A 72,089-nucleotide genomic window follows, 5' to 3' on the forward strand; every position below is an offset into this window, starting at 1 on the left:
GTTACACTAACATATAGCAATGGATACATATGGGCTGGAGATACTACTGTTATGGATATTCCCATATATGGTACCTGATGTTCATACAGACCCTGCTACATTTATCCATATACCTCTATGTGCTTCCATCACATTATGATCACCTGTTATACATTTCACCCTGGGCATACCCCAGAGATCGGACATTCTATTTAGTACACTACATCGATATTACATGTGTCCACCTCGGGTTAGGTAGTGACATATGTATATATCGACACAAGTTCATATGTTGGGCAATTTTGACCCGTTGGGATCGTAAGCTTTTTTAGCTCCATATGGACGTTTTGGGTCCGCCCACTGCAGTTCGATGGGCGGAGAGAAGTGGGGATGCTGTGGTAACCCTGCCCACACAGGCTGGCCGGATACACACCATATGACGGACGCGTCAGGTGGGGTTGACGTCACGTGACGCATGTCACGTGATGTACGGCACAGATGGTCATGTGACCAGGACCGGACCTGTATACAATCACCATGGGGATGTGAGGCGAGAATTGCCGAGTCCATCCACTAAGTTATATCATTCAGCTGTGCACACACACACCCACACGTAATTGGCCACAAGGTATGCATTAGTTCTGGCACTTGGGTATTTAAGAGACTCTATATCAGTCTTAGTTTAGCCCCTGACGAAGGTGCATCTCCTAAGCACCGAAACGTACGTCGGGCACCCTCTCGTTTTTTGCACTGGGCACTGGTGTCTGTAACACCATGATCACTATTTGATTTATTCACTTAATTTCTTATTTTCTTTCCTTTGCCTGTCTAGTTAGTTTTACAGGGAGAGAGGCTTTATTAATTACTACTGCCAGTCTGTTTATGACTGACACTCTATTTTCCGTGTTAATCTCTGTCGCTCTCTCTGATAAGGACATGGCTCAATTTTGGAGCATATATTTACACTAACATTGACTTTTCCTGGGGTGTCTAGTAGATGGAGACTTTGCTATTCTGTTATCTATACCCCTGAGCAGATCACAATAAAGCTTTTTTGAATAGGGTCAAGTGAGGATACAGATTAAGCATTACTATCTCCCTTAGCACTCTGGTTTGGCAAGGGATTGCAGGATTTTTTGTATATACTTTGTTTGATAAGAGTATCTTTACCAGACTGCAGGATTTTTTGTATATACTTTATTTGATAAGAGTATCTTTACCAGATTATTTGGACAGTCAATCTTGGATTTTTGACCTTACCACGCTGTATAGATTTTCCAGAATGTGCAAACAGTCTCATTTTCACACTGAGACTGCTTTGCATACTTAATTGTTGGAGTACTGCAGTTCTCATTTTATTTCCCTCTGCTGTTGCTAGGTAGAGTAAAAAAAAAAGAAAAAGAAAAGCCTAATCAGAATTTTGGGTAATGTCCCAAAAATCTGGTTAAACTGTCTGGGAAGTGCTCTACTTCACCATCGTTGCCTTAGAAATAAGGCCTCAAGATTTCTCATGGCTATTAGGTTAGACTTCCTATCAAGTCCCTTTTCTCCATCATGGGAATGTTGTGCTGGATTGGCGCTTCGCCTCCGCCTACTGAACGAGGGGGGGCGCGCCAAAGCGCATGCAGTATGAACGTCGCGAACGCAGTACGCCCTCCCCATGGAAAAGCATTACTTCAATGCTTTCCTATGGGGATTTTACTGACCATGGATATCCATGCAGAGTGTAAGGACGTCCGTGGTCAGTTAGGCAACCAAAATGTACTTGGCAATCAGGAAGTGCCTCTAGTGGCTGTCTTATTTAGTCTTGCAATGTAATCATAGCAGTTTTTCTAAAACGGTAATGATTTACATTGCAGGTCTAAGGGGGACAGGGACATTCCACCCAGACCAATTCAATGAGTTGAAGTGGTCCGGGTGCCTATAGTGTCTGGAAACTCTGTGCAGGATAAAAAAGAGGAGGGCTTGCAAAGGCTCTAGACAGCAAATCTGCAGCTTTTGCAAACAGTTTTTTCATATACCCCCAAAGTGGATGTGCTGGAATTTTATTTTTTTATATATATACACACTAAATGTTATTTTCTCTTTTTACATAAGCCATGTATATGTCTGAAATAAAAAAAATAAATAAAAAAATGTTATTTTCTTTTTAGTGGAGATTTCCTTTACCGGTCCCATCCCTAGCTATGATTATGAATATGATGCTATTGGATTGGACTATGCCTAGTATCTAATGGTATTATGGGACAGGTGACACGGAGATGAGTTTCTGCATGATTTAATTTCGTTTTTATCATTGCCATTCATTTTTTTAAATTGTGAAAAACTCAAAGTTAAAATGTATCTAACTCTAGGTGGGTTAACATTGTGACACGTGGATAAGTTTCATTTTCATCAGGAATGTTTTTCCCTGTCCTCTATACTCACCCCCCTCCCCCCACAAAATAAAACACCATGGTCCTTTTTATAAGCTTTGCTAACAATTTTTAACTGTACTAAACAGTACCTATTGATACTTATAGCAAATAGTAGAACATTTTACGTCTTTTTGAATATTTGGATTTTAGTTAGCTGGGGTGGAACCAAAAGTTAAGTAAAATAAGCCCTGAATCTCAAAACGCAAAAGGTAATTCCGAGCGCATTTTTTAAATTTGAAAACTGCCAGGGGCAGAATAAGTCTTATTTTCAACCTGACTTTGTTTTCTAGAGACACTGTGTAGACTCTAAATACTTTTTCCACACCCAGTTTGCTTTTGACATCAGACGGAGCAACAGGGAGAAGGGGAGGGAACTGGTGTGGTGTGCTCGGAGGTTCCAAACAACTCCCAGATCCGCAGGACACAGCAGCCACAACTCCTCGCCAACTCTCCTCACTGAATCTTCAAGGAGCCGTCTCTGTTAAACTTCTTGACCAACGGGTAGGTTTGACGATTTTTTTTCAGATTGCATTCTATGAAGTGACCCGTTTGCGCGCATACGCCTTTAAATGTATAATGTGTACTTTTTAAAACAAATCTGGAGCTGCGTTATGGTTGGCATGGGCGCCCGATATCCCTCCACATGTTAGCTAGAAACATTGTAAAAGTGCAAAGATAGCTCACATTTATCTTTGGACACTTGGTAAATATATACTGCAAGGCCCATATCATGTCACATCTGCTTTGCATGATGCGTCTTTTATTTGGAACATCAGCCAAAGCGATTATGTTTAGCGTTCTTTTTCTAAAAGCAAAATTGTCGACTGCAACATCAGCAAACGTTCTACATACTGCATTATTTGCTTTATTTTTTGTTATTTTGATCTGTACATTATTCGAACATGAATGGATTTATTTAATGATAAATTGCTGTGATACTTTTTTTTCTTCTTCAAATGGACACTATTTGTTTTCTTTAACTCCCCTCCCCCTACTAAAAACACATTTAGGATTGGTGTAGCTTGAGTTTTGTTTGTAGTTAAATCACAGATAATTACTCTTCTTCACATCTAGCCTAGGGATCGAGGGAAGGTTTTTTTTTTTTCTTTCAATAAAATAGGAATGTGCCTCAGGATGGTTTTGGTCACTGCACACTCAATCTTGCGAGTTTAGAGAAGTTTTTGCAGTTTCTGTTAACAGTTTACACTGTAATTCTTTACAGTGATTTGTTTAGCAAGCTTTTGCTAAGAAGAATATCTTAACTTCCAGTATTACCTGGAAACTGCATGAAATATATTTGTGTTATAAACCAGACATTAAAAAAGTGTATCTACATTGACAATTGAATTAGAATTCTAACAAAATCAGAAAACATCATAGTAAATTAGTAATATGTAAAACCTATATGGAAAATTCTCTGTGAAAAAGGGGTGTGGCAGTGGTTTTACCACCTAGTAGAATTCCGTATATATTGCTTGAAACGGACCCTACAGACCCCTAAAGCAATTAAACTTGCTGAAGTGCTTTTGTGTCAAAAGTGTGTCTTTTTTATCTTCTTAAATTTTCAATATAAACTGGCACTTCCATAAATTAACCTTGTTACCCCTCCCCATCGCCACCCCGACTGTCAGTCAGCGAGCCCCATTTAAATTTATATTGAAACAGTTAAAATGTATCCTTTGATGAAAGGATTTTGGTATCTATATCTCAATATATTACATTGAACACATCTTGTATTCACTTTATTTCAGGACCATATGGTTCAACCTGGAATACTGTTGACGTGTTAACTTTAAATTAAACACAAGTAAACAGGGGTCAAGTCCTGGGGAAACTGCATGCAATATATTTGTGTTATAAACCAGACTTTAAAAAAGTGTATCTACATTGACAATTGAATTAGAATATTAACAAAATCAGAAAACATCATAGTAATATGTAAAACCTATATGGTTTTTAAAGTGTGGAAACTCACCCAAGATCCACCCCTCCCCCCCCAAAAATAATAATATACACTCTAATGCATATATGAACGCGTGCACACACACACTGACAGGTGCACACACATACACACACTCACACAGACACACACACACATACTCAGACACACACTCATACACTCACAGACACACACACACATACTCAGACACACATACACACACACATACTCAGACACATACACACACACACTCACAGACACACACACACTCACAGACACATACACACACACTCACAGACACACACACACATACACTCACAAACACACACACACACACCGAGACACACACCCATACACTCACAGACACACATACACAGACACACACACACACACACTCACAGAAACACACAAATTATTATTTTTTTTAAAAATACGTGGACCTGTCCCTGGCATCCAGTGGGGCTGTAGTGCAGCGGGCACCTTTCTCCCGGTCAGACGCAGCGAGGGAGCTGTATTCTTTTTTTTTAAAAATACGTGGACCTGTCCCTGGCATCCAGTGGGGCTTCAGTGCAGCGGGCACCTTTCTCCCGGTCAGACGCAGCGAGGGAGCTGTATTCTCCCTGCTCTACTCTCTCTCGTCGCAAGAGCTGTCTACTGATGCCATCAGCAAACGGCGTGCGAGGGAGCAGAGCTTCTGACCGGGAGACAGGCGCCCACTGGAGAGGGGGGTCCATCAGGTAGCCATCAGGCCACCTCTTGGGACCCCCATCACAAAAGGAACACGGGGGGCATTTGGGGGAGTGCCTGCAGGAGCAACGGGAATGGCGATCCTGCTGTAAAAAAAGTGCAGCAACAGCGTTCCTGCAGGACTCGAGCCCTGCATGTAAACTAGTATGTTAATTAAAAACATGTTAGAGCGGAGGTTTTAAATCTGGTCCTCATAGCCTAGCAACACTCTAGGATATTGTATTTCCCTTTTCTATTCTTATGGAGATACTGTTGGGAACTACTGTTTCAAAGGAACACTCCTAAACACCATAACTATTATGTTGTACCGTAGTGGTTATGGTGCCAGGAGTGCTTTCTCAGAGTACATAGTGAAACTGTTGGGATTGGTTTGACAACTTACATGGGCTCTGCCTGTCACCGCCTCCCCATAGCCAGAAACTCCTGCCGACAGCTTCTTTTAGCTGCACTGAGTTCAACCTTGCTATGTAGAGCTTGGATCATTGGATTAGAGTGCTCAGATGATGCTCTTATCCAATGATTCGGCACTGCAGAGCAGGGTCTAGTTCATTGGAGCTAATAGAAGCTTGTGGAGTTGGCACAAGGGGACATGGCATCTGGCATACGGTGTGACTAGAGGGTTTGTATACTTAGTCTGTGAATGCACTAGGACACTCCTGGAACCATAACTACTACCACGGACAGTAGTGGGTTTTATATTTGGATTGATCCTTTAACAGCCGCAGAAGCAACCAAACCACAACTGCTATCGGTTTGCACATAGTCTGCCAGGAGAATCGACCGCCCAAATGTTGCATGGACTTTAGGGTCAGGATCCTTACAGTAGTAAGGTAGTCCAGCTATTGCTACTTGCATCACTAGTTAGGCATTCCAAAAAAGTCCCCTGGGGCTGCCCTGGCATCTGATCATTTTGGTACCTTAGCAAAGTCCTATACTAGTTTTAATCTAAATTACTAATGCACTTACCTGAACAGCTGTAGGCCTGTGTTTTAGCAGCAAAATAGGGATATGAACAACTGACAGCCTAAACTGTTTAAACTATAGGCTTCCATCTGTACCCCATATGCCGTTCGTCATCACCAGTGGGAGAAGGTTTAAACCAAACCCCAGACCAGGTGGAATACATAGAAAAGGCATACCCAGGTAGTCACATTATGGAAGTGCTGTTTACTGGGTCTTCAGGGATAATGCTCTTTTTTCATGGGTGACTTTCGTGGTATGCTAGAGTCATGGAACATTCCAATCACAGCATGTACAGGGGTATTGCTGGATGTTCCTATCTGGATAAAATTTGTTGGCTGAGGGTTTCACCTTATTCTCTCAGCCAATTAATTTTATGCAAACATAGGGAAATTGATGCCACTAATGCAAAAGTAGGATCTTCTGCATTAGTGTCATCCCAAGAGGAGGCTGACCTGCAGGTGCTCAGAAGACCTAATTTTTTTTTTTTTTTTTGTTAAGCATAACTCAGATATCTGTGTGAATTCGCCTATTCAACCATATCAAATGCTACATGGGTATGACAGAGCGAGGCTCCTGAAGGTGGGAAATGTGACAACCTCCATCAGTATGACTTGCACTGTGTAACAGAGCTGTCACAGAGATATAGTAAGTGTGCCTTAGACACAATGGAAGAGGTGAAAGAAAAAGTAGCTGATATTTTTTTACGTATAATTTTCAGTGCAGTTTTTAAGGGAAGGTATTAAATATGGTTTTATCTGTTGCTTCTATTTTTGCTATCACTGTCATTTTAGCATATATGCAATTTTATTTCAGTTACGCAATGGATTATCAATCTTCGTGCCCCATTTTATGACACAAAACTGTTTTGTCCCACTTCTCTGTTTTTCCAGCATACATTTGCTTGTTCTTTTGAAATGGATATTTTTGCAAAAACTGGTGGAATGTTGAATAAAAAAAGTTGTCACCTCTAGAACACATATAAAAGGACTGAAATATTGATGGAATTTAATCTTCACTCTTCTAAATATCCCCCAATAACACTCAATTTTTCTCCATTTCCACCAATGGCAATTGGTGTGAGCTATGAATGTTATCAGCACTCTCATTTGCCACCATGTGGTTACTTGTAAAAATCTCTAAGGAAATTCTACATGCTCATTATAGTTTGGCAGTGAGGGAAATCTGAGAAACTGCAGTCCATTGGAACCTATACCAGTGTACCAGTCCATGTCTGAAGGACATTGAGATTGCAGGTCATTGGCTCATGCTGAAACCTATACATTGTTGAGCAAGTAAAGACCCTGTACACATTTTGCCTGCTGTCTCACTCTTATAGTTCTCTACCAAGAAACATTCCAGCACACATAGAAACATAGAATGATATGGCAGATAAGAACCATTCGGCCCATCTAGACTGCCCAATTTTTTAAATACTCTTATTAGGTCCCTGGCCTTATCTTATAGCTAGGATAGCCTTATGCCTATTCCACGTATGCTTAAACTCCTTCACTGTGTTAACTTCTACTACTTCAGCTGGAAGGCTATTCCATGCATCCACTACCCTCTCTGTAAAGTAATACGTCCTGATATTATTTCTAAACCTTTTCTCCTCTAATCTAAGACTATGTCCACTTGTTATTGTTGTCTTGGTATTTTTTCTTCTTTTAACCCCTTAAGGACACATGACATGTGTGACATGTCATGATTCCCTTTTATTCCAGAAGTTTGGTCCTTAAGGGGTTAATCTTCACAAGCATGGTAAGAGACTGCCGCCCACAAATCTTATATGCATTAAATGTCCCTTGCAAGCCATACCATGTTTACTGGAAGACAGTGCTAGAGAAAGCATGGCATCATAACCACTACAGCATGTTGTAGTGCTTGTGGTGCCAGGTTTGCCTCTTTAAGCATTTGCTAGATGCCTCACAAATGAGAACTTCAGACATCAACGGCCTTAAGAAGGATGTGCCTCTATTGGCTGTCTGTGGTTATGGTGTTCTAAATGCAATTAGTCCAGTGTATTGCTGTAAGTCAGTTCATTTAGTTAATGTCAGTTCCAGATTCTATTATCTCATAATATAAGATATTCGTTTTTCACTCCATCAAGTGTCTGGCTAATGGCTACTAAAGGTAAAGCAGCACTGCTCTCTGGTAGCTCTACTATGTTTTCAAATTCTAGTACTCTCGGTGATTATAGCTTCCTTGAATGCTTTTGAAATACAGAAGAGGCAAACAGTATAGTAGCTTGGATCTCAACCCCCAAGTCTGGAATAAACACACCCTCCTCCCACTACAATAACCCTCCCAATTTCTATCTTCCTAAACAAGGAACATTCCATAAAAAATATATATTTAACAGTTTCGTAGATATATCCCCAAAGAGAACATGCATGCTATTAATTTTGCTTGATTTTTGGGGGGTATATGAAATATTGGCTTGCAGTAGCTGTAGATCTAGTATCTACAGCTTCTGCAAACTCTTCCTTTCTTTCCCGGCACAGACATTCTCCTTTGTGCCAGAAAATAACCAATAAAAAGCTGCCCAATCACAGATGTTTCATTAAGCTGTATTCCAGGTTTTTTTTTTTTTTTTTTTTTTAGAAATCTTGCAAAGGCAGGTATTCTGCGCAAGTGGCTGCCTTTAAAATTTAGCTTCATTGAGCTAAACTACAATGGAAGAAACACCTTTCGGCTATCTGACTGCCAGGCACATGAATGGGCATACATGACTATTTACCAAATGGTTTGCCATTCTTATTTTGGAGGGTAACATTTCCCCCCATCCATCTTCTATTTGTAGTTTAAATCTCCAAAACTCTAGCCAGCATCTCCCAAGCATAGCAGACTTCCATTTAGGTGCGATGTAGAGCAAGACGCAGCCTATTGCTCTAATACCTCAAAACTCTCCTTCCTACATTATGACTTCATCCATACATTATCTTTTCTGATCTCCCACTTACGTTTGCTTCCCAATTCCTTGGACTCATTATTTAGTACTGTTCATCTTCCACTTGCATTGTTACTGGTACCAATATGAACCATTACAGTTGGGTCATCTTCACAATCCTTTTAGCTTCATATCAAACTGGGACACATGGAAGATAGAAAACTAACCAGGTGAAAAGATCCAAGCACTTCAAACACTGTTTGTCAACATAATAGTAGTCCCTTATCACTACAATTTATCTAGCATTTCCTGTTTTTCAGATCCCATATTTAATAGAGGAGTTGTCCTCTCAGCTGCAACAAGCTTTTTCTTTTTTTTTCTTTTTTTTTTTTCTTTTTTAGCTGAAGCCACTCCTGAGTTAACACTCTCTGCATCTTTACTCAAATGGGCAAATTGCCAGAAATGGCAAAATTACAGCTCTTTATCTTCCTTCCTGGCAACCCAGTTACCCAGCTAGCTACCAATTTACCAACTTGATTATCTCTTGTGGTGCCGTGCCACTAGCTGTTCCCACAGGTAGACTAAACTCTTCTCTAAATTCTTTTCAAGATTACTAATCCTTTTAGTGTTTAGTTTGCAGCTTCAGTGTGAGCTTTGTGAAATGGCACTTGCTCACATTTACTACAGAGGTATGTACCCTGAAGCCACTCTTCCAGGCATGCATACATTCTGCTAAACAAGTTGGTTCTCCATAATCGACATTTTAGTGGAGACAAGTAAAAGTGTAAACATCTATAAATACATTCAGTCCTTTCCCTCCTTGTTTCTAAAACCCACTTGTTTCCTTAAAACTCCATTTTTTTTTTATTAATTGTATAAATGCAGTTGTAGGCTAATCTATCTGTCAGCAGGATGAGACGTTCCAGTTCCAGGATGAGCACTCAATCATATCTATGTGGACAACTTTTATTAGTTAAAGGGACAATCTAAGCAACAAAACCAAAGATCATGTCCCGTTTTAAGGTAATGTAAAACTTTGCCATTTCAGAGAAAAGACAATGTTTAAATTTGACAATAAAAACACATCTAGTGGTTGTCATCCACTATAGCGTCTTCCTCATTGAAAACTTTTAATTATTGAAAATTTCACGTTCTGTGAAGCATTGAATGAAATACGTCACTATAAGAATTACCTGATTGGCTGAGTGTAACGATTACTATGGGTACAGAATAGGTATTCCCATGTTTTATTTATAAGACGCATTGGGTTAAACATCATGATGATCTCAGAAGAGATGCAAATGCTGCCCAGTGCTGTTCATAATCTAAGTGAAGACGGCTAACATTGAAAAGAAATATATTTAGAATGTTCCTTTACTTAATGCAAGGGTGTGACACAACACTCCACCTGTATCAGTCACTTCACATGTCCATACATTTTACGTTTCCTCCCTTGGTAAATTTTGTGTACTGTTTACATAATGCAAAATAGTATCAACATCTACAAACAGGCATGAGACTGAAACGTTAGAAAGTCCTTACCAATGTAAATGTGCTCTCAGCATAAGCCTAATTGGATCCCTGGGGCTGTAAACCTTGTGATAGGAGATGTTTTGATCTGCGATTTATATCAGTGTGACAGTTCTTTGTAACCAGCTTGTGCAGTTTTCAAGTATTATTTTTTTATTTTTTTATACCTATAACCAGGGCCGACCTTAGGCATTTTGACGCCATGTGCGAAAAATCTTCACAGCGCCCCCCCCCCCCCGTCCATCCATGTATGCTGTAATGTTTGTGTTGTCTGTGTATGTGATAGTAGGTGTGATGACTGTGTGTGATATGTATGCTATGTGTGATATTTGTAATGGGTGTATTAACAGTGTGTGATATGCGTGTATTGGTTGTATGTGACACACACACACACACAGAGTCAGACGGCCATACACACACACAGGAAGACATCCACACACACACACACACACAGGCAGACAGTCATACACACACACACAGACACACAAAGGCAGACAGTCTCACACACACACAGACACACACAGGCAGACAGTCAGTCATACACACAGACACAGACAGTAATACACACAGACACACACAGAGGCAGACAGTAATACACACAGACAAACACGCAGACAGTCATACACACAGACACACACAGGCAGACAGCCATACACACAGACACACAGAGGCAGACAGCCATACACACAGAGGCAGACAGCCATACACACAGAGGCAGACAGCCATACACACAGAGGTAGACAGTCATACACACAGAGGCAGACAGTCATACACACAGACACACACACAGAGGCAGACAGTCATATACACACACACACACACACAGGCAGACAGTCTCACACACACAGACACACACAGGCAGACAGTCAGTCATACACACAGACACAGACAGTAATACACACAGACACACACAGAGGCAGACAGTAATACACACAGACACACACAGAGGCAGACAGTCATACACACAGACACACACAGAGGCAGACAGTCATACACACACACACAGGCAGACAGTCATACACAGACACACACACACAGGCAGACAGTCATACACAGACACACACACACAGGCAGACAGTCATACACACAGACATACACAGGCAGACAGTCATACACACACAGACAATAATAAACACAGACAGAGAGTCACACTCACCTGACAATCCCACAGTTACCTGTGGAGTTCATTGTGGAGGCAGTGCAGCTCCTGGTGACTGTTTGGTGGGGAAGCAGGGACTCCTTCCTGCTTCCCCTGCAGCAGTTTTCTGGCGCTTTTAGCTCCGCCCCCGCCGCACGGTAAGCTCCGCCCCCGCTGCAAATTGAAAAAAAATAAAAAAATAAAATTTTTTTTTTAAATCCACGGCGCCCCCTGCTCCATGGCGCCCTGTGCGGCCGCACAGCTCGCACACCCCTAAGGCCGGCCCTGCCTATAACATGACTTGATGTTTGTATCTAGCATTCATCTTATAAAGTAAAATATCTGTTTGTTTTGTTTATTTTTTGTTTATTTTTTTGTTTCATACATGTGAATAGTTATATAAAATAACCCAAGTTTGTCAAAATGTTTGTGGATGTGAATAAAGATCACTCCTGATGCGCACAAGTAAGATCTGGTAAGTCCTGCATTCAATTTAAATGTAAAAGTATAAAAAACAAAAACAGACTATACATTTATTGTCTTTTGATGTGTAGATGTCTGTCAAAAAAATCTGAATATCGAGTTTACCTCAAACTAAAAACATGTATTTATAAATGCCTGTTTGCATTGATTTAGTTATTCGTTTTTGAAAACACATTATGTGTTCTAACAAATACGTACAACAACACTGACTTAAGTCTTTTGATGAAAGATAACTGTAGTAACCAAGACACTTAAAATAAATAAAAGTAGATGGTCTCATTTAAAAATGTTTTTTTGAAATTTTCAAGCTGGATAGTTCCTTATATGCTGCAATACACACTCATGTACTGACAAGTTAGTGAAGCACCTGGAGTGTGTGAGCTAAATGAACTCTAAGGTTTTTTTATTGTCTCTGTATGACCGGCTGCAGTGAATGGTAAAAGGTAATTTTATGATGTAGCACTGGACCACTTTTATGCCTAACTGCATTCGGAAAATTACAACAAAAATCGGTGAAGTGTGCGCACAGTGGCATGGAAAGCAGCACCTGGAGCTTTGCCCAGCACTGGATTTCAGGTTATTGTATTATTTATTTGTATCCTTTTGGAATAGGGACCTACAGAACCTTGCAGGGTATTCTGTTTTTTTTTTTGTTTTTTTTTTCATTAGAAGGGTTGGAGTAACCTTTATTCATACCATAAAACATATCATGAAGCATACCTCCCAAATATCCCTGTTTAGGAAGGACAGTCCCTATTTCGGGCACCAAACTCTTTGTCCCTCTTTTCCAGGAGCTCATATTGTTTGTGTATCTAAGTGTATAACAGAGTTCCATAGCAATTGTTCTCACGGTATTGTATCTTTAAAAATGAGGCTGTGCAAATAGGAAACATTGTTCTTGTTAGAAATTACATTTTAATTGCAAAACTAGTTATTAGTAAGTCACCTAGTATCTGATTCTTAAACCATATACATGCACATTGGGTCAACCAGTGTTTGAAACTGACTGTTAGTTGGTCTGATGATGTCACTGTACAGGGAGGGTAGCAGAGAAGACCATGGAGACTGTCTATCTTCAAACATTAAAAACCAAAGAAAAAAGTTACTTGCGCACTATCCCATATCCCTAAGCACATTTAAATAACTTTTAGAATAATCTAATAGCCATTCAAGTGTAAGCTCACCTACCACGTCAAGGCAAAACCTAGTGTAGGCGAGTCCTTGCTGCTTTCAGCTCAAACCTTAAATCTCTAATGAGACAGAGAGGGGTATTTTTCTAAACCCCTATACACTTATTAAACCTCAGTTGGGAACACATTGGGTGTCTGGCAGCAATGTAACCTGGCTGTGTAAAACAAAAGTTTATGTGTAGCATAGTCTATTGCTGCCACCCAGGAGTAGTGGGAGTTTGAGCGCTGGGCTTAATTTTGTATGCTTGTATTTGATTTTGTTTTACACTGCCATGTTACAGTGCTGCCGCCCACCCCATGTGTTCCCTATTAAGTTTTACTTTACTTTAATCAATGCCAGGTGAAGCTCTCCGGCCCTGCTTGGCAAATCCCCATCTGATGACATGGAAGCCGTGCCGAGGTCCAATTAAAGGCTTCTCATAGAGCCTTTGATTGGTATTTAACAGGCAAAGAGCGCATGCGAAAGCTCTGAGCTTGAAAAGGGAGGTTGAGAGGCAGCGATGGAAAGGAGTAGGAGGCAGCAGAGCAGGGTGATTTAAAAACAAACAAACCAGAAAAAACGGACAGAATTGGGAGACGGGAGGGCTTCCCCAAGTGTTGGTAGGAAAGGGAGACAGAGCTTTTTTCCTTGCAGACGGATTTTATGCACCGAATTTACATTAGGCAGCAAGGAACAGAGTAGTGCAGTGAGTGCAACTTGCCCTCAACATGCCCCCAAGCTGAAAAACTCCTACCACCATGACCACTTCAAAAAACAGAAGTGGTCATGGTGGCTAAGGTAACCTTTTAATTAGTTTCAGGATATATTATAAGCAATGCAACCCTCATTTGAAAAATCCAGACAGACACACATGTTTGCTTAGAACAGGCACTGTATAGGCAAAATCACATAGTTACATAGTCTGAAAAGAGACACGTGTCCGTCACAAAAGACAAAAGAGTATGTTGTCGTCCTTCTGTCTGACCATTTGACCTCTTTATGGCCAAAGTGTGTTTTTATTTTTTTTTAACATTTTTTTAGAGGTGTTGTGAATAAAGAGCTTAACCCCTTAAGGACCAAACTTCTGGAATAAAAAGGAATCATGACATGTCACACATGTCATGTGTCCTTAAGGGGTTAATTGTAAACAAAATATTTTACGAAGCGAATAATTCTACAGAGTTCCACAATCTTTCAGAGCTTTCCTTTGTTAGTTGCTCTGGAAGGTAGGATATAAATCTGCAATGGCAATACCTTGGCAGTACATCTGTGAACTACCTAAGATGCTTAGCCATCTGGATGCTAAGGTAAATAAGCAAGAACAAGTTCATATTTTTTATTTGTTTAAATCAAAGTTTCATAGCCTGACATTCAGGTTATGCATGCATTAGCAGTTCTATTTTTTGGTATGAGACAAGCCCAGTTCTACATTATGTTATCCTTTACGGAGCAGGTTGAAGAACAGGACTTATAGTACCCCAAGGCTTTTTTTTTTTTTTTTTTTTTTTTTTTAGGTGTGTAAAATAGTTTTATTGTGTAGTAGAACTGGAAAGTCCAGTTCCTTTTGATTAATACATTGAAATACAGTACAGGATTCTTAAAGGTGTGTTAGTTTTTTTGTTTTTTTTTAAATATCATTTTGCCTACGTTATAGCTATAGAAGTTTAGAAGAAATAGAAGACCTCCATTGAAAACTAAGTGAAAAACTGTGCAGTGAAACACGACTCAAACCTTTTCTTAATGTAAATGTAACATTATACCTTACAGTTGTATACCTGGGAACATACCAAGTCTACCTCTGAAGCTTAGTTTGACTGCTAATTAGAATGCCTTCAGGCCACTATTCAATCATGGTTTTTGTGGGGGAAGGGGGTTTTAACTTTTTCTTCTCTGCATCTATGTCACAAATGGTAAAATTTAGACACAGAGCTTGGAATGTTATTAGGTATGTAGATCTTCCAGATTGTTTCAGATGCTCATTTAGATGCTCATTTCAGTACCCTGAAATATGTTGTCCTCATTAAGGTCAGCCCTACACCTTAGTGCAAATTAGGTGCAGTTAGTATTAACATTTAATACAAAAATGGAAATGTATAATTTATATATATATATTTAAAAAGCTCCTATGACAGTCACCCTCAATGCAGAGTTGGAGGCGCAGATTGAAACAAGCAAACAAGCCATACCTGTGGGCTATGTGGGTTTGAAGTGTTGAGTAGTCCTATCAAAAAGAGTGTTTAAATAAAACACCGTGTTTTGTTTAGAGTAACACATGCTGGCATTGTGCCCACGCCCTCCTCTTCCCCCAGAGATAAAAATTAAAATAAGTAAATAAAAAAAGAATACTCAACTCTGGAGCTCTATTGTAGAGGTGAAGTTCTCGCTGCACCTCAATCCTCCCTGCATAGCATCACTCCCCCTCACTGCATGGGGAAGGGATGTCAGAAAGGCTGGGTTGATGGAGGACTGAGGATGGCATGGAGGAGATCTCTGTGCTAACATTGCATGATTGTTCCCCATAAGTTATAGGTTCTTACTATGGGTGAAATTTATGCACAGAAATCACATTAGCAGACAGATTGCTAATGAACCATGGTCTTACACCAACTGCAAAATTATCTCTGTAAGCTTGTCCATAAATATTAAATTGAGGCTGAAGTTTAGTACCCCATGTGCATGTAAGTGTAGCAAGGACACACATACAGTCAGTAGCAGTCCCCACAGATTTGTGGGATTTCCATTTACAAATCAGATTGCCATATTTGTGATCCAAGTGCACATTGTATTCTGACCACTATCCACCCCATAGCACCATTTCTAAATATGGTTCCTCCATAGCCAGATTGGATGAAATTTGTGCCAATAGGGACACATTAGAAAAAAAACAGAATACCCCATGTGAACTTACTTTCTATAAATTTGAAAAATTTATTGTTTTAGGTGGTTATTTCAGTTGGTGAGTTCTAAATTGGTGGTGTGCCAACTTGCCCCTAATAAGGCATGCACAATCAAAAGCAAATTGTAAAAATTCTCTATTTGGAATCTGAAATAGGTGCCTTCCAAGTTTGACAAATACACATTATTCAGTTTTCCTTCAGTAAAATACATTAGGCGTACAAAATTCACAACATCAAAGTAAATATGTATTTTTTCAGAGTTGTATGTGATCCTTGGTAAGGTTAAACTATGCTCCCCTCTTTATTAAAGGGACACTCCACTGCCTAAATACAAAATAAATAAAAAAAAAATCATATTTTGTAGATATACCACAAATTAAAACTTGCTTGCATTTAATTATGCACTTTTATCATTCTGGATATATCTACAAACAGCTGCTAAACCTTTAGTTCTCTTGTCTGCTTTTGTGAATTTCACTCTGCTTGCCCCAACCTCCTCCTTTTGTAAGGAAAATGACTCACACCCTCACATCATTATACATACACAATCATTTTAACAAACAAACTCACGTTCATATTTATACTCATTCATATTCATATTCATATATATATATACACACACAAGAACACATATACACCCACATGCTTATTCACACACTTCACACTTTGAAGTGATAAAAAAGTAAAGATAACATAGCTCCAAGCATTTCACATGTACAGAGTGGGACAATTTAATTTTAAGGGTGTGGCTAGGGGTGGGCTGTTCTAAAAAGTTTAGGCGACTTACGAAACACAATGTATGTAATTTAGAACAACAATGCATCTTATTTACACAGACTTTTTTTTCTTAACACATTTATTGTAGTTTAATTAACCCCTTAAGTACACATGACGTGTGTGACATGTCATGATTCCCTTTTATTTCAGAAGTTTGGTCCTTAAGGGGTTAAAAATGCGCTACTGTGAGCATTATTGCTGTGGTGTTGTGTTATAAATTCAGACACACCAAGAATATTGTGCTACTATGAAAGAGGGACATTACGATAGAAAAGAGGGACATAGGCCCAAAATAGAGACTGTCCGTCCTAAATAAGGACACTTGGGAGGTATGAAAGGACACTGGCAACCAACAGTGTTTGGTATAAAATTAATTATTCCATATCCTCTTTTATGTACATATAACAGACTAAATAAAATGTTGGAAAATTTTAAAATTACATTGAGAAATGAAAAAAATAGTTTTAAAACATTATGGGATAAATAAAATATACTCTGGGATTTACACAGTCAAATAAAACAATGAAAATCACTTAACTTGAGTTAACTTTTTTCATGAGATGCTTTGTTTTCTTTTAAATTTATATTCGATTTAACAATAACATAACAATCCTGTTCAGACAAGACAGAACCAAGGCAAACATTGCAAATGAAGAGGAGAAACTGGAACATTTCTCTTTTTCTCTGTGTGCTTTCTCTATGACGGCAGAATTCATGAAAATGATTCACAGGGAGCTAATAAATGGTGGTACCATTTGCAGGCTAACGAAGTGTGGCTTTCTACATTTTAAAGGCACACTATAGGTACCATAATAACTTCAGCGTCTGATGTAGTTATGGTGCCCGGAGTTCATAGGTGCCAGGTCCTACATCATTGCTAAATGGGTCAGTCACCATTTAGAAGAGATGCTTGGTCCCTTGCAGCCTGGCCTTCAATGACGATATAGTGGAGGTGGAGTTATGCTATTATCTCCTGTCAATTCATTCTAGTGATTGTTTGAGAGTGCATAGCTGATGTTCTCGGCCAATCTTCTGCCAATTTCCCTATGGTATAGCGTGAATCATTGCTCCACCTTTGCCATTTCATTATTGGAGACCAGGCTGCCAAGCAGTTCTGCTTCGTGGCAAGTAAGCTATTTACGAGTGATGCGGAATCCAGCACCAACAGACTCCAGGCACCATAACCACATTAATCTTTTGACGCAGTCATTGTGCCCATCGAGTCCGTTAATTTTATTTTTTACAATTTATAAATACGTACTTGTTAATTTTAGAGATAAATAAACCTAATAATTAAAAACCTGGAAAGTGGCAATTCCTCTTAAAAGGGATACTATAGTCACCAGAACAACTACAGGTTAATGCAGTCGTTCTGGTGTCTATAAGCTGTCCCTGTCCCCGGGTTGGGGTGGGGGACTAAACAGTATTTTTCACCCATAGTGTCACTATAGTGTTCTTTTAATCTTTATACATATTGAGCATCTGAAACCTATACCTTTATGTGCTGCATTATATTTTTTAGAATTATAGTTACGGTATACTTAAATGTTTCAAATTCTGCTACTCAGGGATTCTACACTTAGCTGTCACAGAACACATAAAAGCCACAAAAAAGTAACATTTTTGAAATTACACCACATTTGTTTACCCTAGGGGTATTTAAACACTTGTCACGCAACCATTTGATCGCCACATGCTTCTAACATTTATGGTATTTTTGTTTTACTCTGTCATGCACATACCACTTTTTGTAACCTCTTAAGTGCTATGCTAGTTTACAGCCATGCGTGACTGCCATTTGTAGGCATTTACACGCTCTTCAATTAAACACCAATATTAGTGCTTTTTCTGTGAGCTCCCTCATGTATTACATATTTTTGTTTTAGTTTGCAAAACGATACAAATATAAATTTTTGGTACAACTGTTTGTAGTGTATGTGTGTGTTTTTTTTTTTTAAACTGTTCATTATATTTATAGTTTTAAAAAACAGTTCAATTTTTCTCCACCCCCCAAAATCAAACCAAACGAAAAAGTTGGATTCTAGATCTTTTTTTTTCAAATAAAATTGCCATTCAAATGTTAGAGGGTAACATTTATTATTTTTTGTTTTTATACTTTACCATCCTGTAATTTATGCAGAAAACACATTACAGTTAAATATCTAACTTTTCATTGTTTCCTAAATGACAAAGTAAAAGGGTAAAGCAAACAGGGTCTACAAAAATAAGTAAGAAAATAGAGTGATACAAGGCACCACATTCCAATTAGATTAGAGTCCAACAGAGGCTTTGTTGGTAAATTGAACATTTTGAACTGTTGTTCTTCAGTGAAAACAAGACTCCGATCAGTCTCTCACCTTGCAATCAATCTGGGAAGCAGGGATGTGACAGGGGTCATTAGATGTTGATATAAGATAAAGATGCTCATGGGGAGTCTCTCCTGATTGTGGCAATATGATTCAAAGGTCTGTGGAGATTGACATAGGGGAATAGAGATTTGAAGAAGTGGGTGATTTATACATAGTGATATCTTAAGTTCCCAGTTAAGTGTCTTCACTTTTCAGTTCTGATAAGGAGAGTAGATTTGAGTTAGTGGTTACATGCAGTAGGCAGTAGACTGGACTGGGGATACAAAGCAGCCCTGGAAAAAAATGTATGCCAGCCCCATAAATCATTGTGCCGTGTAGTGTGTGTATATATGTATGTGTGTGTGTGTGTATATATATATATATATCTATATATATATATATATATATATAGATATATATATATATATACACACAGAGTCTGGCATATAGCATATAGTCTGGCAAATAGCCTTGGTGCTGCAGAGCGTGGATAAACAGAAAAAAGATGAGAAGCGCACTCCAGAGGACTTAATAATTAATTTTTATCGGTGTTAAACAGAATCGACGTTTCGACCCGCAGGTCTTTATCAGGGGTCGAAACGTCGATTCTGTTTAACACCGATAAAAATTAATTATTAAGTCCTCTGGAGTGCGCTTCTCATCTTTATATATATATATATATATATATATATATATATATATATATATATATATATATATGTGTGTGTATAGTGTGTACACATAACACATACATATACACAAGCTCACTGACACACAGTATTTTTGCAGAGATTTCCAGTTAAATGAAAAAGTGTCAAAATACCCTTGGGTCAATAGCCTGTGATGTCTACTTTATAATGTACTTTTGTGCAGCGATTTAGTTTTCTGTGATCACTATTACACTTGGAAGATTAATTCTCTCTTTTCTAATTGACAGTGAGGTAAATTATCACATTCTAACTGTGATCACATGAATCCTAGGAGGACATGGGGATCCTTAGTTGAAATTCTGCCCTTTCAAATGAGGGCACATAATCCTCAGAGGTTGCACAGAGGGAGAAACAGTGACTTTTTTTTATTGCTGCTTTTGTAGTGATCCTCTGCTATATATCTTTTTATATATATTTCCAAACCAGAGTGCCGGTATTTTTTGGATTTATTATTAGTTTGTGACTGGGCAATATAGTTGGAGTGCAAGAGCTTGGAACTGTATATATATATATAATACAATGTTAAACAAAAATCTGCACACCAGTCAAGTCATAAGACTTGCTTTTCCCACAGAAATCACAAATCTGCATTGATTGCTACTACTGCAAAGGATTCTGGGTGGGTATATGCAAATTACTTTAACAAAGAATCAAATTTTTGCCTCATTCCATTTTAAACATGGATTCATTGGAGTCTGTGTTTGCTGTATACAACAGCTTTGAAACACAACTTAGGAAAAGATGCAAAGCCAGTGAACCACGACACCACTCCAGACGACATACAAATGAGAAAGTGCCAGTGCTTCTCAGCAGTACCTCGTTGCGTAGAGACTAAACATCACCAACATTTTGGGACAGCATACCAAGTTTCAACTAGTGGGGGCAGTGTGGCAGTCTTTTAATAGGAAAAATGATTGAGACTGCAGCTCCCCCCACATAACGAACCGGATTCGTCATGTGCACACAGCCAACATAGATTTTTGCCCAAGGCGTAGGTATGCCTCTGCTCAAAATTGAATTTACTTTGAGTTATTTTTCTACAGTTGCCTTAGTTGTGTACAGATTATAGGCAAAGCAATGAAACTTTTTTTTCCATTTTTTTTCCATTTTTTTCTGTATTTTCTTCAAAGACTTTATTAATACTTAAGGGTTTTATTAATTTCAAGGCCTGAATTGTCATACTTTAACAAAAGGCCTCAAACCCAAAAGTTATGTGTCAAAATGTTGATTTAAAGCACAGACAGCATAGTAAGATGCACATTTATTGAATGGTGAAGTTATTTCAGCAGCTACCACACAACTGTAAGTACATAGGCGTGCGCAGCCTATTGCATAAGGGTGTGCACCTTAAAGCACAAACACGCACGCCGCGTGTATATGTATGTGTGTATGTATATATATATATATATGGAAAAAGAAAAAAATCCTTGCACTCACGCTGAAAGTTATCCCTTGTGTGCTGGGTGCTAAAGCCAGGGCTTGGTTATGCAGATATCCAAAGAGGTAGCAGCAGTCACGGAGTTTAAAGGTTCTATTCTTTATTTGGTCATTTAATAACGTTTCAGTCCTCTAAACTGGACTTTCCTCAGGATCAATACCATTTAGAGGACTGAAACGTTGATCGCAATTTTTAAATGACCAATTAAAGAATAGAACTTTTAAACTCCGTGAGTGCTGCTACCTCTTTGGATACCTATATATGTATATATACACAAACACACACATACATACATACACTGCTGTGTGTGTGAGTGTACTGTGTGTGTGTAAGGGTGTTGGGTGTGTGAGGGTGCTGGTAGTGTGCTGTGTGTGTGTAAGGGTGTGCTGTGTGTGTGAATTTGTTTGGAGGGATTGTGTGTGGGGATAGGGGAACAGATTAGGAAATAGCCCCCCTCCCTTCTTACCTTTTGGCTGGGAGGGGGGATCCTTGCTGCCATCCCTAATCCCTGGTGGCCCTAGTGTGAGTGAACTCTAGCATGCAGGGCTAGAGTTCACTCTTACGAGATCTGAGCGTTGCCATGGCAACGCACCAACCTCGCGAGAGGGACCCCGCGGAGCTGCTGGAAAGAGCTCACTGGGTCCTCTCCTGCCCCTCTCCCTGCCTGTGGGCCGGTGAGGGAGATCTTTGAAAAACATATAAACTAAGTGAAAACAAATCACCCATATACAGTCTATACCAGGGATAGGCAACCTTCGGCACTCCAGATGTTGTGGACTACATCCCCCATAATGCTCTTATACCCATAATGCTGGCAAAGCATCATGTGAGGTGTAGTCCAAAACAGCTGGTGTGCCAAAAGTTGCCCATGCCTGGTCTATACAGTGGATCGCTTGCAACATATAGGGGTTGTAGAACAATGAAATATTGTGACAAAAAGAAAACACTTATAATACAGTTGAGTAAAATAAGGAGTGTGAAATTAATATTGGACACACTCACATACAGAACAGAGCCGATTTGGCATTTGTGCGCTCTGGTGAGACAGACCTTCATCCAGTCTTTTACTCAGGTGTCCTCATATAAGAGATAGAAAAAAGGTGAGGAAAGAGAAAAAAGCCACTAGGGTAATAAATTCCAACTGGTGCAAATAATAGATTCAACGTAGAGATAGCTTCTCACCTTAATAAGAGTCTAAAAGATTGGCTCTGGGTGTAAGCGATGTGCCTTTAAGGGGGCTACCCCTAGATCAGCAGGAGAGGATCCACACGACTAATTTATATACGGTAAAATAAAATATATTTATAAATGCAATAAAAACAAATAATCAAATGCCAATGAAATAACATATCATAACTGTCCTCTTCTGATGATCCTCTTGGTACAACGTACAGTTGGCTTCTCATCTTCAGATCAGAATCCAATGAATACAATTTGTGGCGGAACCAACCTCGCCACTTTGCACTGGAGAAGCCTGGTTGCTAGCCTCCTGCCCTGCGACTATGGCCCTGGGGTGTATTAACCCTTTAAGAACTGTATTTGGGCACAATGGATTTTTGTATGCTGTTCCTGGCACTTTAAATACTTTGGAGCAGTGTTACCACTTTCAAACTGGCACTTCGAATGCTGTCGAAGTGCCGAAGTCATCGAAGTACCGAAGTCGTCGAAGTGGCCGCCATTCGACAAACGAACATGTGGCGGTGGCCATTTTAACTTATTCGAACGCGGTCAGCGGTGTGTGCAGCCAAATCTATGGAACGGTTTGCGGCTACCCAATTGCACGAACACCGCTGACCCGTACCTTCTTCGACACCGCGGCTGGAGACCAAGTCCCGTTCGAAGAAGCGCTTGTTCGAATGAGACTTAGTCATTTTCTCGTTGTAAAATAGACCGACCGCACGGCCCAAATCCATGGAACTGTTTCCAAAAGTGACTTATACTTATCTCCCGAACGGCTGGACGGATTCAAATGATTTTTGGGTATTGGAAAGAGAGAGGGCGTATACCGCGCTTATAGTATTACAAATAAAATATACAAAAATACATACATATATTCTTGAGTATTTCGATTAGTCGTGACCTCAAAGGGAAATACAAATAGAAAAATAATAATAGCGCAATACAGCAAATATATTTATAGAGATAAATGATAAGAAACTAAGTACAGTCCACTCACATGAAGTAGAGCTATAACAGAGCTCTACTGTAAAAGCGCTTGGACGGTACAATCCCCGTCTTGGGATTCGTGGTGGTTGCCGCAGATGTATTCAAAGGTGCCAAATATGGAGTTGGTATAAAAAGAAAAAATAGCAGCAATATGGTGAAGTAAGTCCAAGTGGTAGAATAAAATAGTAAAAAGTAATGTACTTACACTTTCTAGAGCATGTAACCTGCTCTAGTGTGAACAGCTTGGGTGGTATGATCCCCACCAAGGATATACAGGATACCAGGAAATGAAGATAATAAAAAAGTAACTTAAAAGTATACTTTAATGTAAACAGACTAGACAATGAATATTAAAATATAGATATAAAATATAATATATAAAATATAGTCCCACTTAACGCGTTTCGCCTGATAGGCTTCTTCAGAAGTGTGGTGTAGAGTTCAAACAGTCCGTTTATATATCTTCTTTGATGATTAGATGAATTCCTGGTGAGATGACTTCCGGGTTTCGGCTTTGTGATGGTGCGCATGCGTCAGACCGGAAATGGCGCGACACCCGTGTCGCACCGGAAGTGATGCGTTGTTGTGATGTAGGCCGGAAATGGCCGCGGCATGTCCATAAGGGAAGGGGTAGCGTGCCGACGTGACACTCGTGGAACGCACGCACACCCAGGGAGTGGTGTGCGTCGCGTTCCAGACGTCACTCCTAAGTCCAATCTTAAAGGGAGTATCGGCTGTAATGACCGGGTAATGGCGTGGCGGCCATATTGGATAAGGGCAATAGTCCATAAATATATGAACAAAACACATAGATAATACATGATAAATAACACAAGCAATGATTAAAGGGAAAGTTGATGTTCTGTTAATGTATAATCAGAATAAAAAACAGAATAAAAGGGCAACTTTACTAAATGGCTAAAAACTCTAAGGTGAATATAGTGACAGTAGCTTTGCAAGCATAATTAGCAGAGTACAGATATTGCAAATAGGTGCACCTAATTGGTGGAGTATACTTTGAGAGAGGGTGGACAAATAATAATTATAGCGCATGGCTTAAATATTGGAGTATGGATAAAAAGGGGTACTTAGTAAAAATCTGATATGAAAAAGAGGGAAGATAAAAATTTAACCATAAGGAATCTATAAAATATGGAGTGACTGACTAAACTTTAAAAATACTTATAAAAAAATATAAAATATTATAAAAAATTAAAAAGGTCGAAGTCCACATTTAACCCCTTGGGGTGTAGGGTATCTAGTTGATATACCCATTGCATTTCTGTTTGTCCAATCTTTCTTATAATATCTCCTCCTCTCCAGTGGTTTTTCACTATTTTAATACCAATAAAAGTAAGGTGCTTAGGATCATTGTTGTGCATGCAGAAGTGTGCTGGTATTGAATGGTTTTGTACACCTTTTTCTATATTTCTGCAATGTTCTGCAATTCTGGTTTTCAGTGGTCTGATCGTTCTGCCCACATATTGAAGGCCACATGAACATTCTAATAGATAAATCACGTTTTTACTGTTGCATGAAATGACATCTTTAATATTATATATTTTATTTGTATTATTTGATTTAAACTCAGTAATGGTTCTTTTAGTAGTTTTTGTTTTCTTACATGCCATGCAGCAATTACATTTATAAAAACCCTTTTTGTCCATAAAATTGTTTATCTTATTGGGACTCTTTTTTGTAAAATTTTTTGTCAAATGCATTTTAAGGTTAGGAGCTCCTCTGAATATTATTTTTGGTTTATCAGGGATTAATTTACCTAAAATTTCGTCTTCCTTCAATAGGTGCCAGTGTTTCATTAAGATTTTCTTTAATTGTCTGTTTTTGTTATTGTAATCTAATACGATTGGTAGGGTAAAATCACAATTGTTCTGATTGGCTGGGGTTTTAACCTTATGTATAAGTTGGTTCCTATTGGTTGTGGTAATTTGGTTAATAGTTGCATCAATGTGGTTACCATTATAGCCTTTTTGTATAAAACTTTTTTTCAATGTATTTGCTTGCTCTAAAAACACAGAATTATCTGAACAATTTCTTTTTAGGCGCATCATTTGGCTTTTGGGTATGTTGTCCAGCCATATTTTATTGTGACAACTTTCAGTGCTTATATAGTTATTAACATTTACATCTTTAAAGTGTGTCTTTGTTTGTATTTGATTATCTTTAATGTATATATTTAGATCTAAATAGGTCACTGCAGTACTACTAAAATCAGCTGTTAAAACTATTCCTTCTTCATTTATGTTTAAAAAAGAGATAAAATCCTTGGCCGAACTCATAGAGCCTTTCCAGATGAAAAAGAGGTCATCTATATAACGAGAGTAGGATACCAGGCTTTCCACCCAGTCATGCCCCCTCCACACGGCTCGGTCCTCCCACTCCGCCATATAGAGGTTGGCATAACTGGGTGCAAACCTGGTACCCATAGCTGTGCCGGTTTTCTGTAGGAAGAAACTATCTTTGAACCAGAAATAATTATATTTTAAAATTAGATCTATGCCTTCAATAATAAAATCAGTATGTTCTTGAGGCATAGAGTCATCTCGTTCTAGAACAGATCTAATTGCTTGGCATCCCTTATTGTGCTGAATGATCGTGTATAGTGACTGGACATCACACGTAATGAGTATATAATCATTGTTCCAGGTAATGGTTTCCAATTTTTTCAAAAGATCTATTGTGTCTTTTAAGTAAGATTTTGTTTTTTTAACGTACGGCTGCAACATTATGTCAATATACTCAGATAGGTTAGAGAGAAGGGATCCTATTCCTGACACAATAGGGCGTCCAGGTGGGTTATTTAAACATTTATGAATTTTTGGTAAAAAGTATATCACTGGGGTTTTGGGGAATAGTATTTTTATATAGTTATACTCCTTCTCGTTTAAAATTCCAATTTCCTTACCTCTATTTAAATAGTCGTAAAATTTTAATTTTATGTCTCCTATTGGGTCACTGTCCAATTTAATGTAAGTATTAGAGTCATTGAGCTGTCTATAAGCTTCTGTTTCGTATTTATCTTTAGATAAGATGACGAGGCCTCCGCCTTTATCGGCTGGCTTGATTACTATTGAAGTATCGTCATATAGTTCTTTTAGTATTTTTATTTCTTTTCTACTCATATTTGGTCTATCTTTTATTTTTCTAGTGTCTAGGATTTTTAAGTCCTTGACTACTTTCTTTTCGAATATATCTAAAGCACTCGATTTGAAATGTGCCGGGTAGAAGGTGGATTTGTTTTTTAATTCACTATCTTTATAAACTTTTGGATTTGTATTCGCTGTATTAGCTGATAGGTTGGTTTTGCTTTTATCAACAAAAAAGCGTTTTAAGGTCGCATTCCTAACGAATTTATTTACGTCAATGTAGGCTAGGAAGGAATTGTATGACTTTGTAGGGGCAAACTTTAAGCCTCGTTTTAAAATGTTTGTTTCTGTTGTGTTAAGAATTTTATCAGATAGATTAAATATACCAGTAGGTGTCTCCTGTGTTTTTTGAACTAGAAGCTCTCTAGTCTTCCTTTTTTGGTGTCTTCTACCTGATCTCCTCCCTCTAAGCATCTTTTGCGATTTTTTATAGGTGAGATATTGAGTTGGTGAGTTTGTCTCTCTCTGTTGGAGGGGATCTCTAAAAAAGATGTCTCATCAAATTGGTCACAAAAAGATAAGACATGATATTTATTGTTCTTAGTTAAGTCTTGTGGTGATGGTGGTTTGTTTTCGTCTAATCTCTTGTAGGTTTTTTTGGGGATTTCCCAAGAGTACTTTCTATTTCTTAATTTATGCTTGGGGGAGTCTGGCACAAATGTGTATCTGTGAGTTTTAGGTCTAACAACAAGGGGTGATTCTTGAGCAACGTGGTGGGTGTGATATTTGTGTTTGGTACGATCTTCGTTTATTTCTAAATCGTGTGAGTTGGAGGATTTGTAGTGGAAACGAGTGTTCGGATAGTGAGTATTCTGTTGATATCTAGTATTAAATTTATCATATCCTTTGTTGTGTCTCTCATATTTTGTGTTGTGCCTTGGGGATCTATCCGGTGATTTGTGACGATTATTGTGAACATATTTCTTTTCGTGAAATTCTTTACTTTGTAACCTTTTGTGTCTAAATTGATGACCTCCTTGTGTATTTGGGTTGTAGTTAGTTCCCCCATTTTTCCATCGGTTTTGGATATTTGGTTTTTTTATATTGTATGTACGAACTTGTTTTTGGGCATAATCGTATTTGTCTCGGTTATATTTTTGAATTTTTATTTTCTTTGTATCGATTTCAATTTTTTCTACAGTTTTTTTTATTTTTTGGGATGCATTATAGTACTCTTCGGTGTCCCCAAAAGGGATAAGTTGCTCCCGCAATGTATTAATTTTTTTATCTATTGTAGATAGCTTCTCGTTCTTAACTTTAATGAGACTTTTCATTAGTCCGAATGTACAATATTCTAGATGGTTATACCATTCTTCCATAAATTTTTCATTTTCAGTATCTGAGGTGGGCATTTTAAACAACCTGAGACCTCTAGGGGTTATTTTCTCCTCTACATATTTAGTTAGTGTTGCAATCTCCCACCTTAATTTCATTTCTTTTGTTAGAGAGAATTCTAATTCTTTTAGTAATTCTGGTAGATTATCGAAGACAATTAAGGGCTCATTGGTATTCATTTCTTCTAATTCATTAAAAACATCATTGATGTTAATGGTATAATTGTCTCGATATTCGAAAAGAGACATACTATATGTATGTCTCTTTTCGAATATCGAGACAATTATACCATTAACATCAATGATGTTTTTAATGAATTAGAAGAAATGAATACCAATGAGCCCTTAATTGTCTTCGATAATCTACCAGAATTACTAAAAGAATTAGAATTCTCTCTAACAAAAGAAATGAAATTAAGGTGGGAGATTGCAAAACATACTAAATATGTAGAGGAGAAAATAACCCCTAGAGGTCTCAGGTTGTTTAAAATGCCCACCTCAGATACTGAAAATGAAAAATTTATGGAAGAATGGTATAACCATCTAGAATATTGTACATTCGGACTAATGAAAAGTCTCATTAAAGTTAAGAACGAGAAGCTATCTACAATAGATAAAAAAATTAATACATTGCGGGAGCAACTTATCCCTTTTGGGGACACCGAAGAGTACTATAATGCATCCCAAAAAATAAAAAAAACTGTAGAAAAAATTGAAATCGATACAAAGAAAATAAAAATTCAAAAATATAACCGAGACAAATACGATTATGCCCAAAAACAAGTTCGTACATACAATATAAAAAAACCAAATATCCAAAACCGATGGAAAAATGGGGGAACTAACTACAACCCAAATACACAAGGAGGTCATCAATTTAGACACAAAAGGTTACAAAGTAAAGAATTTCACGAAAAGAAATATGTTCACAATAATCGTCACAAATCACCGGATAGATCCCCAAGGCACAACACAAAATATGAGAGACACAACAAAGGATATGATAAATTTAATACTAGATATCAACAGAATACTCACTATCCGAACACTCGTTTCCACTACAAATCCTCCAACTCACACGATTTAGAAATAAACGAAGATCGTACCAAACACAAATATCACACCCACCACGTTGCTCAAGAATCACCCCTTGTTGTTAGACCTAAAACTCACAGATACACATTTGTGCCAGACTCCCCCAAGCATAAATTAAGAAATAGAAAGTACTCTTGGGAAATCCCCAAAAAAACCTACAAGAGATTAGACGAAAACAAACCACCATCACCACAAGACTTAACTAAGAACAATAAATATCATGTCTTATCTTTTTGTGACCAATTTGATGAGACATCTTTTTTAGAGATCCCCTCCAACAGAGAGAGACAAACTCACCAACTCAATATCTCACCTATAAAAAATCGCAAAAGATGCTTAGAGGGAGGAGATCAGGTAGAAGACACCAAAAAAGGAAGACTAGAGAGCTTCTAGTTCAAAAAACACAGGAGACACCTACTGGTATATTTAATCTATCTGATAAAATTCTTAACACAACAGAAACAAACATTTTAAAACGAGGCTTAAAGTTTGCCCCTACAAAGTCATACAATTCCTTCCTAGCCTACATTGACGTAAATAAATTCGTTAGGAATGCGACCTTAAAACGCTTTTTTGTTGATAAAAGCAAAACCAACCTATCAGCTAATACAGCGAATACAAATCCAAAAGTTTATAAAGATAGTGAATTAAAAAACAAATCCACCTTCTACCCGGCACATTTCAAATCGAGTGCTTTAGATATATTCGAAAAGAAAGTAGTCAAGGACTTAAAAATCCTAGACACTAGAAAAATAAAAGATAGACCAAATATGAGTAGAAAAGAAATAAAAATACTAAAAGAACTATATGACGATACTTCAATAGTAATCAAGCCAGCCGATAAAGGCGGAGGCCTCGTCATCTTATCTAAAGATAAATACGAAACAGAAGCTTATAGACAGCTCAATGACTCTAATACTTACATTAAATTGGACAGTGACCCAATAGGAGACATAAAATTAAAATTTTACGACTATTTAAATAGAGGTAAGGAAATTGGAATTTTAAACGAGAAGGAGTATAACTATATAAAAATACTATTCCCCAAAACCCCAGTGATATACTTTTTACCAAAAATTCATAAATGTTTAAATAACCCACCTGGACGCCCTATTGTGTCAGGAATAGGATCCCTTCTCTCTAACCTATCTGAGTATATTGACATAATGTTGCAGCCGTACGTTAAAAAAACAAAATCTTACTTAAAAGACACAATAGATCTTTTGAAAAAATTGGAAACCATTACCTGGAACAATGATTATATACTCATTACGTGTGATGTCCAGTCACTATACACGATCATTCAGCACAATAAGGGATGCCAAGCAATTAGATCTGTTCTAGAACGAGATGACTCTATGCCTCAAGAACATACTGATTTTATTATTGAAGGCATAGATCTAATTTTAAAATATAATTATTTCTGGTTCAAAGATAGTTTCTTCCTACAGAAAACCGGCACAGCTATGGGTACCAGGTTTGCACCCAGTTATGCCAACCTCTATATGGCGGAATGGGAGGACCGAGCCGTGTGGAGGGGGCATGACTGGGTGGAAAGCCTGGTATCCTACTCTCGTTATATAGATGACCTCTTTTTCATCTGGAAAGGCTCTATGAGTTCGGCCAAGGATTTTATCTCTTTTTTAAACATAAATGAAGAAGGAATAGTTTTAACAGCTGATTTTAGTAGTACTGCAGTGACCTATTTAGATCTAAATATATACATTAAAGATAATCAAATACAAACAAAGACACACTTTAAAGATGTAAATGTTAATAACTATATAAGCACTGAAAGTTGTCACAATAAAATATGGCTGGACAACATACCCAAAAGCCAAATGATGCGCCTAAAAAGAAATTGTTCAGATAATTCTGTGTTTTTAGAGCAAGCAAATACATTGAAAAAAAGTTTTATACAAAAAGGCTATAATGGTAACCACATTGATGCAACTATTAACCAAATTACCACAACCAATAGGAACCAACTTATACATAAGGTTAAAACCCCAGCCAATCAGAACAATTGTGATTTTACCCTACCAATCGTATTAGATTACAATAACAAAAACAGACAATTAAAGAAAATCTTAATGAAACACTGGCACCTATTGAAGGAAGACGAAATTTTAGGTAAATTAATCCCTGATAAACCAAAAATAATATTCAGAGGAGCTCCTAACCTTAAAATGCATTTGACAAAAATTTTTACAAAAAAGAGTCCCAATAAGATAAACAATTTTATGGACAAAAAGGGTTTTTATAAATGTAATTGCTGCATGGCATGTAAGAAAACAAAAACTACTAAAAGAACCATTACTGAGTTTAAATCAAATAATACAAATAAAATATATAATATTAAAGATGTCATTTCATGCAACAGTAAAAACGTGATTTATCTATTAGAATGTTCATGTGGCCTTCAATATGTGGGCAGAACGATCAGACCACTGAAAACCAGAATTGCAGAACATTGCAGAAATATAGAAAAAGGTGTACAAAACCATTCAATACCAGCACACTTCTGCATGCACAACAATGATCCTAAGCACCTTACTTTTATTGGTATTAAAATAGTGAAAAACCACTGGAGAGGAGGAGATATTATAAGAAAGATTGGACAAACAGAAATGCAATGGGTATATCAACTAGATACCCTACACCCCAAGGGGTTAAATGTGGACTTCGACCTTTTTAATTTTTTATAATATTTTATATTTTTTTATAAGTATTTTTAAAGTTTAGTCAGTCACTCCATATTTTATAGATTCCTTATGGTTAAATTTTTATCTTCCCTCTTTTTCATATCAGATTTTTACTAAGTACCCCTTTTTATCCATACTCCAATATTTAAGCCATGCGCTATAATTATTATTTGTCCACCCTCTCTCAAAGTATACTCCACCAATTAGGTGCACCTATTTGCAATATCTGTACTCTGCTAATTATGCTTGCAAAGCTACTGTCACTATATTCACCTTAGAGTTTTTAGCCATTTAGTAAAGTTGCCCTTTTATTCTGTTTTTTATTCTGATTATACATTAACAGAACATCAACTTTCCCTTTAATCATTGCTTGTGTTATTTATCATGTATTATCTATGTGTTTTTTTCATATATTTATGGACTATTGCCCTTATCCAATATGGCCGCCACGCCATTACCCGGTCATTACAGCCGATACTCCCTTTAAGATTGGACTTAGGAGTGACGTCTGGAACGCGACGCACACCACTCCCTGGGTGTGCGTGCGTTCCACGAGTGTCACGTCGGCACGCTACCCCTTCCCTTATGGACATGCCGCGGCCATTTCCGGCCTACATCACAACAACGCATCACTTCCGGTGCGACACGGGTGTCGCGCCATTTCCGGTCTGACGCATGCGCACCATCACAAAGCCGAAACCCGGAAGTCATCTCACCAGGAATTCATCTAATCATCAAAGAAGATATATAAACGGACTGTTTGAACTCTACACCACACTTCTGAAGAAGCCTATCAGGCGAAACGCGTTAAGTGGGACTATATTTTATATATTATATTTTATATCTATATTTTAATATTCATTGTCTAGTCTGTTTACATTAAAGTATACTTTTAAGTTACTTTTTTATTATCTTCATTTCCTGGTATCCTGTATATCCTTGGTGGGGATCATACCACCCAAGCTGTTCACACTAGAGCAGGTTACATGCTCTAGAAAGTGTAAGTACATTACTTTTTACTATTTTATTCTACCACTTGGACTTACTTCACCATATTGCTGCTATTTTTTCTTTTTATACCAACTCCATATTTGGCACCTTTGAATACATCTGCGGCAACCACCACGAATCCCAAGACGGGGATTGTACCGTCCAAGCGCTTTTACAGTAGAGCTCTGTTATAGCTCTACTTCATGTGAGTGGACTGTACTTAGTTTCTTATCATTTATCTCTATAAATATATTTGCTGTATTGCGCTATTATTATTTTTCTATTTGTATTTCCCTTTGAGGTCACGACTAATCGAAATACTCAAGAATATATGTATGTATTTTTGTATATTTTATTTGTAATACTATAAGCGCGGTATACGCCCTCTCTCTTTCCACTATTTCACTCACAAGGTTGGGGAATCCTTGTCCTGTATACTGCTGCCTGGTTTCTATAGTGAGCGCCTATTACCCTTTTTGATTTTTGGGTATGTTTGTATTTGGAATGTGCTGATTAATAATATGTAACTGTTATTAATATTGGATGTATGGTTTTAGAGTTATGAAAGTTTGGTAAAAAGTATGTTTAAATTGTACGGATAATTGGGTTACCTCTCAGGCTAAGGGGAGGGAATCTGTGGGATGTAACCATTGTGTGATTGGGTAATGTATAATTGTATGTGGGCGTCTCCCTTGCAGGGGAGAATTGCATAAAAGCAGAGTGTATTTCATTAAACCAGAGTTCTACTTCACCCTCAATTTGGAGTGCCGTCTCTTATTGGGGGAATCTGCTACAAGGGATTGCTATGCTTGTCATACTCCCTTGCTAAATCACTGCTAAGCTTTTGTAAGATTTGGTTCCTTTTTTGCTCTCTGGAGGAGTCTACGGTGGTTATGGTGTCTGCTGCAGTGCTTGGAGTCCTCAGGAAACGCTAGGAGCATCCTTCAACGGAGGTACCTAGTCGGGGTGTCCGTCGATCCGTTACACAATTTATTGGTTTGTCAAGTACCATTAAATTGTGTAATAGTAACATCCTAGGGATGTTGGGCAAAAGTAAAATCCCCAGGATGTTCTTGGGAACCCGAGTAATCTGAATGTACCTTTTCTGGTTAAATACTTTGTTATTACTATTATTGATCAAGTATTCACATTTGTAAAGGAAGGATAAAAAATTAGATTAATTGAAATGTAGCCTTCCATGCATTTAGAAGATTACTAGTGAGATGCTTAGTATTTGTGTAACATCTAGATTGGAAAGAATTCATATTTTCTAACATTTACAAATTTAAACAACTGAAATCACATCTGATGAGAACTAAAGTATGGATTACATGCATTGCAGACCATTGTCAATGGTTCAAAAAAGGAACACTACAAGCGTCATCAAAACCACACAACGCTACCGTCCTGGGGTCCGCTGGATGCTGTTCACTTGCTTAGCATGCTGCAGTAGTTATGGTGTTTGGAGAATTTACTTTTAACCCCTTAAGGACACATGACATGTGTGACATGTCATGATTCCCTTTTATTCCAGAAGTTTGGTCCTTAAGGGGTTAAGAAACCTAATAGACAACTATCACTGATCAGAATTCCCTTCTTTTTTTTTTAAAGTGCTAGGTACTTTTATTTTATGTTTCTCTTTAACCATCTCTGCTTACGTTTCCTTATTTACTTTTCTTATTTAGCTTCTTTCCTTCTCCTGCTATTTTGTGATCTTGGGTCAATACCAGTCTAGATCACCCAAGATCGCTTTTGCCTGCCCGACTGCTGCACATTTATCTAATGGTGCATAGCTGGGCAGCTTGCAATCTTCACTTCTACTCTCTTGAGTAAAGTATTACTTTTGGCATACTCTAGGTGTGCCTGGACAATTACAAATTTATATAAAAGGTACGTTTTTAAAACATTTTTTATAATGGCACACTCCATAGTTATTTTTTTAGTTTGCTCTCAGTTTGTGCAAAACAATGACCGTTCCACTAAATTGTCCTTTTGTTTGACTTTAAAAAAATCTCCTGGATGAAGTAGAGACTTCCTATGGCTTGTTCCGACTAAAAGCTGTTTTAGTCAATGTCTTGTGTGGCTGGACTTTATTTGAAATTGTCCACTTGATTGTCCAGTGACCTTCGATGTGTATATCTTGATGTTATGTAATTTATTAAAATTCTTGTCATGAAGGGGTTAAACTGCAAACGTTAAATCTTAATAGTAAGATTCATGCTAGGTTGTGATCTGTCTCATGAAACTGGTTTTGAAATGGTTTTGATCAATGTATCACTGCTACTAGAATAAACAAGATATGAAAGATGTTAAATGTTGCTGTTAATTGCATTAAGTATTCTTAAATGTTTTTTTGTGGCGTTTAAAACTGGAAAGAGAGTTACTGGTTGCAACTGGGTTAAATCCTAGGTGTAACTTTACTAGCCTGTCTTACAGCTGTGTCATGTTAGACAGCTTTAAGGGCTGCTGGTTATAGAAGGGTTACACCCTGGATCTAGCCTTGTTGGTTTAACAAGTAGGTGCAGCTGCTCATTAAACAAGTATAAAACCACTTAGAGAGTTTGGCCGAGTGTTAGTATCAGATCCTGGATTCGTCCACGTCTTGCGGTGGTTGTGCTTAACTGCTGCTAACAATGCCTATTTGCTGAAGAACACTTAATGTTGCTGAAACTGTTCCTCTGCTAATATCCAGACGTGTATGCCAACAGGCTTAACAAAACCAGGTTGCCATGTGCACAAACTTGAAACACAGAATTAGTTCGGGAAGAGCAAACAATCTCTTTACCAGCCACATGGTCTTTATGTCCTGCAATGCCAGAGACTCCCTTTCCTTTACTGAAGACTTACAGCATTGGAAGAAGGGAAATATAGTCAAATCTTAATGAATAAGAAAGCATGCTGCAGGGTGTACTCTAAAATAGTCTCTGCTAACATGGCCCTCAGCAACAGCCAATACCAGGAACAGAATGTGGTATCTTTCAGTCTCTTTTCTCTTTGCTATTAACATAGGTGAGGAACATATGGTCATTAACCCTTTAAGCACCAAAGATGCACCTTTATGTTGTGCACATACCTTGCACTGAAAGGGTTAATGGAGAAATTTGCCAGCCTCCTGCATTTTAAGCAAATTTATAAGAGGTCACATATCTTGATTATAGTTCTACAGCAATATTGAATTATTCAAACCTCATCTTCTCTAAAACATTCTGCCACAACAATGCAACATTTGGCACACCTTTTGGCAGCTAGGTGTACCACAGTTGTTTAAAGCAAGGTGATACCAAATCAAGATGGCTGCTGTGATACAATGATATTGATCACACAAATGTATTCATTGTGGTAACATCCATTTAAACTCCTCTGCCAAAATTTGGAGCAGAAAAACTGTATACATGCATCTTATAATCTTTGATGAAAGTCAAAGGAAAATACCGGGTTGCTGCCTTATATGTATATATTCCTCACCTTCTTTAGGTGAATAATACATAACTCAGCAGGACTTTGTATACTGCCATCAATTCTAGAAGGCTTGGATGGAGCCATTCCCTTTGTGTCGCCAGTTCCCTTTGTGTCGCCAGTTCCCTGAAGTGGGCTCCCCATTCACTTGAACTGGCATTTATAGTAATGCAAAGCCATTCTGGTTCTTTTAGGGGAAAACCTTTGTAGAATTTCTCTTCTATTCGGCTCAGGTTCAGTCTGAGTTCTTGTGGTAATCAGATATCCTGATTCCAATCTGAATCTATATCAAAATCGGCTAAAGAAAAATCTTTAAGCACTCCTCACATAAGCCCTATGATAAGCCCTATAGTGGAATTGGGTGTCATAAAAGTATCCTTATGTTTTATGATGTTACTGGGAAATGAAAAAGAGATTCTTCTTTCTTGGTCTTGATTAATTATTTTTTCCTTTTGGAAAACGTAATAATATAATTTTCAGAGGACGGCTATAAGCTAGATGAGAACTTTGGAAAAGCTTCTGGGGACTAAGCTTAGCACAAAAGAAAGACCTTTGAATTGGTAATTATTTCCTAAAACTTGGCTTTAGAGAACCTTCATATATTTCTGATGGATCAGGATCTAGTTGGCATCTTTTAGATCTTTTAGTTAGCCAGTTTCCTATGTGAAGCACATTCTGTTAGTGGGTAGTGATTGCACCTTGAATGATTTCCTCCTTAGAAATACATGAATTGTCTTTAGATCTAGAATGTGTTTTGGGTTTGGATGGTTTTTGGAGCCAGGAACCTTTTGAAATGGTCTTTGATGGGGACCTCTGTGATAACTCTTTGAATCGTCTTTTATTTCCAGCTTGTACTGGAACTGATGTGAACTGTTTTTCTAAAACAGATATGTTCCAGACCTCTATTTGGAGGTAATTCCTGGAAGTGTATGGTCTGACATGACAGAAAACATGCTAAGGTGACCTCCTCCTTGGGTTGTGGGATGTGTCTACGATTCTGCCATAGAGATTCAGTGAATTGTCACAGTATGTTACAGTATGAGAGCCGGGAAATATGATTCACAGCTCTCATACCCAGTGGGCTTGGAGAGGAGCCTTGAATATGCATTTCCAAACCTTCTAATTCGTGTACTACAGAGTTTTGCTGTGTAGGACTTGTGAGCAGGACTGCAGGCACTTAAGCAGCTTCAAATAAATGCAGTTATCAAAGTGCCTACAGAAGTCCTGTCCACTAATATGCTGTCATGGTTAGCCTGGAATAACAACTTTCCAGAAAACTAATCCTTGTCCTGTGTTTTGAAACCTATCAAAAGATAATATTTGTAATAATACATTGTAATATGAAACAGATATATGTTTTGTGGTCTGGTGGCCAATGATGAGAAAAGTACTCAGACAGGTTACTTACTTTGTGTCCACAGGAATTTAGGCTGTAAAGGAACAATGTCACATACAGTAAGGCAATAACTGAGCAATTACACAAACAGATAGCAAGGTTGAAATAGGTAATTTTCAATTATATCAACCTGACACAATTAAAGGACCACTATAGGCACCCAGACCACTTCATTTTAATGAAGTGGTCTGGGTGCCAGGTCCAGCTAGGATTAACCCTTTCTTCTATAAACATAGCAGTTTTAGAGAAACTGCTATGTTTATAATAGGGTTAATCCAGCCTCTAGTGGCTGTCTCATTGACAGCCGCAAGAGGCGCTTCCGCGCTTCTCACTGTGATTTTCATAGTGAGAAGACGCCAGCGTCCATAGGAAAGCATTGAGAATGCTTTCCTATGGACTGGCTGAATGTGCGTGCGTGCGCGCATGCACATTCAGCCGATGATGACAAGGAGGAGGAGAGTTTCCCGCCCGACGCTGGAATATTTAACCCCTTCCACCCCCTAGAGCCCGGCGGGAGGGGGGCCCTGAGGGTGGGGGCACCCTCAGGGCACTATAGTGCCAGGAAAACGAATGTTTTCCTGGCACTATAGTGGTCCTTTAAGTATTCAATGATGCACCAGTGAGCAAAGAATATGAGGTTCAGTTAACCCTTGGGGAAATTCTGACCATTCTAGAATACTCAAATGCTTTCTCTTAAAACATTGGGTAACAAACTTATGAGCAAGTATGGAGAAGTCCCAAGATCCAGAAAGTATTGCCCTCCTGAATGTTACTTGTGGTGCCTAATTCTGTGTTATATTTCATTTTAAGATCCATAGATGCTGCATATTATAATCTATCAATGCTGCATACATGTATTCGTAATGTAAAATTAAAGGTCTACTACAAGCACCGTAATCATTAAATTTTGCTGTAGTGGTTATGGTGCGAGGTAAGGTGCCCTGACGCCACCCAACACAATTGTAAGTAGTTAAACTGTTTTAGAATGGTTTGACTCCTTACCTGAGATCAGCTGGACACCACTCACGGCCTACACTACTGACAAAGAAGCTGCTAAGTTGGCGCTTCCGTTAGATCTCCTGATGTCTAACTCATTGACCTAGAGTGTCATTTGCTATCATTTAATCAGCTAGCCTCTAAACTGCTTGACAACAGGTTTGTGTCTTTTCTAATAATGTCTTTTTTACTGATATATAATTCCCAAATGTTCTAACATTATTTTTTTCATTTTTCCTTTGCAGTTTCCTCTTGACCTGCTAAAAAACAAAAGTTCAACATGTTGGCCGTCCTTGCATTCATTGTCATCTTTCACATAACTTCAATAGCATTGCTGTTCATTGCAACCATAGATAATGTAAGTGATCAATGCATATCCAGTGTGCACTGCAAATCTTGCTAAAGGGTTACTCCAACCAAAAAGTTTTAAGAACTGTTTTTGGTCTGAGCACGCACTTATCAAAAGTTAAAAGAAAATAGCTAATACCCACACTGAGGTCACGTTTGCCTAGTGGTCTGATCCTCCTCTGGTAAGACTACTCGCCTTTGCAGCAGCGCCAAGGAAGACTAGGCACCAGAATTTTTTTTTCATTTTCTTTTTTAAGTTTTATTTTGTTTTGAAGTTGCAGACATGGGATCCCAGAAACTAACTAGGGAAACTAAGACTGTAGCGTTTGAAATACAGATATATATTCCTAACGCTACAGTATCACTATTGTGTTTCAGTAAATTCATGTTTATATGACATCTGGTTTTATTTTTTTTATTTTTTTATATTCTTTAAGTTATAAAGCAAAATGTAGTACAAAGTTCTGAGCTTGGATCGCAAGCATGACACAGTGAAACAATTTAGCTCAAAACAACGTTGGTGTTGCCAAATGGCCCATTTTGGGTATTCAACATATACATTTGCAGTACAATATAATTAGAGAACAATGGTTCATATTATTAGAACAAAGAATTAGAACAAAGAAAATTAGGTAAGCGAAATATCAAATAACAGGAATGGAAATAACTATTCGACTTATGATGTTGGTCATGGAGTCTTATTTGGTTGGCGGCCGTGTGATCAATTCTATACGCTACTTCTAGTGCAATTCTTAACTGGGATCTACTGAACCTACAATAGACTAATTCTTTGTGGAGGTCCATCAGAGGAGGTGTAGGGTTGAGGGGGAATTAAAGGGGGTTGGGGGAAAAATTTAAAGAAAGCCAGGTAAGGCACAGGAATTTAAGTCTTTGGTCTGAGAGTGTAGCTTAGCTCATACAATTATTTGACTTTAAAATTATGTTATTACAAGTTGGTAGTTCTTGTGTTTTTCTCAAAATGGTTATTTGCTTGGCTTCCTCAGCCTAGAGAGCCTAACCTCCCTATGATAAATGTATATAGAAAAAGAAGAAAAATGAACAATTCTGAATCCCCTTTGTAGTACATTTAACACTTGTCTAGAGAACCACTTTACTGCGGATGGACATCTGTAGTGTTTGTGCCCAGAGGGTCATGAGGTATAAATTATGAGGCAGGTAGCGATGGACAACTGTAAGGCACTGGAGGTATGTAGAGAAGCAATTACTCTAATTATCTTGTTCAACTTGCACCTCCTGTATAACTGTTTGTTTATAACTGACCAGTCATTAAATAACCATTATATCTGTCACAAATTCTGTGGAGAGGACGGTTGCTCTTCTCTTTGGTTACTAGTTATGCATGTTTTTTAGGATCTCAATGACCTTGATTGTATTCATCCTTTATGTTCTGAATTCTGGAGCTATGATTAATACATTGTCCAGTTAATAAAAAAAAAAATATATATATGCTTATGTATTTTATAAAGGCTTCTAGAGTCACCAAAATCTTTGAAAATACTCTCATAAATTTGTAGTGTTCTGGATAAATTGGGACATAGGAATAGGCATTACTTATTCACCAATATCCCTCATGAATGACCAGTCAAATGGAAGCCACTGACTACATATTTTTTTTTATTGCTGTAGATATTGATTGATCCTTTCACCTACCTTTGACCTTTGCCTTTGTCAAATTCTTTAAAACAGGATTTATTGTAATTTATTTGTTTTGACTTTAACACTTTTTGAAGCCACGAACTATTGACTTCAGTGGACTAATGTGAAATAGAACTTCCTTCAACCCAATCTGCCATGGCGTGTGCACCCTCAGTATGATTTGCATCTGCTCCTAACTCCTCCTATTATGGCTATGAATGATGTAGAAGTTTGACATGACCAATGAGTAGATCAGGAGTAGATCTGCTCTTACAAAAATACTTCTTTGGATCCTCTGCCTTGTGGGAGAGCACCTCCTTACCATCTGCTATTTTCTAGATAGTCTTATCTACAGTCTTTCCATATAGTAGATCTCCTAGAAAAGTGATGGATCTATCTTACAGGAATTACATGAATGCATATAAGATAGCAACACTCAAAAAAAATGCTCATAAATGCTTTATAAATGTAAGGAAGTCATGGACTAATTTGAATTGATCTTCTAAAATGTTTCAAAATAAGACATAGGTTCAATCTGCAAATCTAGTGTGAAAATTGAAATGGGGCAGATATCCAATTTAACACTTAACATCTCCAAAATGTGGGGAAAATATCTATTGAATATATTGCTGAGCAAAATTTTTAGCATTGTAATAAAGCATTGATGTGCTTGTCCCCTCTAGTACATTGTGTCCTATGTCTGGATTTAGTCTATGTCCCCTTTAAATGGTCTGTGCTTTTAGCCACTACTCTTGAGGAGCAGAAACCTAAAAATATTTCATGGTTATTTTGATACACTTGTGGCTATTTCACTTATGACATCGGTAATTCTGATACATGGAAAGTTAGTTGCCACTGAAATGACTCATCTATAACTACGGAATAATTAGTATGGCAATTATATTGAGAGTCTGCTCCTTCAACTAGCCTAATAACTGTAATATATATGTTTTGTGTCACTAAAGTCCCTTTTTATTGATATTTATTTACCTTTAAGTAAAGCAACACTTTAGAGAGCTGTCTCCTATGTTAAAGATATGTTTGGTTTATACAGTGGATGTTATATTATGCTGTTAATGTTGCCTTGTCCACAGCCATTTTAGAAGTGTTTTTTTTTTTTTTAATACAAATACCTATGCTTTGCAGGCTTGGTGGGTAGGAACTGATTTCTCTCTTGACATCTGGCAAACATGTATGAATACCACAACTGCAAATAATTGTACGGACATTGGAAGCAAAACCAACTGTGAGTATAGATATACAACTAATAATTAATTAACCAGTATCTGCTAAGGAACTAACCGTGCAAAATGAGAGCAAAAATAAAGAGACAAAACTTTTCTTACTACTGGATAGAAGTACTGTACTCAATCATATATGCTAATATTCTTTATTCAGAAAACAATATTTCACCCAAACACAATGTTCAGGGGAAGGGGCATAAAGAAGAAGCGCTACCGCCTTTCGTGCCAAATAACGCCATAACTTAGAGGAAAATCTCAGCAACCGATCCTTCCTAACCCCCTAAAAATAAGGAACAAAATAGCCTAAAGCTCAGAGCCAACAGACTGCACAAAACTTAAAAATATAAAAACCTCCTAAACCCAGACTCTCTAAAAGGAAGTATTACATAGAGGGACTAGAAACAAAATATGGCCCAAAGCGATACAGCTAAAAAAATTTAAAAACACAATTAAATTGGGGTTAGGCAATTAATAGTCCCTTCAATTAAAATACCTCAGATGAAACTATTCCAAATGTATTCCCACACTCAAAAACACAATATTGATAACACAATTAAGCATATCAGGAGTGGAACTACTTCTTTTTGTTGTCTTTCACTTGGAATTGGCTTTGGTATCTAACCGTGTGTGGTCTGCACTGTTGCCACATCTCTCTGCAGCTGGCCACATACTTGGTTAGGTTTAATCCAGTTCTTTTGGTGGCTCAGTTTGGTGTTGAATGGGTAAGGGCCTATACATGTTTTTTTGTTTATTGTATACATACAAAAAGGCATATCACAATTGGACATATCACAATTTGTCTTTCTTAAATGGTATCTATATGCCATCTACCATGGCACTACCATTATCTCAAGCAAGTAGAAACGATGGGAAAGACTTACACAACAGAACTCCTTGTGATGGGCAATAAATGTTACAGCACAAACATTCATTTTTCAATGTGAGGATATAGCAGATATTCCAGAAGTGCGCACTGCCTGTATGTAGTTATAAGAGCTTCTCAATAAAGTAAAATGTATATGAATATTACAGAGCTTTACAGTAACATGCAATATGTGTATCAAGGTTTTATGGTAATGTGCAGTGTATATAGTGTTGGATCAATAGTTGGATGACCTCCACGATTAACAATAAGGAACTGAACTATTGGGGCTTACAATTTGTTAATTCGTATACTGACATTTGTTTCCACAGATTTTCAAGCTATCCAGACTATCCAGGCTACAATGATCCTATCTACTATTCTGTGTTGTTTTGGACTTGTTTGTTTCGCATTTCAGCTTTTCCGTCTTAAACAAGGAGAACGATTTGTGTTATCGGGCATTATCCAGATGTTATCATGTAAGTTTTTTTTTTTGTGATATTAAAAAGTAGATTGCTATCAATGTAAGCTTGTGTAAACTAATGTGTTTGTGTGTGTGTGTGTTTGTATATATAGGGACACTATTTTTTGCAAAACAAGAAAAGTATCTGTTAATGGAATATTATTTGATAAGAAGAAAAAAAATATCAAACAGAAGGAAACAAAACAGTGGTGATTTCTAGTTACAATTGGTGGAATTTCCCCTCCTGATGCCATTTAGGAGTCAAATCAGGGCTCGAGTACTGCAGGAACGCGTGGGAACGTCGTTCCTGCACTTTCTTTTGAGCAGGAACGCCGTTCCTGCTGTTGCTGCAGGACTCATGCCGCTCCCAAATGCCCCCCCGTGTTCCCCCTGTCATGGGGGGGGGCCCAAGAGGTGGCCTAATGGTCACCTGCTGGACCCCCCCCTGCCCCCGGCGGGTGGCTCTCTCTTTGTCACACGCGGCGAGGGAGCTGTGTCCTCTCTGCTCCCTCTCGCCGCGCCATTTGCTGATGCTGGGAGCCGGAATATGACATCATATTCCAGCTCCCAGCATCAGCATACAGCCTGCGCGGCGCGAGGGAGCAGAGAGGACACAGCTCCCTCGCCGCGTGTGATATGAAGACAGACGCCTGCCCCACTGGACCCCAGGAACACGTCCACGCCAGCTCTCCAGGTAGGGAGGCTGGGTGGACATTTTTTAGTTAAAAAAACTAACAATTTCTGTATGTGTGTGTGAGTGTCTGAGTATCTGTGTGTCTGTGAATGTATATGTGTGTGTGTTTGTGAATGTATATGTGTGTGTGTCTGTGAATGTATGTGTGTGTGTGTCTGTGACTGTGAATGTATGTGTGTGTCTGTGAATGTGTGTGTCTGTGAATGTGTGTGTGTCTGTGAATGTATGTGTGTCTGAATGTGTGTGTGTGTGAATGTATGTGTGTGTGTCTGAGTGTATGTGTCTGTGAATGTATGTGTGTGTGTCTCTGTGAATGTATGTGTGTGTGTGAGTGTATGTGCGTGTGTCTGAGTGTGTGTGTGCAGGCGTATATGTATATGTGTGTCTCTGTGTGTGCACGCGTGTGTGTATATACACGAATACACAAGTGTATTTTTTTTTTGGGGGGGGGGGGGGGGGAGAGGGAGTCTTGGGAGAGTTCCCACACTTTATTCCCCAGGACTTGACCCCTGAGTCAAATCACTTAGTTTATGCAGCCCAAGCCACATCTCTCCTGTCTGTGACTTATACTAGTTATCAGACAATTTATGTATAATATGTTTTTAGCTTATCTTATTGTACAGTGTGTCTCTTATGTCATTAGTTTGCCTTATGTCATTAGTAGCCTGTAGAGCATGCAACAGCCTCCTGTGTGATTAAAGTTCAATTAACAGAGCAGAAGATACACAATTCCAAATTAAACACATTGCGCTATAAGATCTGCCTGGAAATAAAACCTTTTGTGAGTTACAGCAGAGTAGGTGTGGCTATGGCTGAATAAAGTGAACCAAAAGTGATTTTAAATTTAAATGACAGAGAACTGAAAAGTGAGACTGCAGGGACTTGATCTTTACACCAAAACCTCCGAGGGAGGTTACTAGACTGTAAAAATAAATAAAGTTCAGTCTTTCACTCGTGTGATATTCATGGATCAAAAATCAGAAACTCAATTTGAAATGATTTTGTATTTTGTAACAAAATGGGAAAACAAATAATCTTTACTTCAAAGGGACGGTCAAAGGTCTTCTTGGATCTTAATGGTTTTCTCCTTGAATATTCTGTTTTTACAAAAAGTATCTAAATATTGTCTAACAAATGTACAAAATCTGATGAAACAAACACTTTGGACTGAAAATTCTATATCTGTGCTTTTTACTAACCTTAAGGGGTTGAACCATTTATGAGTGTTTTAGTTAAAATACTTCAGACCGGTGCCTGATTGCTTCCTTAAAGGATTACTCCAAACTCCATGACCACCTCCAGGAGAGTCATTTGGGGTGTCACTTGCCAGCCTGGAATAAGAGTTGCCTGGCTGGCTAATATCTATTCGGTGCATATTTCCATGCATTGTGGGGATATTTATGGGATAATAATTGTAAACAGAGAGAATTGCCCACGATTTCAATTCTCAGATCCTTAATCGTTATCGTGTTAAGTGAAATGTATAACCATATACCGGTAATTAAAAATCACAAATTGTTATAAAAATAGATATTTATTTCTTAACAATTTAAATAATAATGATGAGTAACATGCATGATAATAATCAATGGAATTCTAGTATAACATGAATATGTAATACAATATGGCAATAATAATTAATATGCAGTATAAAAACAATATGCAATACAATAGGCAATTAACTTCCTGGTTAGTACAGCATAGACTCCATTAGCTGTCAAGACCGATTTACGACCCTTTCTTTACAGCTAAGGAAACAAAGTTTTAAGCATTCCTTAGAGCTGCAGTAAAACTTTCTGGCAGAAGTAACCCTTTCAATGCTGGTTAGACCTCCTAAGTAGTTAAGATCTACTCCTATGTAATTTTAATAAATAACATTTAACCAGTCATAAACCATTTCAACATTTCCTTGCATCCAATGAGAAAATCTACTATGTTCTATAAGCTGATATTTTAATTAATTTGTCTAAACAGATATTTTATCTTATTTTAGAGCCAATCAATACAGCTGGATAAATGGTCATGATATGCTAACGTGATATTAATCACACAAATACATTAATGGCTATATTAATCCCAGCTGCAGATGGGATGCTATAACCATATATATATTCTTTAATAATTACGATTTCTAAATATGAAATCAAATATGATTTATCCAGTCATATATCATGCTATTAATTTTAATTAATTTTAATTAATTAATTAAATGTCTGTATATTTACCAGTCAAGTAGATATTTTCTCATCAGATATCCTCAGGTAGCTAAATGTCATAGATCTCTTTCTCTGCATGGAGTGTGAGAGTTTCTTGGTTACTCTGGTCGCCCGATTCTGCCTGGATCTCTCTGAATCCCCAGAGTGTCGTAATGTCTCTCTCTTCAATCTTTGAATCTTTCTGAATCTCCGAATCTCCCTCTCTTCCCTTGTCTTAACTTTTTAAAGGGGAAATTCCTCTAAGTGATAGCCAATCACAAATGTGGGGTGTGGTTCCCTTCTAGGTAACCAATTTAATATTCGAACTCAAGAGGGCAGCCTTGTTCCACTACACATACCTATCCAGGAAAGAGTTAACTTTTCCTGGTGGCTATTTTTGACGTCATTTACGTTATCTTTATGTATCCAATAACTTATTTTATCTGTCAGATCACAGGGTTTTTCTCAGTTTTGTCCAGACTATGCGTCTGCAAATTCTGCTATAATTCCTAAAATTGATAGTTTGTGAACTAAGTTTCACCTTAAACTATAATGGGACGTTGTACAATATCGAAAGTAAAATTTAATTATTTAATCCTCTCTGTCACCTAAGTCTGGGAATAGAATTTATACAGTCTGTCCATCCCCAGTTCTCAATGTCTTATCTATTTGTTGTTTATATACACATTCCATTCAGCTTGGGCAAAGCAGTCAGTCAAAGAGAAAGGATAGAAATTTTGTGTCTCTTTGTTAACTTGAGAATAACAAAATGGAGTCTGGTCTGTTCAACAATGACTTCAGAATATACACTTTGTATTTCTATCATAGCACAAATGTCTGCCGATATAAATACCCTGACAGCATACAGTGGCATGCATTAGCTGAAAGTGATCATCTATTGCTCTCAGCTTATGAATGGCCAAAGGGATTGGCATCAGACCTCTGCAGAATCCGGATGCCTGTCAAAAGCCATGAGAGGTCCATCGGAGCTCACAGGGTACCCAGGTAAGAAAGCAAACTTTTGAAAAAGAGTTTGCCACATTACTGGGGAATGGAGACAGAATACTCCTCACATCATAACCACTATCTTGGTTTAGATTCTTGAAGTAACCCTTTAACTCTGTACCATTTAAGGTATACATTGCTTGTTCATGCCTCACCCCAAAATGAGTAACTTTGTGATAATGTGTATGAAACTCATCTGCCACCATAATTATGAAGGCAAGGAAGCCCAGAGAGGACAAGAGAAAGGTGGGAATATAAATGTATAACTCGAGAATACTTTTAGCAATGCACAGTAACCAAAAGAACTTACTGACTACAAACGTATAAAATACATTAAAAGGGTGTATGTAATAAACTCTCCAACAGTAAATATGTGGGGAAAAAAATTAAATGCTATGCTATGCACATAAAGAAATATAATATATATTATATATATATATATAATATAAGTGCACATAAAGAAAAATTTATTAATTACTAAGCAGTGCTAAAAATGCTTGGCAATTCTTTTGCAGCAAAATTGCTTTTTTCAAACTAAAACAAACAATATAAAGAAAACTAATAATTTCAGTGAGGGAAGAAAATATTTGATCCCCCTGCTGATTTTGAATGTTTGCACACTGACAAAGAAATGATCAGTCTAGAATTTTATTGGGAGGTGTATTTTAACAGTGAGAGACAGAATAAGAAAAAACACCCCCAGAAAAACGCATGTCAAAAAAGTTATACTGGTAAATTGATTTGCATGTCAATGAGTGACATACGTATTTGACCCCTTCAACTTAGTACTTGGTGGCAAAACCGTTGTTGGCAATCACAGAGGTCAGACGTTTCTTGTAGTTGCCCACCAGGTTTGCACACATCTCAGGAGGGATTTTTGTCCCACTTTTTTTTGCAGATCCTCTCCAAGTCTTAAAGGACCACTAAAGTGCCAGGAAAACATACTAATTTTCCTGACTCTATAGGGTCCCTGGGGCCCCCTCCCGCCAGGCTCTAGGGTGAGGAAGGGATTAACCCCTTACTTTTTTTCCAGTGCCGGGGACTCTCCTCCTCCTTTCTCCACGCGCGCATTCAGCCAGTCCATAGGAAAGCATACTCAATGCTTTCCTATGGACGCTGGCGTCTTCTCACAGGCGGAAGAGCCTCTAGCGGCTGTCAATTAGACCGCCACTAGAGGCTGGATTAACCCATTTGTAAACACAGCAGTTTCTCTGAAACTGCTATGTTTACAGCAGAAAGGGTTAATCCTAGATGGACCTGGCATCCAGACCACTTCATTAAGCTGAAGTGGTCTAGGTGCCTATAATGGTCCTTTAAGGTTTCAAGGGTGACATTTGGCAACTTGAAACCTTGAGCTCCCTGCACAGATTTTCAAGGGGATTAAGGTCTTGAGACTGGCTAGGCCACTCCAGAACCTTAATGTGTTTCTTCTTGAGCTACTCCTTTGTTGTCTTGGCTGTGTGTTTTGGGTCATTGTAAAATTGTGGAGCTTGTTTATTGGATCGTGGGTTGAATAAACTGCCTTATTTTGGATACTCTGGAGTGCCTGGATTACTTTCTATATTTGAATAGCCATCCACAACCCATTTTCAATGCCCTGGGGGAGGGTAGGAGGTTCTTACCGAAGATTTGACGGTACATGGCAGCTTCCACTGTCCCTTTGATGCGGTGCAGTTGTCCTGTCCCCTTGGCAAAAAAACACCCCAAAGCATAATGTTTCCACCTCCATGTTTGACTGTGGGGATGGTGTTCTTGGGGTCATAGGCAGCATTCCTCCTCCTCTAAACACGGCGAGTTGAGTTGATGCCAAAGAGTTCGATTTTGGTCTCATCTGACCACAACACTTTCACCCAGTTCTCCTCTGAACCATTCAGATGTTCATTGGCAAACTTTAGACGGGCCTATACATGTTATTTCTTGAGCAGGGGGACCTTGCGGGTGCTGCAGGATTTCAGTCCTTCACCGCGTAGTGTGTTAACAATTGTTTTATTGGTGACTATGGTCCCAGCTGCCTTGAGATCATTAACAAGATCCTCCCTTGTAGTTCTGGGCTGATTCCTCACTGTTCTCATAATCATTGGAACTCCTCGAGGTGAGATCTTGCATGGAGCACCAGACCAAGGGAGACTGACAGTTATTTTGTGTTTCTTCCATTTGCGAATAATCGCACCAACTGTTGTCATCTTCTCAACAAGCTACCTGGCGATGGTCTTGTAGCCCATTGTGTAGGTCTAAAATCTTGTCGCTGACATCCTTGGACAGCTCTTTGTACTTCCGATTGATTGATTGCTTCTGTGGACAGGTGTCTTTTTATACAGGTAACGATCTGAGATTAGGAGCACTTCCTTTAAGAGAGTGCTCCTAATCTCAGCTTGTTACCTGTATAAAAGACACCTGGGAGCCAGAAATCTTGCTGATTGATAGCGGAGCAAATACGTATTTCACTAATTGACATGCAAATCAGTTTATAACTTTTTTGACATGCGTTTTTCTGTTTTGTTTTTTTTGTTATTCTGTCATACCATTAAAATGATAGTCTGATAATTTCTTTGTCGGTGGACAAACGTTCAAAATCAGCAGGGGATCAAATACCTTTTCCCCTCACTGTAAGTAAAATAAATACATTAAAATGTTTGTATATGAATAAAACTCACAAGAAAGGGGTGGATAAGTGTCACTCCACACTATCAGGCATATGGAGAATCAATTCCTAGGAACAGGTTGGGTCCCAAAGAACTTCCTTGATGGTAGATGAAACATAGGATCCAACAATATAGTGATGGAGTTACATGCTCCAGAGCATCAAAGTGGAAGGTAAGCTAGTAGGAGACACATTGTTGCATAGATTTATTTCATGCCTTGCTGTGATGGAGGGGTAAGGTGTGAGCACCTTCCTATGGTGAATGTTACTGGTTTGTAACTGCCAGTATTTTCTCAGAAACTTGGTCATTAATTCCCCCCAGCATTATGTTTGAACCATTCTTAGTAGGTTCTAAGTGAGACTTATATGATATAAAAATTCTTTTCAGGGCAGTGTTCTACCTCTCGAAGTGTCCTTAATAGTGGAATATTTAGTAAAGCTGTGGTGACGCACTTCAGGAAGAGGATAATAAGCACACCATCTATCTACACAGGAGCTTTGTGTAGTCTAAGGACTCATAGGTAGCAAGTTGTCAGGACGAACCAGTGGCCCAACACGCAGAATTAAGTCAAACTCGTAACAAAGCGTATTACCGGGCTTTAGAGTGGCCGGATGTAACGTACAGAATAACTAGACACGAGCCAAGGTCAAGATTACAGAAAGGAACAAATACGATAAGAACAAAGCCAAAGGGTCAGGGATACCAGAAATATGGTAAGCCAAGCCAAGATCAAAAACCAATAAACAGAATCAGGAATTCGTTCTCAGATAACCAACATGATGGAAACCATGACAGGGCACTGAACAACTACAGGTTTGGGTTTAAATAACCCAGTAAACCCTGAAAATGGCTGATTTGGGTCCCATGACCCCAGAACGTGGGGGCACGGCGAGAATGTGACACCGCACGCACGTACACATCACTAGTGACGTCATTATGGGTGGCGTTTTTATATAGGGCTGCCTTGCAGCGGCCGGTGTCCTTCCTAACACTGGACATGGCCGCTGTATTAAGAGCTGCACGGAGGTAGAGGCGCTGGAGGTAATGTGAGTAACCTCTCCTCCTGTAGTGTGACCGCACTGATCTGGCGGGTTCACACTGAGGTGCCGATCGGGCACCGTGACACAAGTTTCATATTTTGGATTTCTTTAGCTTTAACCTCTTAACCTTTAGTGCTCATATATTTACCTATTCATTAAGCTAATCTAGAAAAGCCTTCTCGTTGTCTTGTCTATGAGTACCTAGAATAGTACTTTTTTTGCTACTTATCCTTACACTCTGCCTTCATTTGTTTGTTTTCCTTTTTTATTCTTCTTTGGATATTTATTTATGGTGTGTTTGATTTTAATCATACCAGTAAAGAATCATTTTATACTTACCCATAGCTGTAAAACCCCTGCCCTCATCTGTGAATGCTCTCTTTTAGGGTAATTCAAGTGCAGGTAGGTAGCAACACTTTTTCTCATGGAGGATAACTATTTTGTTGATCTTATCTATCAATCCCTTCTCTCCACCGACATGCCGTTCTTCTTTTGTTTCTTTAACCATTCCTCATAGAGTAAGTTTGTTTAAGCAGGGCCTTCTTAAATGTTTGCCTGTGTTATATTCTGTATGTCAATTACTTGTCAAATATCCACATTCTATAATTTCCAAGTGCTGTTGCTGCCATATAAATTCTAATAATAATAATTGCTCTGGTTCCCTAGTATCTTGTTAATCTGGGCAATGTCTGAGCCACCATGACTATCTTGGTTTGTGTTACTCTCATATTTTTGAAATAGGCAGATCTATATCATTAAGCATGCCTCACAAATCTGGTATCCTGAGAAGTGGAATGCTGGTAAAAGTGGCGAAGAAGGGCAGCTCAGTGATGTAATTTGCATATAAGGGCTGGTTTACCTGGAAAGGGACCAGGGCAGTCCATAGAACTGAAGGGTCATTCAAGCGGGCCAGCCTCCTGAGTATGGACTCTGCAGGGGACACTGTTTCATAGTTCTCTGCAGGATCCGAGTGCCCTGAGCATAGTGCCGGGGCTTCTAATGATGTGCTCATGCTATGCTTGTTGTAGACCTTCCCTTGTGTTCCTAAAAAGTCAGGATGGTGGGAGAGGAGCCAAAATCGGTACGGTCCTGTGGAAATCAGGATGGTTGGGAATCCTGCTTTAAGAGTCTTAGGTGGGACACTTACTGGTGAGCTGTTCTGACTGGGATTCAAACCTGGGATCCCCAGTTCCAAGTCACTTTCATTGATGTGCAATAGATTCATGGACACCTTATTGTGTATGCATGACAATATATCTGGAAGGTATAGTGAGCTCTTCCATAGATGCCTGTATACCGTATAATATACAAATAAACCAATTTGTAAAAAAACATAATTTTTCCTTCAAAGAAGTAGTATTAGTACACAACCATTATTACAGTTCAATTGATTGATTGTCTTGTTTTATTTTTTCACAGGCCTTTGTGTACTGATTGCAGCTGCCATCTACTCTTCTATGCATGAAAGCTTTCACAAGAACCTTAATCTGACAGGAGGCTCATTTGGATATTCCTTTATACTTGCTTGGATTGCTTTTGCTTTCACTTTTTTGAACAGCATCATGTACCTAATACTTAGAAAGCGTAAATAATCATTAGCAGTATGCACATAATCATCTCAACGAGGTTATGTAGTAAAGGTATTTCTCCTAAAACAAGATGTGCTGTGTTTCTGCCATTACAGCTAGAGGACTCTGATATGTAATCCACATAACCTGGAAAAACAATGCTGTAAACGTTAATGGGAAACAAGGGATTTTGGTATATGTGTGGTGTTCTACAACTTGAAGTTTATTTTTTTTTAATAAAATTGTATGTTTTTGGCCTTAGGCTTAGATATTGATTAACTGTAGTTACATGGACATGTGTGTACAGATACAGAAAGAGAGAGATTATAGCATTTATTAATATATAGGCTGCTGTACTAAGAACCAATTTACAGAATTGTCTGAAATACATGTTATTTCTGGATAGGGTTGCCACCTTTCTTGGAAGGGAAAAAATACCAGCCATGTTAATTTGCATAATTAATTATGAGTGACCTCACAGGATATGACATCACTGTATGGAAATGACAAGGAGTGACATAAGAGCAACAAATACACTTTTGGAAAGAGGAAAATGTTGTAAATAAAATCACACACACACACACAAAAAAAACTACTTACAGTTTAATTCTGCAGTATAGAGCGATTGCTCTGCAGTTTGGGGAGATTAGACTGCCCTTCTGAGTGTTCACTCAATGGACCCAGCAGCAGGCTGTCTGCGTCACATCCCTGTCTGCATCTTAGACAATATATATATACAAATACATGGGGTTTATTCACTAAACACTAAATTGTAATGGATTGCAATGTGAATTGCAAAATGTAGGTTGAAATAGAATGGAGAATTTCATCAAATAAACTATTTTTGACCATAATTTACAATTAATATTTCACAGTTTAATGAATACAACTGTGTAGTTTATTCCCTGTTCTAAAGAATTTAGTGTAGATAATTGAAAACCAAACTACAAAGTTAAGGCCACAGTAGTGGACTTGTAAGAATGATTCAGTTCTACTATAGTCCCAGCATGGCTCTTTATGGCTTGAATTTTGCAATTTGGTTTTGATGTTACTTTCTGTGAATGCATTTGTGTATTTAAGCATGCAGGGGTGAATTTTATAAGGAATGCAATAGGCACACTACGGAAACGTAAAGCAATTCAGTTTACGGAAGTGCTTTGTGTGTCCGGAGTTTATCATTTAAAAAAACAAGTTTATAAAAGTTTTCTTTCACTTCCATTAGCTCAACAGAGCTTGCCTTCCCACCTTCTCAGAACCACAGCTCAATGAGAAGCATTGGAAAGCTGTGCTCAAACTGAGTATTCCTATAATTTTAAGGATTTCCTTGTTCAACTCTTCTTTATGTTTTCAAAGTTTACTACCATACTCAACCCCCATCTGTATCTCTCCTACTTTATCAACCCAGTCTGTCTATCTCATATTGTCCAAACACCCATCTGTGTTTGTCATACTGTCCAAATACCTATCTATGTCTCTCCACCTGTCCAAACCTCCATCTATGTCTCTCCACCTGTCCTAACACTCAACTGTCTTTCCCTCCTCCTATTAACCACCATGGTGCCTCCCGTCACCTGTTAACCCCCTACCTATGTCTCATCTTGCCTCCCAGTGTGTGTCCTTGCAGCCTTTCCTCCCACTTCTCTCCCCCAATCCTTGACTTTCCTAATCTGCAGTGTGCTGCCTCTCTCCACACACGGCAATCCCTACTGGCCGGGGCCGATATTCCAGTCTAATCTCAAAAATACCAGCAGTTGTATTAATGGTATTTTTGCAATACTAGAACTGGCCAGGCAGCCTCAAATACCGGCCTGGTGGCAACCCTATTTTTTATAAAACTATGTGTTTCTACAAAGAAGAAAAAAGGTTTGTCCAGTATTCATTTGCTGGTACATCTGGAATCTAGTTTATAACACATTCTTCTCTACTTCAGTAGTGGCTACCTGCAGTGTAAAAACATTGTTAAGCAATAAACTTTTTTATAGTGATAATTTCCTTCTGAATACGAAGATGTCTGCCAATCTTTCCAGGGAAATCGCAAATAGTGTCTACAAAACAGGTTATTTTTATTGTAAATAAACATTTTAGCAGAGCCTACTTTAGATGTTGTGGTGCAACAAGTCTAGTCTTACAGTAACAACCCTATTGGAAATCATTTTAGTGCAGTTTAACATAAAACAGACTCTCCTGATACCCAAAGCATTGTCCTAATTTAGATAACAATATCCTAGCCCCCTTTACATTAAAATGAGTAACTTTAACCTCAATTTTGCAAGAAGATCTTGGGTTGGTTAATGGTGATCTCAAACCATCATAATCTCTACATAACATTGTAGTGCTGAATGTTTTTATTAGGCTTTGGGTGCTGTTCTGGATCAAATTATTTTTGAGCAGTATAACCAAAACCAAGGTTATTTCAGAAATATGTGAGATTTATACTTGCACATTAGTATAATTGATTAAATGGGAATCAGATTTTGGAACCTTTCTCTTGGTAATAAATAGTAGTAACAGAAGAACGTTGGCTTTAAAGGGATACTGTAGGCACTTTAACAGCTTCATGTTTTTGAAGTCGTTATAGTACCTGCAGTTATTGCCTGTACACCAGTGCAGTAAAAAAAAGGTTAACTTGCCTCTAATCAAACAGTAAGACAGTCTTTCACACCAATTTCGCTCCATCCCAGGGAGATCATCAGTGGTAATGATCTCCCAGTCACTCACAAAAAAGCAGTTGTATGCAGGGCACATGTGTGGCAGTCACCATGCTGCAACAGCAATGCTTGTTTCTTGTGAAACATTGAATCCAAGCATTGCACATGGCGTTAACCAGGGCCGGACTGGCACACCGGGATACCAGGAAATGGGGGGTATAATGACACATGAAGGGCTGGGAGGGGGGTATAGGGACACATGAAGGGCTGGGAAGGAGTACAGGGACACATGAAGGGCTGGGAGGGGGTGCTAGTGGGACACATGGAGAGCTGGGAGAGGGTGCTAATGGGATACATGGGGGGCTCAGGGGACACATGTGGGTATGCTGCTAAGACACATGGGAGGGTTAATAAGACATACTGGGCTGGGAGGGGGCCAATGGGATGCATGGAGGGCTGAGAGTGGGTATAGGGACACATAGAGGGCTGCGAGGGAGAACTGATAAGACACATGAAGGGCTGGGGGCTAATGGGACACATAGGGAGGGCTACTGAGGGCTACTGAGGCACATGGGAGGGCTAATGAAACACAAGGCTGGGATGGAGTGAGTGGGACACATTGGGGCTAATAAGACACATGGAGGGGCTGGGGGTAATGAGACACATGAAGGGGCAGGGGAGTAAAAAGACACAGAGAGTGTGTGGAGGAAAAAGACACAGAGGGACTAAGAAAGACACACAGAGGGACTGGGGAAGGGGGGAATGAGACACACAGGAGCTGTGGAGAAAGAGGCACACAGAGGTGTGAGGCCTGGGAAAGAGACTCACAGAAGCTAGGGAAGGGAAGAAAGAGACAAAGGGGCTGGGGCTAAGAGACACATGAAAGGGGCTTGGGGGAGAAAGACACAAACAAAGTGCATATTCACTTGTGTCTCCTGCTCTCCCAGTAATTTAGAGATGACCGGTGAGAGAAAGACTTTGTATTAAAGAGACACTTTAGTCACCAGAACTACTACAGTTTAATGTAGTGGTTCTGGTGTCTATAGCCTGTCCCTGTAAGATGAGCACTGTAAATGCTACCTTTTCAGAGAAAAGGCCGTGTTAACATTGCTGCCTAGGAACATCTCTAGTGACAGTCACTCAGACGGCCACTAGAGCTGCTTCCTAGATGCTATGTTGAGCATCTCCATGCTCTGCATGGAGGCGCTGAACGCTCTCCATAGAGATGCAATGCATCTCTATGAGGAGATGCTGATTGGTGCGTTGAAGCACAGCGTTTTGCCACACATGCGCAATAGCCTTCCAATGCTTTCCTATGGGAATTGAACTGGCGTTGGTTGAGATCATCCAGTTGTCAACCAAAGTGAAGAGGACACTCTTGTAACTTCAAAATGAGCAAGATAAATTCATTTATTTTTACTGCTGTGCAATAGCATACATTCACAATTTCAGTGAATTACAAACTTTCCTTAATATGTCAATGTAGTTGTACTGAATCATTAATTATATTCAAATGCACGTCTGCTTACAACAAATCTGCTGTTTTGTTTATTTTGAAGTTCTTTCTTTCACGTTTGAGTAATGGTTTTCAGTTTTCAGTTTTTTTTTTCCTTTCAAATCTGCACACTGTGCTGGCACAATGCATTATGGGGCATTAATTATGCATTAATTTTTTTTCCAGGGCTGCTTTTCATTCCCAGTCCGGCCCTGGCGTTAACTTCTGCTATGTGCTAGGTTAATCAAGAAGGGCACCATTCAGGCGGTCTGATAGCCAGCAGAGTGTGACCCAGACCCTTTATAAAAGTGTAGATTTTGCAAAAGCAAAACTAGGAGACCTGGAGAGTGCCATCTGAAGAGAGAATGAAAAATGGAGTGATGATCAGACATTCCAAGAGATCGAAAACTAGTGAGATGCATTTAAAGAAACACTCTGGGTACTGACATTTATTTGATGTTTTCTAAACTATGGGGAGGAGCGAGGTCAGCAGCTCAGCTACTAAGTATGTTCGCAAAATACCTGAACTAAAGAAATTGCTTTGTGGAAAGGAGTTTGGCTAAAGGTACATGATTATTCCACAGAAAACTGTAAAACCTTTTCCTTTTTTTTTTAATTTTTTGTAAAAAAAAATGTGAAGAAGAACAGTATGAAAAATGAGGCTAAAATCTATCAAATACACGTATGTTGGTGTCAGACTATGAATGGAGTGTCCCTTTAATATGTATAGTGCACCAGCATATTTATCAGTGCCTTACAATGTTTGTAAAGTGATACTTAATGCATGATTATGTGTATATAGGGCTATTAAGACCAGCACAATAACTATTGCATGGGGCAGTGCAAGTGAGTGCAGATTAACGTTTTGGTCGGACAGGGAAAGAAGGCTGTCCTGGTCAAGGAGCCCTGTAGAGAAGGAAGCCATTTTGTAGATTCACTTAAAAGATGACTTATATGACTACATTGAGTACATTTGGACTGATCTGACTTGCTTTGCATTAACTGCTGTAACTAAAGTTTTCAGTTGCAAACGACATTATTTTCAATAAAGTAATTCTCTCGTAGAATCAAGTGTTTTCTGGCAACTGGTGTTCAATAGTAAAGTTGTTTAAAGGGAGATGCTTCATTTTAACCAGCAAGCAAACACTTTTATGTAAATGAATAAATATAACAAGGCGGTAGTTGCGCCAAAATATATAGTATTATAACTTAAACCAAAAAGGAGTGAACAAATAGTTAAAACGTTTCTTTGTGGAAACAAAAAGAAGTATTAATATTGTTATTATTGTTTATAAAGTGCCAACAAATTCTGCAGCGCTGTAGAATGGGTGGAATAACAAACACATAATTGTAACCTGACGAGTTGGATGCACAAGGACAGATGGGTTGAGCCTACATAGTAGAGCTTACATGCTAGAGGGAGTGGCATATAATGACACAAAAGGTAAGGGAAGGGTAAATAGTAGGTTGCTAAAATAGTATTCACTGCAGACTTATTGTTTTTTTATGACAGTTGCCTGAGAAGAATCAGGGTGTGTGGAGGTGGGGGTCGGGAGGGGTGCTATTAAGAGTTTAATTGATATGCTTTCCTGAAGAAGTGAGTTTTCAATGATTTTTTTTGAAGGAATGGAGACTATATGAACGTCTAATGGAGAAGGGAAGAGAGTTCCACAGGAACGTTGCAGGCCTAGAGCAGTCTTGAAAGTGAGCATCAGAGGCAGGAGTACGAACAGAGGATAGACATAGGTCTTCGGCCAAGACGGAACATACTTGTGAATTAGGGAGGAACCATCATTTTATAATAAACCCTAAATCCTACGGGAAGCCAATGTATTGACTGACAGAGGGGGTTGGCAGCAGGTGGACAGGAAGATGAGAAAGGGTCACTGAAGAGCGCTGGGAGAGGTAGGAGGAGTACCAGGAGAGAGCAGTATCTTGTAGACCGAGATTACGAAGGATGAGAAGAAGTTATTCATGATCAACAGTGTCAGAAGCAGCAGAAAGATCAAGGAGCGTTACGATAGAATAGTGACCACGAGATTTTGCAGTGATTAGATCATTGGATACTTTGGTCAGAACTGTTTCAACAGAGTGATGACCGAGGAATTCAGACTAAAGTGGGTCAAACAGAGAGTTGGGTTTCGAGGAAGTCTGCAAATCTTGAATGCAAAACTCTTTCAAGGATCTTGGATGTTAAAGGCAGTATAGATATAGAGCAGTAGATAGAGGGGTAATGAGCGTCAAGGTTTGTTCTTTTTCAGAATTGAGGGTTACAGTTGCATGTGGAAGGGTGCAGGAAATATGCCAGAGTAGAGGGAAATTTTTTGAGAGAGATCGAAAATTTTAGTGTCAGGCAGAGCAAGAGAAAGAGGCAGAGTGTGGATGAGATGTGAGGGAATAGGATCAAGGGAACAGGTGGTGGGGCGGAAGGACCAGAGCAGAGCAGAAACCTCTTCCGCTGTAGCAGGTACGAATGCGCATAGAAAAGCAGAGGGAGTGAGGTTGGGGGAAGTATTGGTAGGGGTAGGAGAGAGAAGAGAAATCTCTTCCCTGATGGTAGAAATCTTCAAGTTAGTCAAATCAGTCAAGTTGGTAGAAGAAGGAGGAGCACCAGGGCGAAGAAGAGAGTTAAAAGTGTGAAATAGGCGTTTGGGTTCATGGGCGAGTGAGGTTACGAGGGTATTGAAGTGATATACTTTTGCAGAGGAAAGTGCCAAACTGTAGGAGCGCAGCATAAATTTAGAGAAGAGGAAGTCAGACGTAGAGTAAGACTTTCTCCAGCAGTGTTCAGCAGTACTGGGACATTTTTGGAGGTATTGGGTCAGTTTGGTTTGCCAAGGTTGTAGTTGGGAGATCTTGCTGCGTTTAAGTGTATGAGGTGCCATGTTGTATCGTTGAGAGAAGAGGTTGGAGTTGTAGAAGGAGGTTGCAGAGCTAGGACAAGTGAGGATTAAGATAGGTAAAAGGAGAGTTTGGAGGTTGGTGGAGAATTGCTGTAGGTCAAGATAGTGGATGTTTCTGCGAGATTGATTTGCTGGGTGGTGTAAGTTCAGTATGAGGTATGGGGTATGTCGATGTCAAAGGCAGATGATGGTCAGATAGGGGAAATGGAACATTGGAGAGATATGAGGCGGTACAGAGATTGGTGGAGATGAAATCAAGAGTGTTTCCCACTGTATGAGTTGTTGAATTATAGACCATTGCTTGAGGCGAAAGGAGGAGGTTACAGAGAGCAGACGAGAGGCATCAGTGCAGTTGAGGTTGTTGATGTGGACATCGAAGTTCCCAAGTATAAGGGAAGGAGTGCTAGAGGAGAGCAAGTAGAGTAGCCAGGAAGAAAAGTGTTCAATGAACATTAGGATGACCATGGGGCAATAAATTATGGCAATTCTTAAATAAAGTGCAGAAAAAAGGGGTGTAGGTTAGCGCTAATAATATATTGGACAGGCAGCGACCTTATAGAGGGTAACCCTCTAAACCTCTATATAAGGAATACACAGTAAAAACAAAGAAAGGTTGCGCCAAAATGAAAAATAAATAAATCAATAAAAGATAAACGATAATAATAATAAAAAATAGGTAGAATTAAAAATAATAATAGATAAGTTCCAATGAGTATCAGGAGATCAGATGATTCTAGTCTCTAATTCCACTGTGGGGGTGAATTCTCTTGTTGTAGTAGTTCACACCGTCTCGTGATATGGAAAACACAAGAAGAGAGGACCAATCGTGCGGAGTGTTTACAGTTAATATAGCAGTATTAAAACATATGTATTACACTCACATTTAGATGAGCTATAGCCAGCTCAGGGTTTGTAGGCATATAGCGGAATAATCCCCGCTTACAGGATGTGTTGGTGCTTGTCCTCCAGGGGTTTTGTCCAACTCTCAGAAGAAGAAGATAGTGCTCTCTGATGATATTATTGAGGTGGTGAATAAAATAAAATAAAATATACTCACAAGAAAAGTGCAGGTCACACTGCACTTTAAAGGTAGCGTTAGTGGTATAATCCCCACTTCAGGATATATAGTATAAAAATGCCAGGAAAATAGTTGGAATAGTAAAACTTATAATAGCGTGTAAAAAATGATAATGGTACAAATATCTAACCAAAAAATCATTTATTTTATAATACCATTTTGATAAAGCCCCAGCGGTGAAACGCGTTATGGTTATTTATATTGTGTTATTTATAAAATAAATTATTTTTTGGTTAGATATTTGTACCATTATCATTTTTTACACACTATTATAAGTTTTACTATTCCAACTATTTTCCTGGCATTTTTATACTATATATCCTGAAGTGGGGATTATACCACTAACGCTACCTTTAAAGTGCAGTGTGACCTGCACTTTTCTTGTGAGTATATTTTATTTTATTTTATTCACCACCTCAATAATATCATCAGAGAGCACTATCTGCTGTTTTTATCTCCTTCTTCTGAGAGTTGGACAAAACCCCTGGAGGACAAGCACCAACACATCCTGTAAGCGGGGATTATTCCGCTATATGCCTACAAACCCTGAGCTGGCTATAGCTCATCTAAATGTGAGTGTAATACATATGTTTTAATACTGCTATATTAACTGTAAACACTCCGCACGATTGGTCCTCTCTTCTTGTGTTTTCCATATCACGAGACGGTGTGAACTACTACAACAAGAGAATTCACCCCCACAGTGGAATTAGAGACTAGAATCATCTGATCTCCTGATACTCATTGGAACTTATCTATTATTATTTTTAATTCTACCTATTTTTTTTTTTATTATTATCGTTTATCTTTTATTGATTTATTTATTTTTAATTTTGGCGCAACCTTTCTTTGTTTTTACTGTCAATTCTTAAATAAGAATGAAGTGTGAACATCAAAGGAAGGAAAATATAGGGCAGGGGCAGGGGCAGGGAAGGTACATTGAGTGGAGAAAAAGATGCTTACACTGCCTCCTTTGCGGTTTAGTTTTGGAGTGTGGGAAAATTGTAGCCCACCGAAACAAAAAGAGGCGGAAGTAGTGCTATCAGAGGGAGACAGCCATTTCTTAGTGACTGCTAGTAGTGTGAGAGAATTTGATGTGAAGAAGTCTTGTATGGCTGTCGATTTCAGATTAATGCAGACGAAGCGGGCATTCCAGAGTGCGCACTGATTGGTAAAAATGTTCACCTTAATCTTAATCATAGAACAAGAGGAACTTATAGTGTAGTATCAAGAGATCGCATGAAATGTAAAAAAAAAACAATGGCCACTCACATAAGAGAAGCTTCTTGAAGGTTCAGTATTGGTCTTAAGCAGTATCATAAACATGCTGGGAAATGTGCAAAACAGATCTCCCTAAGATTGAAATGGTATATGAAAAACAAGAGATATATACCGGTATAGTGCTTTCTGTATATGTGATTCAGTGTAAGAAGGATAAAATAAACCCACTTACAATTTTTGGATCAGCCTAGTGCAATTTGTAAGCAGTCTAGTTTTCTTCACTAAAATCCAAACAGATGGCCAGGAACTTTTTAATATCCAAGAATTTGTTAACGCGCAAAGCAGTTAAGAAACAAACTACATACAATGTATTTAGCCAAAAAGAGAATTTTTCAAGTGTTAATTCCAGTCCTGGCATCTAGTCAAGTGTTAGAACTACCACCGGTGCAGCTTGTGCACTGCACTGGGGTCCATGCGCTTTGGGGACCCATCGGGTGGCCCATGGACTTAGGGCCATCCAACAGGTATTATTTCTTTATTGTGAACAGGGGCCTGGTCAAGCTGTTAAAGGGAGTGCTGCCTCGCCTGACCGGGCCTCTGTACAGCAATAAAGAAATAATACCTTTAACAGCGCGACTGGGCCCCTGTAGTATCAGCTGGCTGGGAGGAAGTGAGAGCCAATCACTTCCTCCCAGCTTAAACAGAGAGCACTGCACAGGAGGGAAGAGGCGGTTGCGGTAAAGGTGGCAACTGGAGTAAGAGAAGCAGGTGTGAGCCTGACACTCACTACCACCATCAGTAGTGAGTCTGTCAGCAGGACCTTAGGCACAGGGCCGGCATGTTTATAAGGCCTTCAGGTGCTGTATAGGAGGGACACAAAATCCGAATCCCAAACCATTGGCTAGAGACTTACATTTTTTAACAGCCACAGGCTACCTTGCTCTCCCAGCTCCCTGACTGCCCATAACAGAGGTGGAATCAGAGCTGCCCTCTCCTGGTGATGTCAAGAGGATGGAGTAACTTCCACCTCCCTCAGATTCCCATACAGTCCTCCTAACGTTGATTGGGGTTGCCTCCCTCTACAGGCTCCAATATGGCACCAGAGTGGTGGAGTCTGTGGCTGGTCCAATGAGCCTGTAGGGGGGGGGACTGGCCCAGTTTCTACTGCCTTCTCCGAAAAGGCACACTCCGAGGCAAGCTCCAGCATGGCAGCGGAGTCGGCTGCCCCACTCTATGATAAAGCCTGACTACCGCCGCCCCCATTGCCCCATCTCCATTTTACCTAAGTCCTGGGACCATCTGAAGACCTGCCCTGGGTCCAAACTGTCCTCTTTTGCTCTCCGTAGCTTTAGAGAGCCATCAAGATACCCCTGGACAGCCTGCCTCTCCACTGTTCTGATCTGTTCTGGACCTGGCAGCGTTTGCAGCAAGAGGGTAAGTTTTAAAACATTTAAATATACTCTGTAGTCCCCTTAACCCTGTGCCTATCAGGACATTAGATGGTCAGAGTGAGAGAGGGTTAAAGGTTTCTACTCCCTGTCACTCTGTCCCCCTAGACATGTGGCAGTCTGTGAACATATGTCTCTGTATAAGTGTGAATGTATGCCTCTGTATGGCTGAATGTATGTCTTTGTATGCTTTGTTCTGTATGTATCTGTGTGGCTATGTCTGCGTGACTGCATGTCTGTCTCTTTATGCCTGTGTTTGCATATCTCTGTGTGCCTTTTTCTGTATATCTCCGTATTTTCTGTATGCCTGCGTATAAATGTCCCTGTATGTCTTTTATGACGGTATGTCTGTGTTTGTATGACATTGTATATAAATGTGTAGATTGCATGACTTTATGTCTGTGCCTGTATGATTGTGTTTGTTTGATTATCTACATGTATATATTTGTGACTGTATGAATGTGTGTCTGTATGTTTGTGTCTTTGTGCATGTATGCCTATTTTAACCTGAATGTCTATGTCTGGCTTGGAAGTATGGACAAAATGGACTAAAGGGAAAGAGACACAGAAAGAGACTGCGGGGAAGAATGGGGCTGGTGGGAATGTAAGAGATATAAAAGGGAGTAAGAGACAGACAAGGGAGTGTAAGACACATTAAAGGGGGTATAAAATACACTAAATGGGGTACGAAATTCAAAAGGGGACTCAGACAAGCAGGTGAAATTTTTTTCAAGTGAGGAGGGGTGTGGCAGCAAAATTCATCTTCACCTGCTTGGCCAAAAATCTTGCACACAAAAGATATGCTAACAGGAAGGTGGCTGCAAATATATGTATGTGTCTATGTGTATGTCAGATTGTGTATGTGTCAAAGTGAATGCATGTATCAGTGTGCGCATCTATGTTTCAAGGTGTGTGTGAATGTGTCAGTGTGTGTATCTGTGTGTGTATCTATGTGTGTGTGTTTTAGTGTGTTTATATGTATGTATCGATACGTGTCAAAGTATGTGCATCTCTGTGTAAGCATGTATGTATGTATGTCGCTGTGTATGTGCATGCATCTAAGCAAACACCAAAACAATATGCAAACACACTCCTGCATGCTAGCAAAAATATTACATAAAAACACACCTCTGCATCCAAAATTATTTACAAACATACCTCTTCACTCAAACACTAATCCTTCACACAAACGTCCATCCATATTTCAAAGCCAAAATTACACCCCTGCAATCAAATGCAAACATTACATTACATCCAAACACACTCTTGTATTAAAATACAAAAATTATATACAAATATTCTTTCATTCAAACACCATCACTACACACAAAAGCACATCTGTATTTAAAATCCAACACTACATATAAACACAATCCAGCATTCAAATGCAAACACTACACGCAAGTGCACCACTACATTCCTATAGCAACAGTACATTCAAATGCAACCCTTCATGCACACATATACTCTACACAAAAACATGCTTACATTCAAACGCACAAACACTAATCACAAATACACCTGCAAGGATGGGCAAATGTTAGACCCCTAGCTGGCATCATTGGAATTGTACAATTTTGTCCACTCTTGCACTAGAGGAGGGCTAAAATAAACTTTCTTGCACGAGGGACCTCTATACAGTAGTTCCACCAATGCATTTAGTCCTTATATAGGGAAAGTAATTTAGACTTGTCCCTGGCAAAATTCTATCATGATCACTATTTTGGGTCATGTGGTTAAAACATAATTTATACAGGCAATGAAGCCACCGATACACATTTTTTTTTTTTTTTTAAATTCTTTATTTTGGTTGTGCAATAAGAATTAACAAACATTCCCGCTGTGCCACGACAGCAGTAGCGGGTGTGTCATAATATACAGCGTAATGACATTTAGGAGCACAGTTTTATGAAGTGAGTGGTTAAGTAATACGTGTCTAGTCCTTATTTGGGTATGCATAAGGAATACCTTACAGTCATATGGATTAGACAGTTTACGTTTAAATTAAATCAAAGTATCATTAATATGGTAAAACGTTAAGAAGAGGAAAAATAAAAAATAAAAAATGGACATTAATAAAATTGGAAAAGAAAGAGCAATGAAAACAACTTGCAGTGTGTATCTTGCAGTGTGTGTCTTTCGTGTATGGTCGGTCCCTAGTTTGTTGCGGTACTCAGCCTGGGTCTTCAGTGGGCTTTGGGTGTTTCGGGTGTATGGTGCCTTTTCAGTTCTCCTGTGGAGAATGTGACTGTTGGGTCGGGTTGTCTATGTACGCCCTCGTTTCGTCGTGGTGTTGTTTGTCGCTCCAACTTGCGTGTCTTGTTATGTGGGTGTGGGTGTCTAGGAGGGGGGTGGTGTAGGAGAGGTCAGGCTCTGTGTGGGATTCCGGAAGGGTCATCTCTGTGCTGTCTCCCCCTGGATCATTTTGTGACGCCCTGTGTCCCATGGTGGTAAGCCTATATGGGGGGTGTGTCTGGGGGTTACTCACTGCATGAGTGTCTCTTGGTAGGGGACGCTCAGTCTCTGTTAGTGTTGGCCTATACGATGAATCCAGTCTGATGACAGCATAAACCACAGTACTAAGAAAAACAATAACAACATCAGTAATGATATCACCACTACTTCTCTCCGCACCGCAACCCACACCGCCATCAGACAGCATAAATTACAGTACAAAGAAAAACAACAATAACATCAGTAATAATAATAAGCGTGAGAAAACAGAACCCTGGTATAACGAAACCCTATTTCAGTAGCAGAGTCTCTAGTATAGTGGGGATGAGAGCAAGTCAGTCTCGGTACTCGGTATGGAGTAGGTGCTTATGAGCTGTGTGACCATCAGTAAGCATCAGGTGGCCCAGTTAGAGTCCTTTGGGGGGTCTCGTCGCCCCTGGCCAGGTAGAGAGAGGTAGAGACTTAGACGTCTATCCGTCCGGACGGGCTGTTTCCTCTGTTCCTCGCGGTCCACCCGGTCACGTAAACGCCGGCCGCGAGGGAGTCACTTCCTTTTGTAGCAGGACGTCCGGAAACCGACGTCATGACGCCAGCCCGGAACGACCTGTCACTCAATCCTTTAGAGACTAATCAGATCTCGTCGGAGGCGTGTCTATCCCTCCGAGCCAGGGTATTTAAACTTGCTTCTCCCATTTGCTCATTGCCCTGTCGTGGTTCTAGCCTGTCTAGTCACACAGTGCTCTGGTATTTTCTGTTATCCCTTTGGTTCCGACCCGGCTTGTTTGACTTACTCTGTTTACCTCTGTTATCCTTGACCCGGCTTGTTCCTCGCTTACCTGTCCTCTCGTTCCCTCGACCTCGGCTTGTCTCTGACCATTCTCTATACTCTCCGTACGTTAGTCCGGCCATTCTAAGGTCCGGTATACGTATCCTGTACCTGTTTGTACTCTGCGTGTTGGATCCCTGTCCCGATCCTGACATTACGACAGGGCCAATGGAACCTGCAAGTACAAACAGTCAGCTTGGTCCCTCTGATCCTAGGTTCGAAGCCATGGAACACAGAATGGACCAAATGGCACTAGCGCTACAGGCGTTATTATCTCGTGCCAATAATCCACCAGAGGAGACACGTACTATGTCTATCTCCCCTGTAAGTTCTGGCCTAGAGGTAGCCACTGTAGGTGCCTTCTCCCGCATTACCCCACCAGTACGTTATGGTGGTTCACCTGAAAAGTGTCGTGGTTTTTTAAACCAGATTAGTATCCACTTTGAATTGCAACGTCGTTCCTATCCTACTGATAGGGCAAAGGTTGGATTTATTATCACCTTACTCATTGAGAAAGCTCTGAGATGGGCCAACCCACTATGGGAGAACGATAACCCGTTAGTATATAATTATAATGCCTTTGTAGCTGCCTTTAGAAGAACTTTTGACCCCCCTGGTAGAAAGGTCAATGCAGCCAGATTACTGTTGCGCCTGAGACAGGAGAACCGAACTCTCGTGGATTATGCACTAGAGTTCAGGTCTCTGGCGTCAGAAGTTAAGTGGAATGAGCAGGCTTATATAGATGTATTTTTGAACGGGCTATCAGACGTAATCCTTGATGAGGTTGCTTCTAGAGAACTCCCTGAAAATTTGGAGGATTTAATTTCGTTCATTTCTCGTATTGATGAGCGTTTAAGAGAGAGACAAAACACTCGAGAGAGGAACCTTAGACCTTCCTTTAAATTAGCTCCCGCATTTCAAAGTCCTGATTCCACTACCTCACTGTTTCCTGAACCTATGCAGATAGGCAATACTCGCCTCTCAGAAGAAGAGAGACAGTACAGGAGAAGAGAGGGATTATGCATGTATTGTGGAGTCAGAGGTCACTTACGCCTGAATTGTCCTAATCGTTCGGGAAACGCTCGCACCTAAGTTTCTCTAGAGGACAGGCCTTGGGTGTTTCTATTTTGTCCTCTACTCATAATTATAAAGATCACAGGCTTCTGCTACCAGTTTCTTTAACTTGGGAGAAGGGAGTACTAAAGACTATGGCTTTGATAGATTCCGGAGCTGCTGAGAATTTTATCGACCAAGCCTTTGCTACTAAACACACTGTCCCATCCCAGTTAAGGGATACACCCTTGGCCGTTGAGGCCATAGATGGTAGACCTTTACTTGAGCCTGTTATCTCCCGTGAGACTATACCCGTTAACTTAACTGTCGGTTTCTTACACGAGGAGAACTTATCACTTATGCTCATTTCGTCCCCTTCGGTCCCCATAGTCCTGGGGTACCCATGGTTAAAAAGACATAACCCTATTATCGATTGGGAGTTAGGGGAGATACTCTCATGGGGTCAGGGCTGCCAGGAGAAGTGTTTACGCAGGGTTTCCCCATTGGCTGTAATAAACACACCGGGTAGTTCCACTCAGTCTACAGAGGGACAGATACCGTTCATCTACCAGGACTTAAAAGCAGTATTCGACAAGAAGAATGCCGATACCTTACCTCCACACAGGTCATTTGATTGTAAAATTAAGCTTCTACCTGGTACTATGCCTCCGAGGGGCAATGTATATCCTCTATCCACTCAAGAGAACTCAGTTCTAGAGGAATATATTCGTGAGAATCTAGAAAAGGGATTCATTAGGAGATCCTCTTCCCCCGCCGGGGCTGGTTTTTTTTTCGTTAAAAAGAAGGATGGTACTTTGAGACCTTGTATTGATTACCGAGGTTTGAATAAGATAACCATCAGAAATGCCTATCCCATTCCTTTGATTACCGAGCTGTTTGATCGTTTAAAGGGCTCTAAAATTTTCACCAAGTTAGATCTCAGAGGGGCGTATAACTTGGTGAGAATCCAGCATGGACACGAGTGGATGACAGCGTTCAATACCCGTTATGGTCACTATGAATACACGGTTATGCCATTTGGTCTTTGTAATGCTCCGGCAGTATTTCAGGATTTGATTAATGAAGTTCTTAGGGAGTTTCAACATGATTGTGTCATTGTATACCTGGATGACATACTTATACACTCTAGGGAGATTGAGACCCACCACAGACAAGTCAGAAAGGTATTGCACAAACTTCTGCAACATGGCCTATACTGTAAATTGGAGAAATGCAGTTTTGACCAGTCTCAGATAGACTTTCTTGGGTACGTGATTTCTGGGGAAGGCTTTAAGATGAAACAAAACAAAGAAAATAAATCCAAAGGTGGTCTAACTAAGAGACAACCATGAGGACAATTACCCAGTCCAATTCCAATAGTAAATGTTAACAGGAAAGAAAATAATAAATAACTTTATTAAGGTATATAATACAATGTATACATAAATACCAATCTAAATAGATAGAGTCAGTTAAGAGGAATAACCCACCATCAAAAATAGAGATAGGTGGCTAAATAGTAGCCTACTGTATATAATCCTTCTAAAAAGAAAAGAAAAATAATAATGACTCAATGATGCTTGGGCTAAGGGTATAGAAACACTCATATGGGTGGAGAGGCTAGGTGGAGAGTAGTGGGTAATGGAATGTGTGGATCATAATCTCACATTCATATAGCCCCACATATAGTAAACTCCTCCACAAGTAGTCACCCTTAGTGTTCCAACCCTATACTCCTGGGAAACACCTTCAAGGGTGTTCCAATCCAGACTTATCTATAATAGAAAAATACACCAAACTTAAAATAAAATAAAAACTAATGGTAACCAGTCTAAATAGAGAGAGACAGAGAGGAAAGAGGAGAGGCCAGGCACGAAATGGAAGTGGCTAATTAATAGCCTACTAAGAGAGCTACCTTTCTAAAATAGAAAGGAGATTAACTACCCCTGATGACGGCGTGTGGAACACGCTGAAACGCGCGTCGGGTTTTAGCCACTTTTTCACTCACGATTTGAGCACTCTGCACAGATGATTTGTCACTTATTTAAACTCTTGGAACCTTTTCTAATGTTAGTTTGAGCTGAGATTAGAACACCCTCGAAGGTGTTTCCTTAGGAGTATAGGGTTTAGCATAGAGAGTGTTTGTTTGCTGGGAGTCTACAAGTGGGGGGAGAGGTTTATATTATATGGTTGGCTTTTTGATACTTTACCTAAACGTTTATATATGCTTATGCATTTACCTCTCTCTTTTATTTCTCCCCTCCTCTTTTATTGCTTGTACACCCTTAGCCAGAGCACTATTTAGTTAATCTCCTTTCTATTTTAGAAAGGTAGCTCTCTTAGTAGGCTATTAATTAGCCACTTCCATTTTGTGCCTGGCCTCTCCTCTTTCCTCTCTGTCTCTCTCTATTTAGACTGGTTACCATTAGTTTTTATTTTATTTTAAGTGAGCACTCTGCACAGATGATTTGACACTTATTCAAACTCTTGGAACCTTTTCTAATGTTAGTTTGAGCTGAGTTTAGAACACCCTCGAAGGTGTTTCTTTAGGAGTATAGGGTTTAGCATAGAGAGTGTTTGTTTGCTGGGAGTCTATAAGTGGGGGGAGAGGTTTATATTATATGGTTGGTTTTTTGATACCTTACCTAAAACGTTTATATATGCTTATGCATTTACCTCTCTCCTTTATTTCTCCCCTCCTCTCTTATTGCTTGTACACCCTTAGCCAGAGCACTATTTAGTTAATCTCCTTTCTATTTCACAATTGGCACTTTTCTTTTAAAATTAAAAACACTATGTACTATTTCAATTCGACACCTGCTCAAAAGATCGATTTTGGCCAAAAAATAAAAAAAAAAAAGTCCAAAAAATAACTAGTAACAATCGATCACGTGATCACTAAGAACTTTCGGAAATGCATTGTGTTCATGAGTGGAAGACACAGAACCACTTTTAGCTGATCAAAATGTTATTAATAATAAATAAAAAAATATATATAATATTAAATAAGGGAATTATACAAGGGAAAATATATAAATAGTAAAAGGAAAATTTTATGGGAAACGTAATTTAGGGCAAAAAGAGGATATAGATATCTGAAATAAAAATTTATAGAACTTTAAAGAATCAAATAGAGTAAAACTTAAAAGAATAGGTTATAAAAGTCCAAAAAAGTAAAAAGAAGACATATGAAAAAGGAAAAAAGTTGTTTAAAAAGCTTTTTAAGAGTTTATTTTAAGACTTGATTGCCACCTATTGGCAGCTAATAGGAAATACCAGAGAAAATGTTGTTTTTCTTTTATTTTACATAAATATTCAAGTAAAATTAATTCAAATAAATGCTTAGTAGTATGGCACAAAGGTATCTAAATTAACCCCTTAAGGACCAAACTTCTGGAATAAAAGGGAATCATGACATGTCACACATGTCATGTGTCCTTAAGGGGTTAAAAACCCACTTAATTTCTTTTTTTCCTAATATTCTAGTCATAGTTCTCCCTCCCCATTGTTTTGTTTTTTTTTTAATATGGGATAGAAAATGTTTAGAGAGGGTGTGATTAGGATATCCTTTAAAGATATTTCTACAATGTTTTGCAATGCATGTTTTTAAATGCCAGTGGGGCCTCCTTATAATGGAGGCCATAAGACATTCCAAATAAATTAAATTTTTAGTTTTACAGATAATCCCTTATAAAACATTTTACATCTGTTACAGGATTTGCATGGAGATTGTTTTTCTTTTGTTGTTATTGTTGTTGTTGTTGTTTTTAGTGTAATTCCTAGTTAGGAGCATTTTTAAGGAGCACTATAGCATCAGGAATACAAAACTGTATTCCTAACACTATAGTGTGCTCTGCCTATTTCTTTAGGTCCACCGACCCCCTTGGTGTATAAAGGGTTAAAAACCCTTTTTACACTAACGTGTTTCCAGTGCTAAGTTCCCTAACTGCTGGATCAGTCATTTTCTCCAATGAAATCATCCAATGAGGGAAACTAATATGCTTGCGTGGCGAGTGCCGTGCACTCATTGGAGCTTCACAATAGGACTTTAGACTTGCAGCAGATTTTTGTTCTGTGGCATCTTTAGATATTACTGAAATGAAGCAATGGAGACTAACAATAGATCTAAAGGACATAAATCTATAACTAAAACATTTATCTTTCAAAATGGAATAAATATCTTCCATCAGCCAGAAAATAAAACAAGAAGAGTGGATCACATCGATAGACTTTAGGGATGTGAATTATAAGATTCCTATCTATCCTCAGAATTTCAAATTCCTGAGGTTTTACATCTTCGGGAGACATTATCAATTCAAGGGTCTCCATTTCTGTATAAGCTTAGCACCCAGAACATTTTCGAAGATCCTAGTCACTCTCATTGCCTTCCCAAGAGAACAAGGATCGAGAATTTATCATTATCTCAACAACATTCTAATAGTAGCAGCATCCTTCAAGATGACAATCCAACACACAGAAATGTCTCTACAATGTTTACAAGACCATGGATGGGTAATGAAC

General features: G+C 38.9%; 1 protein-coding gene across 1 annotated transcript; it reads left to right on the top strand.

The window, feature by feature from the left end:
- Positions 1-2,763: 2,763 nt before the first annotated feature.
- On the top strand, positions 2,764-53,023 carry EMP2 (epithelial membrane protein 2). Its single transcript, XM_063428835.1, has 5 exons — positions 2,764-2,897; positions 38,971-39,083; positions 41,876-41,975; positions 43,168-43,314; positions 52,294-53,023. Exons 2-5 carry the CDS (start codon positions 39,006-39,008, stop codon positions 52,464-52,466), a joined length of 498 nt encoding a protein of 165 aa, XP_063284905.1. The 5' UTR covers positions 2,764-2,897; positions 38,971-39,005; the 3' UTR covers positions 52,467-53,023.
- The last annotated feature ends 19,066 nt before the right edge of the window (positions 53,024-72,089 follow it).

The sequence above is a fragment of the Pelobates fuscus genome, chromosome 8 (assembly GCF_036172605.1).
Source record: "Pelobates fuscus isolate aPelFus1 chromosome 8, aPelFus1.pri, whole genome shotgun sequence".
NCBI lineage: Eukaryota > Metazoa > Chordata > Amphibia > Anura > Pelobatidae > Pelobates > Pelobates fuscus.

Excerpts from the sequence above, each read along its gene's own strand:
- EMP2 (XM_063428835.1), top strand. The coding sequence starts at position 39,006 with ATGTTGGCCGTCCTTGCATTCATTGTCATCTTTCACATAACTTCAATA. Across the intron at positions 39,084-41,875 it reads TCATTGCAACCATAGATAAT|GCTTGGTGGGTAGGAACTGA; the intron begins GTAAGTGATCAA and ends TATGCTTTGCAG. Across the intron at positions 43,315-52,293 it reads CATTATCCAGATGTTATCAT|GCCTTTGTGTACTGATTGCA; the intron begins GTAAGTTTTTTT and ends ATTTTTTCACAG.